This window comes from Benincasa hispida, chromosome 7 (assembly GCF_027475165.1).
Source record: "Benincasa hispida cultivar pf3 chromosome 7, pf3_genome.v1.1, whole genome shotgun sequence".
Taxonomy (NCBI): domain Eukaryota; kingdom Viridiplantae; phylum Streptophyta; class Magnoliopsida; order Cucurbitales; family Cucurbitaceae; genus Benincasa; species Benincasa hispida.
Genome location: NC_143484.1, coordinates 43,945,464 through 44,017,286, shown reverse-complemented (window position 1 = coordinate 44,017,286; position 71,823 = coordinate 43,945,464). Strand labels below are relative to the sequence as shown.

At 31.1% G+C, this 71,823-nt stretch overlaps 7 protein-coding genes across 8 annotated transcripts in view; 4 read left to right on the top strand and 3 right to left on the bottom strand.

The window, feature by feature from the left end:
* The window catches only part of LOC120080862 (Leucine-rich repeat (LRR) family protein), a 2,527-nt gene extending 816 nt beyond the window's left edge, over positions 1-1,711 (bottom strand). The window contains exon 1 of the mRNA XM_039035520.2: positions 1-1,711. This exon is cut by the window's left edge and continues 816 nt beyond it. Coding sequence (XP_038891448.1) covers positions 1-1,227 — 1,227 coding nt within the window. The 5' untranslated portion in view covers positions 1,228-1,711.
* A 24,759-nt stretch (positions 1,712-26,470) lies between these two features.
* On the bottom strand, positions 26,471-33,166 carry LOC120081981 (Prolyl oligopeptidase family protein). The gene is made up of 11 exons (XM_039037164.2): positions 32,810-33,166; positions 32,326-32,612; positions 32,037-32,231; positions 31,224-31,570; positions 30,468-30,759; positions 29,751-29,909; positions 28,974-29,339; positions 28,285-28,350; positions 28,058-28,106; positions 27,724-27,847; positions 26,471-26,927 (listed from the first exon to the last, which is right to left on the bottom strand). The coding sequence occupies exons 1-11, from the start codon at positions 33,114-33,116 to the stop codon at positions 26,846-26,848; spliced, it is 2,274 nt and encodes a 757-aa protein (XP_038893092.1). The 5' UTR covers positions 33,117-33,166; the 3' UTR covers positions 26,471-26,845.
* Positions 33,167-38,905: 5,739 nt separating this feature from the next.
* On the bottom strand, positions 38,906-44,257 carry LOC120081742 (phytochrome-associated serine/threonine-protein phosphatase). Of its 2 annotated transcripts, XM_039036855.2 has the most exons (10): positions 43,849-44,257; positions 43,078-43,224; positions 42,923-42,990; positions 42,098-42,155; positions 41,107-41,217; positions 40,898-40,948; positions 40,017-40,160; positions 39,850-39,945; positions 39,693-39,764; positions 38,906-39,468 (listed from the first exon to the last, which is right to left on the bottom strand). In XM_039036855.2, exons 1-10 carry the CDS (start codon positions 43,927-43,929, stop codon positions 39,385-39,387), a joined length of 912 nt encoding a protein of 303 aa, XP_038892783.1. In that variant the 5' UTR covers positions 43,930-44,257; the 3' UTR covers positions 38,906-39,384. The 2 variants fall into 2 exon arrangements, with proteins under 2 accessions (XP_038892783.1, XP_090171756.1); XM_090315630.1 differs by having other exon boundaries at positions 42,923-43,224; positions 43,849-44,139.
* Positions 44,258-47,727: 3,470 nt separating this feature from the next.
* Positions 47,728-50,392, top strand: LOC120081064 (D111/G-patch domain-containing protein). Its single transcript, XM_090315127.1, has 4 exons — positions 47,728-47,799; positions 47,964-48,017; positions 49,412-49,534; positions 50,261-50,392. Exons 1-4 carry the CDS (start codon positions 47,728-47,730, stop codon positions 50,390-50,392), a joined length of 381 nt encoding a protein of 126 aa, XP_090171253.1.
* A 2,316-nt stretch (positions 50,393-52,708) lies between these two features.
* On the top strand, positions 52,709-57,862 carry LOC120080915 (ribosomal RNA small subunit methyltransferase J). The gene is made up of 6 exons (XM_039035593.2): positions 52,709-53,304; positions 53,966-54,064; positions 54,644-54,821; positions 56,449-56,546; positions 57,380-57,441; positions 57,619-57,862. Exons 1-6 carry the CDS (start codon positions 52,849-52,851, stop codon positions 57,737-57,739), a joined length of 1,014 nt encoding a protein of 337 aa, XP_038891521.1. The 5' UTR covers positions 52,709-52,848; the 3' UTR covers positions 57,740-57,862.
* Positions 57,863-62,224: 4,362 nt separating this feature from the next.
* On the top strand, positions 62,225-66,763 carry LOC120082212 (lipoyl synthase, chloroplastic-like). The gene is made up of 7 exons (XM_039037489.2): positions 62,225-62,944; positions 63,238-63,401; positions 64,161-64,251; positions 64,360-64,517; positions 65,465-65,636; positions 65,971-66,081; positions 66,201-66,763. The coding sequence occupies exons 1-7, from the start codon at positions 62,501-62,503 to the stop codon at positions 66,279-66,281; spliced, it is 1,221 nt and encodes a 406-aa protein (XP_038893417.1). The 5' UTR covers positions 62,225-62,500; the 3' UTR covers positions 66,282-66,763.
* A 2,968-nt stretch (positions 66,764-69,731) lies between these two features.
* Positions 69,732-70,984, top strand: LOC120080892 (lipoyl synthase, chloroplastic-like). Its single transcript, XM_039035561.2, has 4 exons — positions 69,732-69,796; positions 69,906-70,057; positions 70,395-70,505; positions 70,622-70,984. Exons 2-4 carry the CDS (start codon positions 69,935-69,937, stop codon positions 70,700-70,702), a joined length of 315 nt encoding a protein of 104 aa, XP_038891489.1. The 5' UTR covers positions 69,732-69,796; positions 69,906-69,934; the 3' UTR covers positions 70,703-70,984.
* The last annotated feature ends 839 nt before the right edge of the window (positions 70,985-71,823 follow it).

The following is a 71,823-nucleotide window of genomic DNA, read 5'->3' as shown; positions in this document are numbered from 1 at the left end:
TGAGAGATTGAGTTTTTGCAGGCTTGACATGTTTGTCAAGAAACTTGAAATCCTATCTGTGAATTGATTATCTGAGAAGTCTATGGAGGTTATAGAATCAGGTTTTCTGAAGGTGGGGAGGGCTCCCTTGAGGCCACACCCAGCAAGATGCACTTCTGATAGTTCCTTGTTTCTGATCCAATCAGGAACTGTCTCAAAAATGAAGTTGTTATAAGAGAGATCTATTGTCAAAAGTGAAGGGATATGGCTTGCAAGAATGGTTGGCAATGGATCTGACAGCCCATTTCTTGATAGGTTTAGATTCCATAGATTCTGAAGCTTCGAAATGGAAGCTGGTATCTGACCTCTAAGTTGATTGCCACTGAGAGAGAGAGTGGTAATCGATTTAAGGCCTTCAATTTGGACTGGAATGTTTCCAGTAAGTCTGTTATTGCTTAATAACAAGTCCAAAAGCTTGGGCAAGCTGAAAATGGAGATGGGGATTGGCCCTGAAAGTTGGTTGTTTGAGAGGTCAATATAAGTGAGGTTTTTGAACTGACCCACATGATCTGGGAGGGCACCAGAGAGCTTGTTGGAGCTGAGATCAAAGTATTGCAAGCTAGGGAAGGTCTTGAAAGTCTGTGGAATTGGACCAGAAAGTGAATTTCTTGCCAAATTTAGCTGGAGAAGGTTCATAAGATTTCCTACGGTGGGTGGAATCTGCCCTGTCAAATGGTTGCCACTCAAAGAGAGGATCTGAAGAGAGGACAAGTGACCTAAACTTGAAGGGATGGTCCCTCCAAGGGCATTGTCTTCTAGGACAAGTTGAGTCAAATGGGACAGAGATGTTAAACTCTCAGGAATTGAACCACTGATATGCTTCATTCCACTTATCACAATTACCTCAAGAAAATGCAGATTGCCAAGAGCAGCAGACAGTGTGCCTTTCATGAAGAACTCACTATTCTTTTCTGGTCTTTGCAACTGCAAGCTCGTCACTCGCCCCCTCGCGTCACAGGTCACACCTTCCCAATCGCCGTTACAGCAGTCCGTTCCTGTCCACGATGCTAGAATATCCGTGGTGTCCTGCACAATTCTTGCCTTGAAGCTCAACAATGAAGCTCTATCTTCCACTGCACAAACTGGCGCCATCGGCGCCACCGTCGTCATCGTCGTCTCTGCAACCAACACAGCTAGCAAGACATCACACAAGCAGAGAAAAAGCAATACCCATTTCGGAAACTGCATTTTTGAGAGATGGGTGGTAATCAGATCCGACAATTCTGCTTAAAATCAATAGGGGAAGAAAGAAGAGGGAGAAAGCAAAAAAGTTGGAAAAAGTAATGGACAGACAAGGATTTTTATTCTATTCTATCACTTAGACAAGAAGGAATAATGATGAAAAAGAAGAGTTGTTAATAAAAATATGTAAGGCTTCAAAAAGAGGAGAGAATGGAGGAAGTATTTATAGAGAACAAAAGAAGAAGAAGATGAAGTAGAAGAAGAAGGAAGTGCTTTTTGGAGAAAGTGAAAGAGTGAGAAATTTGTAAATCAAAGTTTGAATATCAATAAGCTTAAAGAGATTCACATGCTGAGTTTTTTTTGTTTGTTTAGTTTTATAGCCGTTTGATCACAAGGATCCCAATTGCATTTGAAAGTTGGAGCGCACTGTATTCAAATTCCTCAGCCTTTGAAGAAAAATCAATGCCCAAATTTAACTTATCATACTTATTTCTATTACCCATCATTTCATTTTTTTTTTCCACTTAGTTTTTAGGGTTATTAACATTAACCTTTAGTTGATTAATTATGGATTAGGTTGTTAATTATCATTCGTAAGTTTACCTGAATTTGATTGGGTTTGTGCTTTTAATGGGTTAAAATATCTACCAAGTATTAAAAATGTGTATAAAAAATTATAATTGCAATCGATAGCACTTTAGGGTTAACAACTATATATATATATAGCAACAATTTAAAAGAATTTAAATGTAGCAAAATTTATTAGTGATAAATTCCTATTAGCGATATAATCTATCACTAATAACTCCAAGAGTTGATTCTAAATTTTACTATATTTGTTAATATTTTATGTCTGATTATTATATTTGCAACTATCCTTTAAACTGCTTTTTTATTTAAAAATATACCTGCTTCAAATGTTATAACATTATTAAATTTCATAAATGTTTCAAAATTAACACTACTGTTAGAGTTGAATTTTTTTAGAATATTAGATAAAAATTGAGACTTGGAACTTGGCAGTGCTCAAGTCTCAATTTTTATTTCGTCGTAGAATTTCACGGCCCAATTTTCATCAAATTTTGTAAAGATCACTATTCCAAGGAGTAATTTGAAATATCATGAAGAATCAGAGCATTTTAAACAAAATGCAAAGTTTATGAGTAATTTTGTAATAGAAAAAAATAAATGTTAAGCATTAGATCGGCTTTTTCAATTCAATTTAAGGATTAAAATGAAATATTTAAAAGTTAGTAATAAAATTTATTTTCCTTCATTTATTATTTTAAACCAAAATTCCATCATTTTTATAAAAATAAAGAATGTGACATTGTTATTGATATAGATATAGATTTTTCATCTAAGTTTGCTAGGAACGTTTTATATATTTTCCCTAAAGTCTGTTTGAACTTTTGGGAGAGATTTATTTATTCATGGAACAGTCATAATCATGATATCATTCATTAAAGCCATATACCAAAGTGTACCCAATAGCTTTGGTATTGATTAAAAATAATTAACAATAATATAACACTTTCACTAACACAAATAGTTGCAAAAACCTTGGATTTTGTGAATTGGCCCATTTGTATGTACATACAATTATGGATGGGAATTTTAATTAACAACATACTAATTATATTTGCATATTTGATGACAAAAGGTGTACAAATTATAACAATAAGTACCAAGAGAAAAGAGGCAAATTCATTCATTTTGTATCATCCTTATATTCCTCTTTTCTTTTCTTTTTTTTTACATTCCTTTGTTTTTATTTTTGTATATATAAGTTATGTTTTTTTTTTAATGAATATTGACGGATTGTTGTTCTCTTCAAATATATCATAGGCTATTCTGAGTATTCAATTGGATTGTAATCTAAATCATCACAAAAATAATTACTATAAGGACTAAATTATAGAAACAAACCAAAGTCATATTTAGAAAAAAATATAGTTCTATTTAGTACAGATCAAAATATCAAACTCACGTAACTGATCATGAGAATCTTAATGAAATTTACTATTTTTTTTTTTTTTTCTGAGAATGAGAATGTAGAATTAAAGAATATATATATTTATTATATATAATTTCTATGATGAATCGTTACTGGTTTACTTAGCTCACCTTATCTCACCATACTTTTAAATACGCTTACTAACGTACTTCTAAATCACACATAAATACACTTTAAATTATGTATTCTCCTATAAATTTGAATTTTAAAAAATTAAAAAATTAGTTTTGAAATTATCCACTTTTACAAAAAAAAAAAAAAATAATAATAATTAATTAATTAAAAAAAGAAAAAAGAAAACCTAAATGACATATTTGAAGATTGCATTATATAAAATATAATGTCTAATCATGTTTTATAATAACCTCCCATTAGGTTGAAAATTCAACTATTAGTTGACTTACTTGGCCAAAGCTGTGGTCCAAAGTGGTTTCATATCGACCAATTCTATGTTGATAAAGTTCTCATTATACAAATTTTCACAAAGTAATAAAAACTAAATAAATATCTTTTTTTAAAAAAAATCGCATCATACAAATGGAACTCCTTTTTCATCACCAAATTTAAATCTAAATTAATGAGAGAGATGTAACTAATTTTTATATAATAGAGCTATATCTAATGAAGTGTTATGTGTTACATCACTTTGATACGAATTTTTAGTACAATATAAGAAAATAGAAAAGATTTGAGGGAAAGATAAATTAGCAAAAAGGCACCCATAGAGAGTGATCCTCAAGTCAATTTTGAAAAAAATCAAATCTACGAGTATGAAAATCTAAATCATGAGCGACAAAATCACTCCTCCGATTGAAAAGAAGGAAACCTTGGACAGATCCACTATGATCGTAATCAGAAATGGAGTCCATGAAATCTTGAACCTCATTTATGTATTTAGTTTTTCCAACCAAGAGATTCGAAAGGATTAGAGAATTTGTTTCAACTAAAGCGGGAGAAATGTTAGCTTCAAGGGTTCTAGAAATTCCCTCAAACATAGCACATAGCCTCATCGAGCTCAATGAATCCCATCAAAGGAAAATGGTTCTTCATAGTAAGCTAAAAATGACATCTTCACGAATTCAGAAAGGAGCAACTGGTTTAACGTCCACCGGATAAGATCATAATTAAAAGAGATGTGCTCATTTGAAACATTGTGAAAACTTTGACATCGCTATAAAAATATTGCTCCAAAAATTATACATCATTTGTAATAATAAAAAAAAAAATAAAAAATCTTATAGGTTGAAAAGGGATAAGATTCACTTATTTTTTCAATTTTTGCGCGATGTGTTTGTATTTTTAAGAATCTCTTTAAAAACATATTTTCAATAAATTGTTAAACATATATTGTTACAGAATTTAAAGAAAGTGACAATGAAGCTAATTTATAAAGGAAATATAAGTCATAACAAAGTTATTTCACTCCGTTTGATAACCATTTTGTTAAACAAAATAATGATAAGAAATGTAAATGATATAAGATTAATTTTTAAAAATAAAATAGTTATCAAATGGAGTCTTAATGATTGATTTTGTATCTAATTAAGTAAGTTTAGTGTCATGCAAAACTTTTAATGAAATGAATTTTTTCAACGTCACTTTATTAAAATTTGAAGGTTTATTAGTAAGAATTGGACTGAAGGTAAAAATTATAACATTTATTTAAGTATTATGAATATTATAATAATAAATAGATATTCATTGCTTAGTATCTCAAAAGTCATGTGTCACTTTTCATGTTGTCCATGTGCCTTGTAATTATTCATGTTTGGTTTCCATGTAAGTCCATATCTTACTTGTCACTTTGTCTATAAATGGTGGCATTTTGTAGATCTTAAAATCACACATACATCGGTGAGAATTTTACTTCAAAATTTTACTAATTTTCATATTATCCAATTTTATAATTTTAATTATTTTATTTTATATTATATTATATATTAATATCAGTATATAAATATATTATTATATTATATTTTCTCTATATTTGTGTTCTTGTGGTGCTTCTCAAATTCACAACACAAATTCATTATTCTTTTTTATGAACTTATAAATTATATGTGAAAAATGGATACACATTATCAAACTTAGATTTTTTTCTAAAAAAAAAGTCCTACCAATAAATCAATTTTTAATTAAAAAACACCATACAAAGCAAACGGGAAAATTGAACTCCATAGAAAACGAAAATGTTAAAATACCATTTTAATGATTAAGTTTATTCAATTTTAATTCTCGTACTTTCAATAAATCTTAAATTTAGTCTTTCAAATTTAAGTTTTATAGAAATTAATTAAATAATAATAATAATACTAATTTTCATGTCAAAAATTAAATATGTGAATATATTTTCGAAATTCATAGTGAAAATGCTTGTTTTACAAAATAATAATAATAATAATAGTCTTGAAAACCAAATTTAAGATTTATTGAAAATATCGGAACTAAAATTAGACAAGTGAAAGTACAATGACTAAAATTGAACAAGTTTTTAAGTATAGGTACTAAAATTATATTTTAACGAAACAAAAACAAAAGGCTAAGGCTTCATCTGATAACAATTTGATTGTTTGTTCTTGGTTTTGAAAATAAAGCCTACAACAACTACATGCATCTATTGATTTCTTTGTATTTGTTATCTATGTTTTTGGAGTGCTTTCAAAATTCAAGCCAATTTTAAAAATTATTTTTTTATTTAGAATTTGTTTAAGAATTCAATTGTTTACTCATAAAGGATAAAAATGATGATTAGGAAACGGTGAGAAAACAAACATGATTAAAAAAAATTTAAATAGTTATGAAATGGGGTTTAAGTTAATTAATATAATTAATAATAATAATAATAATAATTATTATTATTATTATAAACACTGATTTTTTAAAAAAAAAAAAAAAAAAAAAAACTTGAACTTTATCTTTGGTTATAAAAGTACTTTTTTAAAAAAGAAAAAAGAAAAAAAAAATTTGTAATAACTTTTAACTTTTAATTCACATTTGAAAACTAAATATCCTTTAAAAAATCATGAACATTTGAACTTGGACAAGTGTGACGGTTCAAGTTTCAATTTAGTAGGGGGTGTTTGTGGATTAGATTGGGTTGGGTTGAAGAACTTTTTATCCAGCTCAATTGCTTGGGTTATAAATTTCTTTAACCTAAATAACCCTTATTAAAAAAATGAACTCAACCATGAAAATTTTGGATTAGTTTGGTTTAGGTTACTCGAGTCATTTATTTAAATTTTTGGTCTAAAAAAAAGTAAAATGTTGATGAGTAAAATTTTGGTTGAACTATTTTCATATATTATTAAGATTTACCGACTCAATTTCAATTTATATAATGAAAATTTTCTTTTGAAAGTGCTAAACAACTATTTTTAAGAATTTATGGGAATAAAATAAAATTCATATATTATTAAGATTTACCGACTCAATTTCAATTTATATAATGAAAATTTTCTTTTGAAAGTGCTAAACAACTATTTTTAAGAATTTATGGGAATAAAATAAAATTCATAAAATTGAATAAAACTAAATAAATATATGTATATATACTTGTATCATTAGTGTGTGTGTATATATATATATATATATATAAGTTATAATAAGTTCGGGTTGGTTTGAGTCAGTTTGGGTTATTTTAGATGAACCTACGAACCAACCCAACCCAAAAAAAATTCATTTATTTCAACATAATTGAAGTCAAAAGAGTTGATAACCTAACCCAAACCGCACGATTGGTGGATTGATCGATTTTTTGAACACCCCTACAATTTAGAACTATTGTTCGTCGACAATTCCAGATCTCAATCATTGTTGTTTCGTGATAGATCTACTGCCTTAAAAGCAAAATCGGCGCGACCTCGGTGCTAATTCGCCAAAAGCAGGTTGCTCCCCAAGGTTAACACAACACCCTTCCTAGATGTGCACTCGTCAAAGAAAAATTGAAATTAAGTGAAAACTTTGCTCAGAATTAAATCATTTTTAATAGATAAAAATATAATGTCAAACTCACCCTTGAGGACTAAAACAACCATTTTTTTTTTCTTTTTATCAGAATCCAACAAAAGCATTTTTAAATTAAATGTAGAAAATGTTTCAGATCTTAATTACATATAAAAACGTTTCATATCTAAATTAAATACAGAAAATCGTTTTCAAATTTAAATTAAATATGAAAATGTATTTAGAAATCTTTGGCTAATTTTATGACAAGTTATTCCAGCAAATGACTAATTGTCTAGTCATTTCCAACAATCCCCCACGAATGATTTGCAATTAAAAAACAATAAATAATTTATTTGAGCAAATATAAGAGAATAAACTTAAACATCAATATCTTTCGATTTGAATTGATGCATAGTGAAATAGGGCAACAACTTGATTAGAGAGTGAATTACCTCTTGAACTTTTAGTAACTATGGTTGAGACCCCCACAACATGTTTTACTCCTTAAATTTTCATCGATTTCAAGATAAAAGCGTGCTATTTAAGGCCATGCACATAGAACCTTGGGTCAACGTGAAAGCTCTAGGAAAATACCCTTAAACTTTTCCATAGGAGGTGGCTACACGTTCACAACCACGTTAATTGCTTCATCAAGTCTATCGCAATAAACCACTCAAAAACTAAGTTATGAAGACTTTACATCTGGTACACACCAGGACCAACTTCATCAAGTCTGTCAAAGACAAACCACTCAAAAACTGAGCTATGAAGATTTCACAATTATCCGTCAAGTCCATACCAGGACCATCCAAAGGAAGGGCTATGAATTTTTAAAAGTTTTAGTTCTGTCCATCAAGTCCGCACTAGGACCACCCAAATGAAGGGTTATTGTAACAATCTGTGCATTCATAAAGTTGAATTTATGATTTTTGTATTAGTTGAGGACATTTTGTTAATTTCGAGATTTAGTTGTTTAAAGGAAAAACTTTGGATTTTCACATCGCGTTAATTTGAAATTTATGTTAATGTCGAAGATTTAATTTAAATTGGGGAATTGACTTTTAATTTTGGAATTTGGTTTTGTAGAGGAAGAGGAAAGGATTTAAAATATATATACATTTATAGTTATGTGTGTCTAGAAGGCAAGGATAAAAGAGAATAAAATAAAATAAAGTAAAACCAAATAAAATTTTATTTTATTTTATTTTTTATTTTTTTAAAAAAAATTCTCTTTTCCCCCACAAACCCTCTCGTGATATTTTTGGCTTCGTGATGTGTGCTAGAAGTGTATTATGAGTGAAGATGGAAGATAAGATTGATTTAAATGAAGATGAATGGTGAATGACTTCTCTAGATGAGAAGAATGGATCATGCGTTACACTCACTGGATGATGCGTACAAGCTTTACCTGAGCTAGATCTAAGTATAAATCTAATTTAAGTTCCTGGTAAGTTCAGGGTCAAACACAGGGATTTAGGTTAGAGTAATGCAAGTCTTGCGTTGCACTAATGTAGAAGGGTTCTAAATAAATGTTAAAAAAGTTATCTACACTATTTTAACTGCATGCATACAAGAAGAAATAGGAGTTCAAGTGAAATATAGGGTTCAATGAAGGAATAGTGCTAAGTGATAGATGGATACATTGATCCAAGTAAGATGAACACGAAATAGTGTGGGTGGAAGATGGAAAAGCTTTTAGAATTTTAGCATGCACAAAGTCACAAATGCATTTAACATGGTAGATTATAAGCAGAGGCAAGTGTGAATGGATTAAATGTACGGTTTTATAAAAATTGAAATTTTCTTTACAATAATACACTTAATCGCATGAGTGATGAATGGAAATAAAGTAAAAAGAAAAGAATCAAGCCACAGAGTTCAATTTCTTGTCCTCTTTGGCTTGATCTTAATGTGTGTACAACCAACTTGTTAAAGAAATGAAGAAAAGTTCTCTCTCAAGCTTGATTCTCTTTAATTCTCCTTCATTAACAATAGTGATGGTTCTTTTCCTCCTGTGATCTTCTTGCAGCAGAAAAACTACTCTATTCTAAGCTCTAAGATGCTCTCTCTATGTTATGCTATGCTGCATTTTTCGATTGCAAATCTTCTGTTTATAGGTGTTTTCCCTCAGCAACTTGTTATATGACAACATTAATTTAGATACCCTGGTCAACCGCCTACCATTTCAATTGTTTTTCAGATGCCGACATTCAGATACCCATACTTGCAAGTGGTGATTTGACAAGAATAGCTCAAACCAATGTATCTACTACGCATTGAAATTCTTCAGACGCATGCCTTTGCGTTAGTTGAGCCTGCAACACTTAGTGAAATTTATTGAAATCTTGCGATGAGATGAGTTAGTAACGCAATTTTATCAAAAAGAATGTTTTTGTAAAGGTTAGTTATGTTTGAAGGATTCCATGCATTTTCCTTTGAGAAAGATGAGATTTTATCATTAAGAATCATGTTCATTCTAACTTCGAGAGACCATAACTTGTAAATCTACAAGTTATCATGCTTCTCACTCTCTCTCCCCCCCCAATTATCTTTTCTTCGTGCAGCTAACTCCCACCTCAGTTGCCCACCGTCCAGCCACCGCCCTCATCTACACCGTCAAGCCTAAGCCGTCGCTCGATCCGCTCAATTCTGTTGCCGATCTAGTCACGTCGCTCCATTCGTCGAGCCAGTCGCACGCTCCCTCTCCTTCTCAGCCCTTTTGCATGTCGACCCCAGCCAACGTCGAAGGTCAAGCCATCGCACGCCTAACCCCGTCTCCGTTTCTCACCTTGCATCTCAGTCTAGCCGCCTCCTGATGGAACTCGAGACATACGCAGCGGAAAAGACCTAATTACACTCTAACTGCTTTTAATTTAAAGGAAAAATGCATGCAATTGAAGGAAAAACAGTAATTAAAATTACCTTTGTAGCTCCCGAAAATCGCTCTCCCTCGCTGAATCTCGACCCGAACACGAACGAACCACTACTAGAGTTGACATATTATCCTCTGGACTCAGAACTGGGTTGTGGGACCCGGTGGATGAAGAAAACCGAGAGAGAGAAAGAAATGGGAAAAAGAAGATGGAATTTTGGTTTTGGGTTTTTCTTTTTTCAGCCCAATTTTGAAAAAAAATTTGGCAAAATTGGCAAAACTATTTCAACCAAATTGAAAAGCCCAATTTATAGGAAAAAAAAACATGCAACAATTGCATGAACCAAATCCATAAAAACCCAACACCTATAATCCACTATCTTAGTGGGTTTAATGTCTCCACTATAAGCCAATACCTAGCCCACTATTTTTTTAGTGGAATTATCCAACAAAAGTTTGGATTTTCCCACTAACTTTAGTCAAAGGGCAAAATAGTCATTTGGTCAAAGTCAAACTTTGACCAAAAAGTCAATATTTTGACTTTTTATGATTTTTTCCGTGTTGACTAATTTTGACCTCCCGAGCATGAATCCGCATTCATTTTCTTGAAATTCAAATCACATTTGAATATAAGGTCGGTTAAAGTTTAACTTTTCCAAGTAAAAAATCAACTCTTTGACTTTTTACATATTTGACCATTTCCATTATTTCCGAGCTTCCGAATATGAACATATTCATATTCTTGATATTTAAATCACATTTAAATATTAAAGCTATATCTCTAAATTGAAAAATTCGACCACTATATCACATATACTTGTCGGTTTCTCTCTCTTCACTTAATTCGAACAATTCGAATTATTCTATCGTACTGTTTTAAGTTTATTCTATATGAGCTAGTAGGGGAACCTAATGGACCTATAGATCATGGGCTCTAACGATCCAAGATTAGCTAGCTAAACTCTTTAGACGAAGCTAATCAACATTCGTTAACTAACGGGCCATTCCACTATAGTCCCGTAGTTGAACTCCTTTCACTATAGATATATTTGTGTCTATTTGATATAACCATGATTAGTAAGCTAATCCTTCACAAGTTGTTTGTAATCTCGGCTGGGTCATAAAAACCGTTTTACCCCCAAAACTACATCTTATTCCTTAAGTTCCACTGATCCTCTAATGAACAATTGGTTTAAGGTCCAACCTAAAAATTGAATCCCTCTCGGGCCAAGGAGAGGGTGGGGCCCCTTGTTCAAGACTTGGATTCAGTACTAAAGGGAACAACCTATCTACTATCCTTATAATGGGTAGGAGTGAATTCTGTCTTGCACCCTATGTTCCCAGCTATCCATTCGATCTTACCCCTGAAATGGGAGGCTTATTAGGCCAGCGATGATGAGTTGCCCTCACCTATGCAGATCTAAGGATAATTCCGAGTGAACAGGAGTTCATAGTTAGCTCAGGATTAAGATTAAGTTACCTAGGTCATCAATTAACAAAATAGTCAATTTTTTACATAAAACGGCATTAGAATGTAAAATGTGACTATTTCATGGTTTAGTCTTATGCAAACTCATTGCATAGGATGCCCCCACTCACATATCTCTATATGAATGATTCAGGATCACATCGTTTGTATTAACTACAAAGTGGGCCGCATCCATAGTGTCCCCAGAATAAGGCGCCCAATCTTATTCATATACTATAGACCATTTTGGCTATATATTTGAACTTGATCCACATTTATGTCACTACATAAAGTTCAAACTACATTAAATAGCCTCAGGACCTTAGTTTATTGGATTCAAGATTACAATTTCAATAATAACTTTATCGAAAAACAAAACAGAATATGTTTATTAATTTACAAACTACGAGTTTTAGGACATAAAATCCAACACCTCCAACCATTGTCCATCCCTGTGCCGTCCTCTTCCGCTCCAATGCACGCTACTCCTTTTCCGTAGGACAAATCATTGATTTTGGCATCATCTCGAAGCAGATCTAGTGTCGTCGGTCGTGTTTTAGCCATGGTGAGGTCTTTCGCCAACCTCTGTCCAGCCCCTGCAATGTTAGATTGACAGTTTCTATCGCCTTTGGTCGTCGTTAGTCGCAAGTGTGCTATTTAGGGGTGAGTTCTTCATTGACTTTGATGTATTTTCCAGATATCTTAGTTGTCTATTAAGTTTTGAAACTTGTTTGGTTGACGCTCAATGTGATCAGAGTTCAGATTGAAGACCGGGTCATTCTGAGTTGCAGTCAAGAAAGGATTATGAGCAATTGGTGAGGTTAATTGGGTTCTTGTTATTTTGTTATACCCATTGAGACTTGATTAGTGTCTTTATATAACGTCGTTCATAATTGAGACTTACATTTCACTAGGATGACCATAGGTTACACGATCTTAATCTTGAGTGAGTTGGGAACTCCTGCTCGTGAGGGTAGTCATTTGATTTGTATGAGTGAGGGTGGCCAGATTGCCAACTCAACAAACCTACCATTTTGGAGATTTGTTTGATTGGGGAGCTGAGAACTCAGCTACACAAGACGGAATTCACTCCTTCCTCAAAGCAGGGGTAAGTAGATAAATTACTCTCTTAAGGACTAATTCCAGGTCTTGAACATAGTGCCCATACACTCTCTTGGGAAGAGAGAACTAAGTCATAGTAGAACTATGACTGATTGTTCATTAGAGGAATCAATGGTACTTAAGAAGTTAGATGTAACTACATGGGCAAAATGGTAAATCGATCCAGTTGTACTTACGAACGACTTGTGAAGGATCATCTCACTGTTGATTGGTTATATGGACACAGAAATGTTGGGATTGGTGTTCTAATTCTCCCGGAGTCTCGTTGTTTGTATACACATTGTTTGTAAATAAAATAAGTGTTATTTCATTCTGGCATTTACCCATATCCAATAAACAAAGCTCCATGGTTATTTTATGTAAACTTAAGCATGTATATGGTATATACAAGTGGATCATGCTTTAAGTGATAACCTAAATAGGTCAGTAATATAAGGATTAAGGAGGGATTCCTGATCCTAGTGACACTACGGATACGACCCATTTTGTAGAGGTTTGCAAATGCTGTAAACCACTACAAATGATAGATCCTGACCATTCATGTGGAGACATGCGAGCTAGGGTGTCCTATACAAAAAGTTTATATAAGACCGGACCACGAGATGACTAGACTCTATATATAACACCGTTGATACTGAAGACTTACATCTCACCTAAACGACCATAGGTGACATGATCTTAATTCTGAGTGTTTTGGGAACTCCTGCCTTTGAGGGTCGTCATTTGATTAAAGTGGGTGAGAGTGGCCAAATTTCCAACTCAACATGTCTACCTGTTGGGGGACTTGTCTGATTAGGAGTTGGGAACTCAGTTACACAAGATAGAATTCACTCCTTCCCCAAAGCAGGGGTAAGTAGATAGATTTCTCCCTTAAGGGCTGATTTTAGGGCTTGAACATAGTGGCCACAACTTCTCTTTGGAAGAGATGACTCAGTCATAGTAGGACTATGACTTATGTTCATTAGAAGGATCAGTGGTACTTAGGGAGTTAGATCTAACTACAGGGCATAACGGTTATTGGCCGAGCTGTACTTACAAGCGATTTGTGAAGGGCTGCGCATTGTTGATTGGTTACAATGGACACATAATATATTTGTAGTAAGGAGAGTTCAGCTGTCGGTCTTTAGTGGAGTATTTGGCAATTAACGGATAATAAATCCCGTGACTAAAGAGTTTAGTCAGTTATTCATATACCATTGGAGCTTCGAGCTACATGTCCATAAGGTCCCATTGATAGCTCAATGGATTCAAGTTGAGAATCAGTTTTGGTGTTGATTTGAAATTTTCAAATTGACAAAAGGTAATTTGATTATATATGATATGATTGGTATGGTGTATGAGATAAATCTAGTGGAAGATTAATGTAAATGAGATTTATATTAAGTGTCATGGAATAGAAAAAGAGCTATGGTTTATATGTTTCATGAAATGAAATATTAAAACTAGGTTATAAATATATTATGGTAAGTTAGCTATCATATATATTTATAATAAAATTAATTATTAGATAATTATCTCTTTTTCTCTAATAATCAATTGAATGGGAGGTTATTGGTAGTTTCATGATAACCATGAGATAAAAAGGAAAAATGTTTTCCTAAATTAAGTTAATGTTGATTTGAGATTTCCAATATCGGAAAGTTCTCATGAAAGATTGTCAAGTAAATTAGATTCACTAAACGATAGCTTGGAGAGACTAGACGATCATGGAGTGTTCCTACACGATAGATATTCAGCTAGCCGATGAGCTAAACGATCGCATAGCTTTAGCTAGATGATCGTATAGCTTTTGATAAACGATTGGGCATCGACTTATACGATAGGCTTTATCATCTCCCACTTGTTCAATCGTTTACACGATTGTTATCCTCCGGTCTCTGCCTCTAACCAAGTCCACGCAGACCCACACTCTGGATTCTCACACCGAGAATACCGAGGTAACCTTTTTGGTGGTGTCATACTCAACTCGCCACAGTCGAGGTTCTATGGAGGCCGTTCGTGGTGTTCGAAGTGTTCGTGACCTTGGTGATCATTCTGTTCGAGTTCGTGATGATCGTGCGGTGTTGCGGTCGTGTTGTACGAGCGTTCGAGTGTTGCAGTGTTGTTGATTGTTCGAGCGTTCGTGATCAAGGGTCTTGAAGATGAGTCTTCAAAGGTATATGGATTCTTTCCTTGATCGTGTATTAAAACATGTTGTAATTTCTATTTAGCGTATAGCCTATTGTTTCCATTTGTGACTGTAATTTTGTATGTTCATATATGATTGAAATTTGGAAAGATCCTTCTGCTGCTTATGGAAATCCTCGTGTTCGATTTCCTTCAAGAAATATATCTGTAGTGCGAAGAGTGCAGTTGTCGGTCTTTAGTGGAGTGACCGGTAGTTAACGGATGGTGGATATCGTGATTAAAGAGTTTAGTTAGTTATTTACGTACCGTCCATAAGGTCCCCTCGGTAGCTTAATGGGTTTAAGTTGAGAATCAAATTTTGGGTTAGTTTGAAATGTTCAAATTAACAAGAGGAATTTAATTATATATGATATAATTAAATTGATTCAATTATATCTGATATAATTGATATGTTGTATTTGATACATTATTTGATTGGAGGAATTAATATAAATATGATTTATATTAAATGCCATAAAGGAGAAAAAGAACTATGGTTTATATGTTGCATATGATGCAATATTAAAACTATAGGTTATAAATATAATATGATAAGTTAGTTATTATATTTATTTATAATATATTAATTATGTGATAATTAATTATTCTTTTTCTTAATAACCGACTTGAATGAGAGGTTATTTGTTGTTTATGGTAACTGTATTATTTTCCAAATCAAGTAATCGATGATTCATTTCGTTTCGTCTCACAAAAAGAAAAACTATCGAGTAAAAGGGTTTTACTAAACGATAGTATCTCACAGCCTAAATGATCAAGTATCGAGTTTACTATACGATAGTTACTCGTGCTACACAATCAAGTAGCAAGTTTATACGATAGGCTTCTTCTTACTACACAATCGAGCATCAAGTCTATACGATAGACTTCCTTCTTTTGTCGCATACTCGATCATCTACTCGATCGTTCACTTCCTCCATTCCTCTATCAAAAGTCATACAGAGCCCATAACTCCTGGATTCTCACATCGAGAATACCAAGGTAACTCTTGTGGTGGTATTCTTGTTCAGTTCGAGGGTGAGGACCGAGTTGTATTCAATTGTGATCGAGGTTCATCCAGTTGCTCGTTGAGATCGAGTTCTGATCATTGCGTTCGAGTTCTGCTGTTGGATGAGTTGTTGAACGATCAAGGGATACTTGAAGAAAGGGTTCTTCAAAGGTATTGCATACTCTATCTCTTGTTTGTTCTTAAAAGAAGCATGCAGTAATTTATCTTTATGCATAATCACTTCTATTAGACTGTAAATGTTTGTGTTCTTGCTCAATGGACTTTGGAAAGATCTACTTCCACTCACTAGTTCTCTAATTTAGAGTTCATTCATACGTAAATCGAGTTTACTTAGCTAATCAGTGAACTTGATGTCTTGAATTGTTAGCCGTTCTGGAGTTTAAAACAATTAAAGTCACACAATTTTTCATTATAACAAAGTGTGTTCTCATAACTGTGTTCATTTTGGCCTTGAACACCACTTGGTCTCATGAGTGTTTTAGAGAATTTACCTTAAAAATTCTCATAGAGCAACCCTTTCACACTCACATAGGTGATTTCTATAAAGAACATTGTATATGCTCTTTTCATAAATAATCATTCAACAACTTATAGAAATTATTAAAAGCACAATGTTTACCCTAAAACCACACTTGCATTGTCTCATCATTCTTAGAATGGGTAAAAAGAAAAAAAATTCAACGCAGTGTTCACTAAGTTATCCAGAGGTCGGTTTGCCCGTTGAACCTAGATCTTGAGATCTCCAGTCAACTAGGTTGGGTTGTCTCTATGGTTAACTTTTTAAAATTAAAGGCTTTAATCCTATTCTCCTTGATGAAGTTTCAACCAACTTTCTAGCTAGGCCTTTTACAAGCAAATCTGCAATATTATCTTCTGACCTTACAAAGTCAATTGTGATAATTCCACTAGAACATAGTTGTCGATTGTATTAAGTTTTCATCATATATGTCGAGACTTATTATTATTCACCAAAGAAGTTTAGGTTGTATTCACACTTTAGGAATACCATACAGAAAAATTGTAATTTCACACTTTAAAAATACCATATAAAATTTTTGTAGCCAACTCAAACATATCTCAACCTCTTTTTAAATGGTTATCGAATATTCTCAATCTTAGATTACCAATGGTGAATAGTCACTTTTCCCACAATAACATAAGATTTTAAGAAGGTTTCGACCTTTCCATAATTCACAAGGAATTTCTTATATTTTCATATATGGAATTCCATATAAAATATAATTGACCTTCAACCATGGAGAGACATTCACAAACTGTATCTTATCTCGATTTTGGAATCAATCATTTTATAGATCAGAAAATTTCTGACTATAAATTTCATTGCTATGACATCTTCTGTCTTATATATATATATATATATATTAGTTTTTTTTTTTTCAAATCCACCGCTACACATATTATATAGTGTGTTATCTAATCTACTCAAAATGTGGCTCTTGCATAAATATTTTGCATATGTTTCTATGCCTCAAGTGCAAGGAACTTTTCTTTTTTGGCTTCTCCTTCAAACATTACAGTAGTATGTTCTATCAAAAATCTTGACAAAGTCAAAGATATTGTCATCATTTGGAATCATTGCCATTAAATTTCTCCCTGCTTTCCACAAACAAGATTTTGTATTGTTGATGACATTTATGTGAAAGTAATTGCCAAATAATTGTGAACCAAGGTAAATAACTTTACCAAACAAGTTCTCATGAAAGAAAACTTGAGACATAATGGGTATCAAACATAATTTTCTCACAATATGAGAAAATTATGTTTGATACCTATTATGCATAATAGTAACAATGGATCGAAATAAGTCAATTAAAAAATTGAAATACTACAATACTCATGGCTAAATCACTATAGTCATACATATAACTAATATATACATATCATCCTTTCTCAATTCTCTTTTACGCACAATAAAATTAACATAATAAAATGGTTATATCCAACAAAATTCGTTTCTTTACCACAAAAAAAAAAAAAAAAAAAAAAAAAAAAAAACTCAAATCCACCCTAGACAAAGGTGAAAAGTCTATTTTGATTACCCAACAAAATTCAAATGCTACATGACCATTAAGCAAGACACTTTTTCTCTAATAACGAAGTAGTTATAGGCACTAAAAAGTAGGTAAAACTATACAAAAATCGTGTAAGCACATTTTCACAACTTTCAGTATGAACAGCCATAACATGAAAGAATTTTTTTTAAAAAAATATATACATATATATAATTCAACAATTTCATTATCCTTCCAAATTAGAAACTACTCAATTTCAAAAAGTACAGAACAACATCTTTTCAAGTTACATAGGATGTATAAATAATTCTAAAATAGAACACATTAAACCAATGGAATAACACACATTTTTCTTTCTAATGCCAACCCTAACCTAGCACAACTTTTTTCCCACTAATCTTGTTGTTTTCTTTTTCAATAATTTTAGGAAAAAATATATGCAAATGATTATATTTATATATGAAACAATTGTATATTTTGAAGAAGAATTAAAAGAAACCACTCTATAACCTGTTGTGGGCAACAAAATCAATATAAAGAAGAATTCAACAAACAAAACATGTAGAGAAAAATTGTCTTAATTTTTTTTTATTAGATCCCTGATGTACGTAGTTTAAACAAAATAGATTAATAAAATTATTAACTGAAACATATGCCCAAAATTGAATAAAAAAATGCACATACTAATCAGTAAAAACCATAAGATCATTAAACTGTCTTAAGATTGTTATATAGATGGTAAGATCGTCAAAAATTAGAAAATATAGAACCTGGTATACTAAAGAGAATCTGAGTCCAACAACTTTATGTTATCTCTTTAAAACAATTTTTCTCACTCTAGTGTCTGAGTTTCTTGAGTAATTGTCTTCTAGGATAGAACATATTAACTTTCTAATAGAAGTAACACTCCATCCACAAGATCAACAAATTACACTTTGTAGAAATAAACAAAACTTGCAGAAAATTATAAAAATGGAGAAAAGTTTTATGAGAGTAAAATGCTAATGAAAAAGTTGTTCAATGCAATTTGAAGAAGAGACATATATTTATACTATTCATGGTTATTTGAAGAGTCGTGTCTCTTATTCAAGTTGGCTAATTACGAAAAAAAACATGTTTATTCATAAAATAATATAACTCTACATAAAACGTCACATACATTTATTCCAACAATCATCACATAATTCTAAGTTTAATTTTCATCTAAAATTCTAAAATATTTATGCTTCTAAAATAGTCAAGGCTAATGTGAGAGGTTTTTTTTTTTTTTTTTCTAAAAAAATGTTGGGATATTTTTTAACTAAAATTTCAGTGTTAATTCAAAAAAGAAAAAGGAATTATAATACAATAATTTACAAAGCGGTGATTGCGGGTAGGGAAAAAATAAATTGGTCCAATCAAAATTTTGATGGGAAAAGAAAAAAAAGGAGAAAAATATATAATTTGGTAAAGTGATAATTGTCCAAATTTAGTGGTTGAATTGAATTTCAACCGTTGAAAAGTTTGAAAGTCCTCTCTTTTGCATTTTGAGGGTCCCCTCTCCAACCTAATAGATTTTCTTTTTGCTATTTTAAGATTTTAAATTCCAACTTGATGTGAAAGATATGTCTCTTTATTCAACAATTTAGTAAAGTTTCTTTTTTTTCTTTTCATTTTTGGAAAAATACCAATTTGTATTCTAATTTTTTCTGTATCAATTAAAATTCTAAACTAATAATTGTATCGATTGAATTAAGAAGGTAGAAAATCCATTAAACACACTTAAACATCATGAGGTAATTAGACACAAACTTTAAGGATATCTATGGCGTTGAGTTGGTTATTATAGTCTATAAGTTCTAATAGTCTGTAGATTATTTTAATTTATGTTTGGTGTACAGACTATTTTAGTCTGGATAGAAAATAGTAAATATTATACCAAATAGGAAAGAGAGAGGATGAGTAGAAAATAGTAAACACGTTAACAAATAGTAAATATTATAATAAAGAGAAATTTAAAGTAATAATACTATAGCTAGCTAATTGCTAGAGGTGTCCACGGGGCAGGGGGACCGGGGATGTCATTCCCCCATCCCGTCCCCACTCCCCATTTCATTCCCCATCCCGTGAAATTCCCAACGAGGATCGGGCGGAGATTCCCTGCGGGGAATTTTTTCCCGTTACCTTCTTTTTTAAAAAAAAAAAAATCAATTAATTTAAATCACTAATATTAGTAAATTTTAATTAAATAATTAAATTCATTAAATTATTTATTATAGTTAGTTTTATATGAAATTTTGAATTTAAAAATAAATTACTCAAATTTAGGCCTAAAAAGCTAATTAATTTTTTAGTAAAAAAAATAAATATAAATCAAATTATTCACATATATAATCTAAATTTAAACATATTCATTATCTTTCCCAACAAATAATTAAATTTGAAATTTAAATATAATATTTATATAATAATAATAACAATAACGTATCATTAGATAATTATACTAAATAAATATGTAGAAGCTAATCGGGGCGGGGACGGGGAATGGGCAGGGACGGGGACATTCCCCGTCCCCATTTAACTCACGGAGAATTTTTTTCCCCACTCCCTCTCTCATTCCCTGCCTAATCGGGGAATCCCCACCCCGTTCGAGGCGGGGCCTCGCGGGCCCCGCCCCTGTGGAGAAATTGGACATCTCTACTATTGCAGTATATAATAGTTGTAAATACCAACTATTATAATTAGAGTCTGAAACATGTATAGCCCACTCCGCTCACTTGAAGTTGGGAGTTTAAACGCTAAAATGAGCATAGTTCAACTAACATTGAATATGTTAGTGACTATGAATTCTGTGATTCGAAAAAAAAATTGGAAGCTCAAATACATGTAAAGTTTAGACATATTATTTAACCAAAATTTTTAATTCAAATAAATAAAAGATAAAATTAGGGGTTTTAATGGATAGAAAAGAAAATTGAAAATGAAATAATATTTAATATAATGATTTAAGACAAAACTACTAAATCATATTATAATGCAAGATGTGAATATTCAAATTAACAACCCTAACCCTTCGAGAGAGGAAAGAATCCATCATGCGAATAATTTAGCAAATATGATTGTTTTAATAACAAGTAAATTCATAAATCAAATTCTTTTTTATAAATTTAAAATAATTATATAATATATAAATAGATAATGTAAAAAATAATAATTATACAAAATTTTTTAATGTAGAATATTTTCATAAATTAATTAATAATAGTTTATCTTTAATCTAATATTTACTTAATATAATAATAAACATATTTTGAACAATGGTTTAAATTGAAATTGAATGAAATAAAACTCTATTCTCATCTAATAATTTTTAAATTTTTATTTCCATATTGTCTACTAGATAGGCCCTTAAACTTCTAACTTTCTTACCCACCCACCGTTAGGTTCTTAAAAAATTAAAGAGATTTATTATTTCGTTATTCATGTCAACTCCCTCAATTACTCCTACTCTAGAATAATTATCAATTCAACTCTGCACAGCTATATTCAAATGATAAAATTGTTTTTCCCTTAAATTTTATTAATAAAAATTATTCAAGAGTCACAAATCAATATAATTTAACAACACATCAATCAATAAAGAAGGTACATTGTAACACTTTTTTATAATATGAAAATTTTGTTACAGCTAGAAATTATATTATATTTGGTACAACGATAGAAAATCAGTTAGCAACTAAATTTTATTTTGTCAGCTCCAATCAACATAAAGTTTGGTCCCCTTTTATCTCTCTCTCTCTCTCTTTGCCATTAAAAGTCACCTAAGAAGGAAATTTGTCAATGAAGGGAGGCTCATTAAGCAAAAGGCTTACAAACATGAAACCAGCTAAGACATGACTTTGTTTATATTTGTTGCATGCCAATTTAAGAATAAATCGTCTTTTAAAAGTTGCAACATTATCTTTATATTTTTATAAACGTTTCAAAACTATATATAAAATAAAAATCCTTTATAGTCTTGAATAGAAATCGAGACTCAAAATTGGACGATGATTTGAAACAATGTGATAATCTAAACTTTCCTTCTAAATCACTGTCATACCATTCCATATCTCATTTTCGTCCAAAATCTTAAAGAATTTCTATCCGATGAGATTTTTGAAATGATGTGGTATTTTTTTTTTTTAACACGTGAAAAAGTTGAATGACATTTTTTTTGTAATTGAAACCAAATTTAACCAATTATCTTTTTAAGTATGTAATAGAATAGCTAAATAATGAATAAAAAAAGATGGACACTGATGTGTATTGAATATATACTTCATAGTTCATTTATTTAGGATAGGTAGCTAATAAAAGTAGATAAGATGCATATGATATTACAATATATAGAAGCAAAGTAAAGCATAACTTCTAATTTAATTTCATTCATAATCTTCTTCTCTTTGTTAAAGTTTTTGCTTCATTTCCCAATAAAGCAGATTCAATAATGTAGCTGGATTTCTTACTCTAATATAAAGTTTCATTTCTTAATCAAAGGAAATGTATTCTCTAATAAGGTAGGCCTTCCTTTATTGAGATGTTAACAACCCACCTTTTTCTTGGGATTTTTATTAAAATAAGATGTCACAAACTCATATTAATTAATGTGTCATTACGTAAAGTATAAAACAACTCAATATCATTTTAATACTACTCATTTCTTTAAAGTCGAATGTTCAAATCTTCATATTCGCATTTGTTATAGGAAAATAAGAAAAAAAACTAAACTAAGCTAAAACCATGCTCCTACCATGACAGTTTATGGGCTTTGAAAACCAATCAAGTGTCATGATTTGCTAAGAAAGGTCTCAATTATTCAAAGGATATGTAACTTGACAAGGATAACGGTTATTATAGATATTTTATTTTAATCAAGGAAGACAAGTAGATAAAAAAAAAAACTACTCAAATTATGAAAATAGCGACTATCTATTTGGTTTTTGTATTTCTCTCTAATTTAAAGAAGTCTTATACACGTGTGATGCTATCCATTCACAATTTTAAAATGAAATTCTAATTGAATGTTTAAGTTGATTCACCTATTAAAGTTTAATGTTTATATTCATACAATTATTAGTTTGAAAATTTAATTGATACGATCCTCAAAGTTTAAGGATATAGATTGATATTTACTTTAAAACTAACCGTCATCTAAAAATCATCAATGAAATAAATAAATAGACGTGTCATCAACAATTAAGTTTGAATAACATTGTACCTCGACTAATGTCAATATATCATCACCAAAATAAACATAGATAAATAATAATTGACATGTATTGTTTTTCTTGAAATCGAAAGTTTAAATCTCTTACTCCACTCGTACGAAAAAAAATTGTATACCATCATCACTTGGTCCATTACAAACGAAAACAAGAAAAATGGTTATGTTTACCGTTTTAGATTTCTTTTAATGTGAAAACATAGCTTTGAAATTTATAAGAAAACTCACCTTCCATTTTATAACAATTGATAATTGTTAATTGCTAATAATCCATAATCAGTTATGTTGCTTGTAGTAATTACTTTTATTAATCAAAATTCACATACTATAAAATTGAGATTGTTTTTAGTAAGGTATCATAAACTTAACCTTCAATCTCAAAAAAATGAGTCCGTGCCAAATTACACAAGAGCTATCCCTACATTGATAAATAAAATAAAGAATTTGACGTAATATAAAATAGAAAGAAAATCATCAATATATAAAGAGAAGGGAAATTTTCATTGATAGAAAAAATGTCAAACTATTTACAAAAAAAGCAAAAAAAAAAATATTGATTGACACAGATAAACTTCTATCAGCGACTATCAGTGATAGACTTCTATCAATTTCTATTTTGTTAGTTTCCTTATTTTTCTATTTTTGAAAATCTCCTAGAGAGAAATTGTTTAAATGGAAAAATGTTAAAATTATTTTTAAATATAGCAAAATATCACAATCTATCAGTAATAGATATCGATAGACAATGTCTATCACTAATAGATGATAGTAGTCTATAAACTTCTATCAGAGTCTATCATCGATAGATAATGACATTTTTACTATACCTAATTCAGAGACATCGCTTTAAAATCGACTTCAAATTACAGCATCATTTCCTAATATTTCTTTAAAATGGCAATTCATGCGAAATTATACCTAACTTTAAAAATTAAAAAGTCATATATATCTTATTTCATAATCATTTTATTTATATACATATTTTTTAAAAAAATATGGTTATAAGATCTACATAGATAATAAAGGTATATTTTTAATATACAAAATAATTAATATCTAAAAATTAAATATTTCACCCTATATTTTTCTTTACAAATATAACAAAATGTTATTGTTTATCCGTGGTAGTTATTAATCAACATCTATAGTAATATAGATAGATATCTATCATTGTCTATAATTGATAGTAGTGACATTTTACTATGCTAAAAAATATTTTTGGTAGTTTTAGTATTTAAAATAATTCTCCTTTTACTCTTTACTTTTTGGCTTTTACCAACTAGTATTAAACTTCTATTAAAACAAATTAAAAGCAATGTATACATCTCACCCTATGTTTTTCATTCAATTATCAATTGAAATTTACAACTATCTTTTAGTGATGGAGGTAAAATGTAATATATTTTTTTAACGTATTTACATAATAAACATACAAGATGTAATATATTTGAATCAGAACCGTCAAATATTTCATTCTTATCTTTTTAACTTTCGGGCTCTTAATTTTCCCTGCGACAACTTGTAATTATACACACAAGTGAACTTCATAAAATAAGTGCAAGCCGAAATATATCTAAGCATTTTTTATAAAATAATATATACATACTAAATACATCAAATCGAAGGCACCAAATTAGGTCTTTTAACTCGCTCTCCAATTAAAATATCCCATGAAAAAAAAAATCAAACCATTTAAGGTATGTCTGAGAGTGATTTTGAGATGGTCAAAATCTTCTCTTGTCAAAATCACTTTTTCTTAAAATGATGGCTTTGGTATGGATTTTAGAAGAATCTAAAATCATTATAAATTAATTTTGGAGGAATTAGTTGATAGATAATTTTCATTAAGTGATTGACCAAGAATCAATCCCAAAATGGCTATCTAATCAAATTTTTGTTAGAATATTGTTGGTTAGCCATTTGTGAAATCATTTTTTTTTTAATTATAAATACTGGAACAAAAGATTATAGACATTATCTGTTATTAAATTGTTAATAAAACAAACAATTAAATATTTTTTTTATTTTCTTTCGATATCTATTATAAACATTTATCTTACTCAAAATCTCAATCATACATATAAGAATATAACAATAAAGTAAGTAGAATAGATATTTACCATAATTATTTAGTTAAATAGTAATTTCTCAAATAGAAAATATAATTTTGAATAAATGAGTCTAAATGCACTTCTAGAACCAAGATAATAACTCAAAATCACTTTTAAATATTTGAAAATCACTTTAAAAAATTTGGAACCAAATATAAATTTGATTGTTTAAAAATCAATTTTACAAAATCAATTGTACATAAAATGAATTATTTAGACCCCACTTGATAACTATTTTGTTTTTTAAAATTAAGTATGAACACTAATTCTACCTCCAAATTTCTTTATTTGTTATCTATTTTTCACCAGTGATTTAAAAAACTGGGCCAAATTTTGAGAACAAAAAAAAACTTTCAAAAAGTTATTTTTGTTTTTAAAATTTGACTCCGAATTCAATTATTGTATTTAAGAAATATGCAAATTATTGTAAGAAATATAGATGAAATAGACTTAATTTTTAAAAACAAAAAAATAAAACCAAATGGTTTCCAAATAAGACCTTAATAATCTATCAGAATCACTTCTTAATTTTAACTTAAGTTGTAAAAGTTGATAGATACTAGCTTTTAGATTTGGCTTTCCTAAAAATTTGCTAACTTCTTTACTTTTTAAATAAATATATTTTAATAATAATATTTCAAATTAATATAATTTGTTAGGTCTATTTTCAAATTTGAATTTATTCATTTTTTATAACAATTATTTTAAAAGACATATATCGAATAATTTATATTAAATAAAATTAGTTAAAAGTTAAATCAGAACAAATTTAAATAAACTATGAATTAATTATCTATGTAAAAATAATTGAAACAATATGCATAGTTTGGTTCATATAACTAAATTACACCAATTTAGTATTAAGTTATCGAACACCTAGTTAGTTTTTTATTTAAAATTAAAATTTACCAAACATTATTTTAATGCATTTCACAACTGATTTTTTAAAAGTAGCAATTATTTTAAAAGTTACGACAATCCCAAAAGAAGCCTGAAATCACTACTTCAATTATCACTCCCAAACACACCCATAATAGAATTAGAATCTCATGGTTCAACTTCCAAGAAACTTTTTATCCTCTATCATTGGTATACAAATTTTAAAATTTCAAAACCCACTCAACAAATATAGATCATTTTCATCCATGTCAAAATTCAACCACAACATTCTATGAAACAAATATGGTTCCATGATTTTATCCAAGAAACTTCATACTAACAGCGATAGTTAGAGCATGGAACCTTTTCCTAACCAATATCACATTTTGGTCACATTCTCAACGGAGAGTGGAAAAATATAAAATTATATAATACATATGGTTTGGAGTTGTAACTTGTAAGGAAACATGAGCATGCCTAGGTTGGGTAAGGAAGAAGGATAAAGGTCCTATTATTGAGATAAAGGGTAAACTTGTTTGGATTAATTTCGAATCCCTAAGAATTATGTGCAAATGCACATTAATGCTAACTAGTTATATTAAATTAGCATAGCATAGCTTATCTAATGGTGAGGTAATGAAGAACAGTACAAATATGACCTCGTTCTCTCGTAAAGAAAGATTCACTAAAAAGGTCAATAGAGAATGAAAAAGTTTACCATCAAGGGGCAGCTTTTTGCTCAATTTCCGAGTGTTGGAATCATGTTAAGTGACTTCAGTATAAAGGCATATGTGAAAGCATCCTCTTGTAGCTTCTCAAATCTGGCCATGTTAGCAGAAAACGAAACAAATCAAAAAATAATAATAATGTATAAAAAACGACAGAATGTAAGTGTCTTTAAATGCCCCAAGACATAGATGCCTATCATCAACCAAGGATGAGCTCTTGATTTTTTTTTATTTTTAATAACAAAAGATTAATGTGAAGATGTTCTGTTTGTATTCTCATAGTTGTTTTCATTTATCTTTTTCTAAGTTTATTATCACGGGCGGCCTACTTTTGCAAAACAAAATAAAACAAAAGATGGAAGGCCAAAGAAATGAAGGAATATACAAAGCATAAAAAAAAAATGAAAAATAAAAGACCACTCGTGGGGTCCTACATTAATTAAGAAAATGACTCAAATCCAAGAAAATAAGTCCCAACTAAGTCAGGTTTAGTAGAGCTTTTTTTTCCCCCGCTTTTTTTCATACCCCATAAATAAGTCCTACACTAATATAAATAAATAAATAAATAAAGTTCTACCTCAAAAATTACAGGTATATGAACAAATACACGACGATGCAAGTGTTACAATTCTCCTCGTTACAGTTTTTTAAATAGGCAGTGAGAAATATTAACAAAGTTCAACATAATGTTTCTTCTCTATATCTACAGTAGAGTTACAAATAGAAAGGGAAGCAGTTAATGTCATCAATTAAATAAGAAATAGTTTTATCATCATGTTAGAGAAGATAAAAAAGGTACAAGCGACAAAAAGAGATGAGATACAAACAAGAAAGAAAACACAGATCACAAAGTAAAGCCTACAAAAGAAATCAACAGTAGAATAATTACCTTCCTGATTTTGAAAAATGTCCGGCACCAAGTTCACATTTGAAAAGCAGAAGATTATCATCAGTCTTCATATCCCTTAATTTGGCCACAAACTTAGCCGGTTCTGAATATAAAACACGTGGATCTGCCACATGGCCAAAAAAATAACTGACACTTTGAAGGAATGTCTCTAAAGCGATATACATTCATTAACCTTCTTGTATGTTAAATAGCAGAACGACAGGCAAATTTAATGTTATATCATAGAAAATGAAGGTGATTGTACAAAGGAGGAAGAAACAGGGAAATTGATTGGGGCTCTACATGGATTGAAGTTTTAAGCATTCACACTTACCGTTTAAGCCAGCAGTAACAAGTATGTCTGGATAATTTTGAGCCTTAACCTGAAAAATGCAGAAAAAGTCATGTTCTAATGAAAACAAAAGTTTGAAGATATTTCATGAAACATATAAGCACGGATACATTCAAATGATCCAAAATCAAGTTGAGATCAAGTCGATGATTAGGTGGAAATGGACGAAACAAAGAATATGTTGATCAAAAAATTGTGAGGTGCGTTACATTGTCAACTGGAGAATATGATTTCATGTAAAAGTAGAATTCCTCCTTCCTTGGGTCACCCCATTCCTGCAGAATTCAAAAGGTAAGAGGCAAGTCAAAAAGAATAGGCGCTGCAAATAGTTATACAAAATATTTTCAGTAAACGACAGTTGAAAAGGGTGAAAAGAGAAATGATAATGGATAAGTAGAGATATTTACAGAATCTTGAGCGTATGTATAGGAGTAATTTTAAAATTGTTAAAATCACTTTTGTCATGTTTAAAATCACCCTAAATACACTTTTAATCACTCTAAATTAATTCAATATTTAATTTTACACTTTCAAAAGTATTTTGTGCTATTAAAATTAATTTTGAAGGATTAAAAGCACTTCTGAATGATTTTGAAAATGACAAAAGGGATTTTAACTATTTTAAAAATCACTCTCAAACATGCTATTAGTAACATTTTCCACCCTTCTGTCTTTCCAATATATATTAAACTGGTAATTACCTAGTCCTACATTGGACTCGTTAAAAATGGCACTATAATTAGGGGACTCGGAAGTGATTTTGAGCCAAAGTTAGCATAAGCTAAAAGATAAGAGTCCTCCTTAACTGGTCTATTATGCACTGACCGAGGAATTAGACTACTTCACTTCTTGTCACCACTAACAGGATTACGAAAGGTACACTAAGGAAGAGATTTACCTCCCACTCCGAAGTTGTAAGGGGAATTGTCGGATCAAGCATGGTCGTTAGAACATCCACAAAAGGTACCCCAGCAACTGCAGCTTTGAATAAATCAGGCCTCATATTTAGAACAGAACCAATAAGCAAACCACCAGCACTTCTTCCATTAATGCACAGTTTTTCCTTTGAACCGTATTTATTCTCGATCAAGTATTCAGCACAAGAAATGAAATCTGTGAATGTATTTTTTTTCTTCAACAACTTTCCATTTTCATACCACTGCCTCCCCATTTCACCACCCCCACGAATGTGAGCTATTGCATAAATAAAACCCCTGTCTAACAAAGATATCCTTGATGCCTTGAAACTAGGGTCTACACATACCTGTTCAAAGAATGGAATTTACTTCGAGATCAGGTTCATGTACAATTATTGTTAGAATTCAAAACTCAGTTAAGTTGCAAGAAGAAAGTAAACAGAAAGATTCAGGTACAAGGTCATGTGCTATGCAAAAGATTAAGAACAGTAAATTGGCAACTGGCAGCCATCGTAATTATAGTCAAAACCAGGAGATCAAAATGCAATATAGATCGTCTGCATTACAATGAAGAAATAAATATTTCTGAATTGGAAATTTTGATAAATCAATTAAAACAGGAAAATTACTTATAATTTCGTAATTAACAAAACTCTGAACCACATGGAGAGGCCCCAGGAAACAAAAACACTCTCACTTTAAAATAACTTCAAAACCCTGAAATCTGTCTAGAGTCTAATTAACATAGGACTTATTACCTCATAAGAACCGTAGCCATAAAGTAGAAGTGGATCTGAACCATCAAGTTTCACTAGATCTTTTCGATAAGCAATTGATAGGGGAACTTTAGTGCCGTCTAGAGCAGTTGCCCATTTCCTCTCTGTGACATATTTATTAGTATCAAAACCTCCCAACACCTGAGAAAAGCCATGAAAAATTCACTACTTCATGAAAAATTCACCACTTTACAGACAAATAAATTAATTCGAATTCCCCTGGGAGGGGAGGAAAAGTAAAGAGGAGACTTTTGGATTCGCGAGACAATAGGAATTCTCAAGTATAGAAAGGTGGACAATGAAAGGCATAAAATCAACAAAGAGACGGAGGAGATTTTTGTGAAATATCATAAAGTTATCATCATAAGGAATAGAAATTCTATGTACAAAAAGTGGAAGGAAAAAAAAAGAAGGGAAAGGGATGAACTCAAAGTTGAAGAAGTTAACACTGGTTTTAGAGAGACTAGATAGGTTTCAGGATACAGAAATGGCATATTTACCTTGCCTCAAATGGGTTAGTAGGTTGCAAAACTAGACAATAAAAATTCATATCTTGTTTACGTATATATTTATTTTTTAACAAAATCAGGAAGTTTGAAACTATCTCAAAGTGTAAAGATTAACAATTATTCATTTAAACCTAGAGGTAATCGCGGTCATAAGAGAAAACAACATAACCATGATTGTGGAACTACTCACTGTTTCAACTTTCTTTAGAATGGAAACTCCTGTTTTCATATCATAGTCGTATGTAGAGGGGGGTGTCTTCATTGAGCTGTAACAAAACCGTAAAACGCTGGAAGAGAATTCTGATTCTGATGCATCCACTGAGTAAGTCGCATCAGTAAAATCCACAGCTCGTCCACCTTCAAGGCTTCTAAGTGGTTCTCCAATATCAGGGAGGCTATAGACAACAATTTTTGGTAGACCATCTTCACGTTCGAATATAATGATCTGGTTAAGAAATAGTTGTATGTCCTGGATTTTCACACTGGACATTCAAACAACTTAATAAGCCCCAATGACAAGTTTGTTCCCTCTATTGGTTGAAGGAACAAAAGGAGATTGAAACAAAAGCTAATTAAGAAAGCATTCAACTAGTTTGATAGACACAGTCAGATTCACAGCACAATAGGAAGTTTATTGGTGTGTTGAAACCTAAATCAAACTACGCACCAAGTCTCAGACCAAGTGAAGATGAAAATCCTAACTATACTTTAGCTTTTTGTTTACCCCTAGATATAGATCAGTTGGGTCTTTCCTTTTATAAAAATAGCTGCCCTAACATATTTCCGATTAATGAAATAAACAAACAGCAGGTTTCGACAAAGATATCTTTTTAAGCTTGTTGATTCAAGTCATTAACTATCAGCTCATCACTTCCAATTTTGTTTCAACTTCACATTATACCATCAGGTCCATCATCAATTATCATAAGAGAATACGAATCACCACCTTTCCCTGTGCGGAAGAATAACTGTCGTTGCAGATGTATTATCAAGTGGGCAAGCTACTACTTCTGAATTGAAAATCTCTTCACTTCGTCTCCGGATAAAAAAATGATTTCCACGATGACTGGGAAAAGTGTCAACTCCATCGACTCTAGGTGTCAAGACAACAAGCCCATCTTCGGGCTTTGATACATCAAGATAAAAGTTGAACCTAGTAAATTTACTTTCAGATGCAATAAACAAATATTTCTTGCTCTCAGAAGCTTGAAGATCAAGAGAGAACATGTCATCCTTTTCATGATAAAGGCAGGTGTCCGTTGACTGCTCTGTTCCCAGTTTATGTAACCATGCCTATTAAAAGGGGAGAAAGTTTACTAGATCAACATCTGAAATTCTGAATACGTTGAAAATAAATTATTAAGTTGAAGTTTGACCATCATATTAATGGGAACATCAGAATGCAGATACTGAATGTATTTTCACCCAAAATGTGTACTCTGAGCGGTGTTATTTACAACTTTAAAAACTCCTCTGCCTCCACTCTTCTGATATCAACTTATTAGGACTGTTATAATCTATATCAAAATTACAAATGAGAAACTAGAGGAAGTGCAAGCTATTCTAATGCTATGCAAGACATCTTCGTGTTAGTGAATTTACCTATTATATCAGTAAAAGTCGATTCAGTATGCACACAACAATCAACAATATTATTGGGTATGATAGGCCTCAGGAACTAAATGATTGTTGGTGTTTTTCCAATGAGACAACCACAGTAAAAGCCATGAAAAATACAGGATGTGGAGTAGAAAATCACCTTATCAGGTCGAAGAATCTCATCCATTGTGATGTAAACTAAAGCGTCATTGCCAGCCCATTTGAGATACGACGTCACGCCTGCAAGAGGCTTTCCTACAGGAGCTCCAGTCTCGGCATCAATTATATAAACCGTGTAGATTTCATCTCCTTTAGTGTCTTCTGCATACGCCACTAGCTTGTTGTTTGGACTAACCTGGAGAAGAAATGAACGTATAAAGATCCTAAAATCAAATTTTTGTCTAAGAAAAACGGGATCAAATTCTGAAGCAGTTCCGCGCCTACAATACCTCAAAACAACCAATGGAGTAGTAGGATTGGTTCTGTGCCTTAACATTTTCATCCAATATAACATGCTCCGGAGGAGCATCAGGTCCAGTAGGCATGGTATCGTGCACAGAGATAGCTTCTTCTTCACCACGGGGTACAAAACGCCTGCAATATTGAACATATTCTTTCCCTTCTAGAGTCCTCTCGTAGTAATAGTAAGGACCTTTCCGCTCAGGCACAGAAATATCATCCTCCTTGATTCGTCCTCTTATCTCACTATAAATCTGTTCTTCCACTTGCTTTGTTCCTAGATCGATGAATAAAGAAAAACGCACACATTCATCGAAAGATCCTCATTACATACAAATCATCAGAAATCGACAAATCAAATGACGTTACTCTCATTCACTTCAATCCTACCATATCATCGATTCATAAATTTCTCATAAACTACGAGTAAAAAAAAATTCAAGAACCGAGAAGAAAATATAAACTATAGTTCACCGGACATGACGAAATCCGTGTAGGCATTCTCCTGCTGCAAATACGAAATGACATCGGAATTTTTGCGAGAATCGTCGCGTAACCAGTAATAGTTGTCGATCCTTACGTCTCCAAACAACTCCATTTTGTGCTCCACCTTGTTAGCCACCGGAGGAGAGTGAGATTGACTCATTGTGGCAACCGGCGATCGGAAGTGACGGAATGAAGCTACCGACGGCAGAGCCGGCGAAAGGTACACTACAGGAATAAGGAGAATAAGGCTTCTTCTAACTAAGCCAAATATGCTGTTTTGTTGCAATGGCTTCATTTCAGTCAACGATTTTTTCTCTAACTGTTCTAAATATTGCTATTTTCTCTTTTTATTCAATTCAATATTTGTCCATTTATATAATTTGAAACCATTATTTAATATATATTTTTTTTTCAACAACTAATTTTGAGGTTGATAGTTTAAATATTAAGCTCATTTTGGCCAAATTTCACCACTTGATTGAGTGTATATATTTTAAGTCATTTAAATTGTATATCAATATTGATTCACGGTAAAATATTAATAATATTGAGTACTAAAAAAAGTAGTTAAATTATAAATTTAGTTCTTAAATTTTTTAAATTATAAATTCATCTTAAATTGTCAATCCAAAAGCTTAAACTGACAATTCATTCTATAAACTTTTGTATTTTAAAAAATTCATGGATTGACTAAAACAAAATTGAGAATTTAAGATCATACTAGACATAAAATTTAAATTTATATCTAGTTTAGTAATTCAATTTTAAAAAATTTGAATTTAATTAAATCTATTAAACATAAAATTAAAAATTTGAAGCTATATTTGATATTTTAAAAGTTTATAGATCAAAAAATACAAATTTAAGAGTTTAATAAATACAGTTAAAAATGATACAGATATGAGTTTTTTTAAAAAGTTAATAGTAATAATAAGGAAAACATTAGAACCATACAAATTCGAAGAAATTACATGAGATATTATTAAGCAATTTTAGGCGGGTTGATAGGATAGTTGCAAATAAAATAATTATTTTTAGAAAATACCAATATTAGCTAGTGAAAGGGAAGCAAAACTTTAAGGAAAAACACATTTACTTATAATATCAATAATGGACTAATCTATATCTATGTTAATCGATTGGTTTTTTATTTTTTTTAAAGTATAGTTTTCTTAGATACTTGAGGTTCTTTGACCTACTGCAGTTAATATGTTCGAATTAGTTAATTTATATTTAAGATATGAAATTATAAGAAGAAATAATATAAAATACTTGATAAATGTGAAAAGTATAGATGGATGGAAATATATAGTTCTTCAGCAAATGTGGAAAGTAGAGGTAGAAAAATATTGAATTATTCGATAAATGTGCAAACTTCAATAATGTTTTGAGTTGTTTATCTCAACCTAAAAAGCTAATAACCGAACGGACCCTGATTTAAATTTTGAAATTAATATTAAAAAATAAGATTTTGAGAGATTTCAATTCACAATAAATTTCTAATAAATTAGATTGTTTGGTAATGGAGAAAATGGAATGATTTTAAAATTCAAAGTGATTTTAAATTTAATTTCACTTAAAAAACTTTTCGAACTAAAATGCTCGAATTTTGCAGGAGTTTGTGGGATTTGAAACTAAATTACTTAATCAACCTTGTCAACTTTAATTTTCAATTAACACATCATAGTTAAAAATCTATATTGGTAAATTCTTAACTTTCTTTTTTTTCGATTACCATCTAAATACAAAATTTTAAATTGACTCATTTCAAATCTTTATCGTTAATTAATCCTAAATCATTTCAAATCATGGGATTTGGACTTATTTCTTAAACTTTTTTAATAGGTAAATGATTATTAAACGAAAATTGGTATGCCTTCACATTTGTCAACCCAAAAAGAAATTTTTTAGGACAAAAAGGAATAACTTTTATTTTTGAGAAAGAAAACTTTATCAGCTACCCTTCTTATTTTTTCACATTTTTCAACCAAAAGGGACTTTTTCATATCGCAAATGCAAAGATAAATGGGCTTTTTAAATAATAATAATAATAAAGATTGAAAATTGAGTTTTACACGAGAATAATCACAAAAAATATATTTGTTTTGATATGTTTTGGAATGCTTTTTTAAGTGTTTAAATTTTTTTAAAAAAATAAGTCATCTTTTATGAAATTGGACTATTTGACAACCATTCAAAATATCTTTTCAAATGTATTTTTAAAAGTTTTTATAAAAAATGTTTAAATAAAAATCAATTTTTTTAAAAAATATTTTCTTCTCAAGTCAATTCAAATGAATTCTTAATCATAATTTGATTGATTATGGCATTGTATTAAAATAAAAAGGTTTCAGATCTCCTCTACATTGAATTTTTTTTTTTAAAAAAAAAAAAGATTTGTTATATAATTGGTTTAAATATTATTTTAGTTCCTGAACTTTAAATTTTATTTTATTTTGGTCTTTAAATTTTAAAAACCATTTGTTTTAGTTCATAAATATTTTTTTAAAAAAATGTTTATTTTAGTCTTACTATTAAAATTATTTCAACTTTTCAACAAAAAATACGAGGGAGTTTGTAATTTTTGATAAGTAGGTTTTAGATATACTAAGTAAGATAAAGGTGAAGTAAAATGTGAACAACCAAAATTTTGAACTAAAAATATCTTTTAAATTATCCCGCTTTGTCACCTTATTCAAAATTAAAACTCTAAATTTTTTAGATAATTAACTTATTTGATAGTTTGGTCATCTAAAAATATAAGTCATCTCACCATTTTGTTAAGAAGTCAACAAAATCTTAATAATCATGAACTAAAATAAGCACTTTTTAAAAGTTCACGAACTAAAACAATCAGTTTAAAAAGTTTAGGAACTAAAATTAAACAACATTCAAAATTCAGAGACTAAAAGAGACATTTTTAAAATTTTGAAGGATCAAAATAGAATATTATTTAAAGTTTAGAGATCAAAATAAGATTTAAACATATAATAGAAATTATAGAAATAAGAATTATTATATAGCATGCATGATTCATTATTGGAAAATGCTCCAAGAATGTAGCAAGCAGTGCCAAATTGCATAGAAACATGTGAGGCTCACAAATATATTTTGTATGTCTTTTTGAACATCCTTCATTTTTTAAAAAATAAATTGCCGTTTCTTTGATTTAAAAAAATAAAAATAATAATCAAAGTGAAATTTTCCTTTGAAAGTTTAAACTAAATCAACCATAACATAAAACTACACATTTTTTAACTAAAAGTCCATAAAAACGAATGTTAATGGTATCTTAAAGCTAAATTACAAAATATAAAATTTCAAAAAGAAATTCTAAATTTTCTATTATAATAACTAACTTAACCGGTAAATTTAATTAATTAATTTTATTTTTGGGAAGAAACAAATGGAAAATAACAGAGCAGAGGGATAACGTTGGGCATTGGGCCACGTAGCTTCCCATAATGGAGTATTTGATGGGACATGCGGATAACTGTCATTGCTTTCCAGGCCATCCTCATCAATCCATTGGTTAGATAAAAATATCCCAAACCCTATCCCCCAATCACCAACTACCCTTTATAGCGAAGAAAATGAAGTTCATATATATATATATATATATATATATTGATTAATTATGAAAAACAATATATTGTTCGTTTCAACTATCCCTCCTTTTAAAAAGTTTCAATCAGATGTGTTACTTTAAATAAATAATTCTAAACACATACAATAAGTAAATTTGTGAAGTAGAGCTCGCTAAACAAAATTATAAGTAAAAAGACAGAATTGAAAGTATAGAGTCGAAAGTAGAAAGACGACAACATGTATAATTAGGAGAATATGCCTCGTGTTATTTTTTTTCCATGTATTAGTTTAAATTTGTTCACATAAATAAATACCAAAAAAAAAATCGTTTTAAAATTTAATGAAAAACACCTACAAAGTTAGTATGAAACAAACTTCAAACTTCAATTATTAGAATGAAATTTTTAGAATTTGTTTGATATGATTGAAACCAACCTATATGGTTCATTGGTATTTTTTATAATTGAACCTATGAAATGAATAGAAAGATACAATAACTTAAAAAATATATATATATTATACATGATAAATAGATGTGTAAAGACTGTAGAAAAGAAGTACACAACAAATTCCATCGACAATGTTTTAAACTAACAAGTCTTTTAAGGGGAATTTGAATGATATTAAACAAACATGAAAGGAGAATACTTACTGGCTAGTCAATAAAAATTTCCTACACCACCATTCAGAATTTGACAAGTAGGAGCCAAAAATAAAAAAGAGAGAAACATAATCATTTTCACTCTTTAACCATGGCTAGTAAGAAAAATCTTCCTCACGGGCTGTCACAAAGTATTCTCGATCTAACATAAAATATTGGACAAATTGTAAAAACTACCTCTAAAATAGGATGAAAGTTACAATTATTCTCCCAGACTTTACAAATATTGAAATTGAACTCTCAAATTTACATGATTATAGAAATTGTAGTAGTATATAAGTTGAAGATTCGCTTTTTCTCATCATGAGGTAATCACTAATGTGTTTTGAAGGTCTAATTCCAACATCTATATTATAAATTTGAGGGCTCAATTTTTTTTTAAGAAAAAAAGTTTTGAGACCATCATTGATAAGCTAGAAACTAGAATGTTCATGGGTTGGGGTGAAAGATTTTTTAGACCCAACTCAATTGTTCGGATTGTAATTTTTTTCAACTAAAATAATCCTTATTAGAAAATGAACCCAACCCATGAAATATTTGAGTTAAGTTGGTTCAGATTAATCAAGTCATTTATTTAAAACTTTATTATAAAAAGAAGCAAAATATAAATAGGTAAAAATCTAATTTAATTATTTTTATATATTGAATTAAGATTAATATTTCAATTTCAATTTATATAGCAAAAATTTTATTTCTAAAGTGCAAAAAAAAAAAAAAAAACTACTTTTAAAAGTTATTGAAAAATAAATTATTCAAAAAATATTAGAATTAAATAAAATTAAAATCAATATATGTATAAATAATTGTGTTATAAATAATAAAAAAATATTTTTTAAACTTAATAATAAATTCGATCGGATTCAAGTTGATTTGGTTTATATTAAGTAAATCCATAAACTAACCCAACCCATAAAATTTTCATTTATTTGAACTCAACCCAAACTAAATGAATTGACAACCCAACCCAAATCGATTTTTCCGGATCATCAAATTTTTTTAACACCGCTACTAGAAACACCATTGACATTTAAATCAAATAGAATGCATAAACTTCGTTCGTTTTCATAACATAACAAAACCAATACTATCATCTTTTATTTTAAATCTTTGTTGATTGTCATTTTCAATCTCCAAGAATAAAGTTTTAGGAGCAGAAAACTTCTCAATACTTGTGATGAACAGTAATTTTCAATACCTTCAGCTAATAAGTAAAGATAACTGCAGATATACTCTTTATAACAAGACTTTGTTTCAAACATACCTTTTTCTTTTCTTATTTGGCTTCTACCCTAGGCTGCACAATTCTCACTCTAGATCTTTCAATAGACCATTGATATGTTAAGGTTAAAATATTATTTTGCTCACTGTATTTTTTGTTTTGGTTTAGTTTGGTCCCTATGTTTTCAACATTATTTCATCTTGATCACTGTACTTCCAAATTATATTTATTTTCGTCCTTGTACTTTTAAAAAGCAACTATTTTGGTCCCTTCATTTTAATTTTTAAGGAATCAAAGTAGTCACTTTTTAAAAGTTCAAGGATCAAAATGAGCCAAAATTAAAAATACAATAACCAAAATGAACATTTTGAAAATAATGAACCAAAATAAATTAACGTCGAAAATATTGAGACCAAAATGCACTTTAGAAGTACTGAGACCAAAATAACCAAAGTATTAAAACCATGTTTTAACCATGAAAATAAATCAAGAAAAGACAGAATCTCCCAATTACTAGTCTCCAAATTTGACAACGAAAAGTTTAAAAAGGAAAAAAAAAAACATTTTTTTTAACATTTGAAAGTTATTCTAAACGAAGTAGAAAAATTAGAAGACATGGAAGAAAAGAAGCCATTTTCCATAGAGGTATACAAAGATGCAAACTATGGTGTTTCAGAAATGGGTAACACAAACAAGATTATCTTATCCCTACATACTTTCTACATTGATTAATGTCAAATCTAACTCCTCAAAACATGCTCAACAGGCAGTAGCAGTATAATGCACAGGCGTGGATGTGGCTGAGATTTTCCTTCCCTTTTTTTTCCAATAGTAATACACAAATGAATTTAAAACGGTCCCAACAAGAAACATACTCTGAATGCAAACTGCTGAATAAATAAATTACCTACTGCCAACGTAATTCACAGCCCAAAATATCTATCTTTATCAGCCTAGGAGGAAATATCCACCCAAGCCGAACAATGATCTACCTGCAAACAACAAATTCAAGGTATCTTTGTTAAAGAGGTCGTATCGCCCGATCATGATAGCTTGATACTTTCACAAATATGGCCAACAATCAACCCCCCTTTATCATAAGAAATATGGAACTCCTGTTCTTGGGCCTCGCATCTGATTATTCTCCTCTGTCTCAGTGAAGAACTTCACCTCTCTTTCCTGTTTGAAGTTAACAAACGGTTCGTTGAATAAGAAACTTGCATAATGTGGGGAGAGATTGGAGAATATTTTATATCTATTTATTGTTATAATGGAAGAAATCTTGAAAAGGCCAATGTCATTAAAATCATAACGGAATAGTCCTCCAGCGGATTAAGACACCGAAGGGCCAATACTTTTCTTCTTCTAAAATATAAAATCATACGACTAAAGTGAGCACCCACCATATTCTCATTAAAGCTCAATATAGAAGCTACATTCCCACAACGATAACAATAGTTTGGAGCAGACCATACCTGCAAAATCAAGAACCAAATGACCCAATCAACCAGATAAAGTATATCATTATATAGAGATAATAACTTTTGCTCTAAATCTTACAGTCACAAGGCCTTTATCCTGAAACATATACTTGAGACCTTCTTGTACAAGTTGATGTGCTCGGCAAACCAAATCAAGATTATTAATGTGATTGAACTGCAATAGTTGAAATCTGCATAAGCTCCGTCGGAAGTTGCACAGTTCAACAATAAAACAGATAAAATTACCTCAGAAGTAACCCTGGAACCAAAAAGCCAACCTGCTCCTCGTGGACTAACTGCCCATGTTTCAATATCTTCTGGATCACTCCACATAAGATCACAAAAAGGCCCCTCATGCGGAATTTCACAATTTCTATCAATCACCCTTATCTGTCAGCGGAAGAAAAATGGTGGAAAAAAGGCCTCAAGCCAGTAAAGTTCCAAACTGATCCATTGGCAAGTGGGATTAAGAAACATTATACAACACAAAGAGGAAACATATCACGTCAGGCATTATAGCATTTCAAATGTGGATTTGTAAGGTGCGTGAAAGTATTCACAAGGCAAGTGCCAAGCTGCAGTTATGTAAGTTTTTTCCATTCATTTCGTTCAAGAGATCCGCACAGATCTAAATACCAGTACGACTGTGCATCAATATTGGCATATAAATATATAATGCATGTAGTCTGGATCAGAAATGATAGGACGATCTACTAAATGAGTGTGGAAGTAAACGAACAGTAAGTCATCATAAACTGATTTTTGGAGTCATCCTACTGTAAGGGTGCACGGACCTCTTAAACAGGTTTACTCCAATGGAAAAAGGTACAATCAATGTTCTAAGGTCTAGCATATGCTCTCTTTCCTATCCAATTGCTTTAATGCTTTCTACGTGGTGACATCAAATTAATCCTTGCTACTAATTAATTTCTGAGATGCTTCTCGAGCAAATATGAAAGCTTCGACAATTCATTCCAAACTATCTTTATAAGGCATAGATAACCTATATTCATATATTTTCTCCCTCTTCACGTGAAGTAATTGATGCAACATATAAAATAAGTGTAGGAAGAAAAGGTATGGGACAAGAAAAAGACGGATTATCATTTGAAAGAATATAAGGAAACCTGATCTATAGTTCGAACATCAGGAGAGAGCCCTCCATGGACACAGAGAACCTGAGATGATAAGAAAACCAAGCAAAAACGTATAATCGCGTAAGGGCACCCAGCACTTAAAACTCGTCCAATAATGAAATCAATTGCATAAATCCATGCACATAAAACCACACAGTCAGGGTTGGGGGTTTTGTAGGGCAACAAGAGAGAGAGGTTACAGTTCCATCTATAATTGCTGAGAGTGTCAAGTAGTCAAAAACGTCTGTACAGTACCGCCATGCATTAGCATTTCCATACTTTCTCTGGCACTCATCATAAAAACCATAAACCTGGCAAGAAAATGGCAGCACCAATGGATATTACAATAAAGTCCAAACCTTCATATCACGATATCAACATTCATACCATCGACAAAGTATGAAAATGAAGTTTTCAATATAATATGGAACAATAACATGATCTCCACTCAATAAGTTCCATGTTAAGAGAAAAGGCGGGAACTATGGCTGTGTAAAATGCGTGTAAACAGCATTTTGGGATCAGGACCCAACAAAGTGGCAAGATCAAGAGATTCAATCCTTGTTACCAAACTGAACAATCCCCAAACCTTTTATTTCACTAAATTCAAATCTATGAGTACAATCTTTCCCCAATAACATATAATTACCCCAATTTCATGACCTCCATGGATTTTACGCCCATTCCCTCACTGGGTTGAACTAGAATCCAAGATCTTTGCCACCATATTCAAAATTTCCACTAATCCAGACATAGCCATGCAAAAATTACACAAGCAGGAAAGTTTTTAATCCACAATTTTAAGGCATTTTTTTTACTCTGGTTTCACAAGGGAACAGAACATTTACTGGAGATGGGAACATTGATGGTCGAAGGCCTAAATTCTACCATTTTTTAACTATTTACAATGACTTTCAGAATGCTTGTGCACTTGAGAAAAGGCATTTTCTCAACACTGTTTTCAGGAGGGGAACATAAATTAATGAGACAGAAACATAGCTAGTTGAAGGCCTAAATTCTCCAACTCATCCATCATGGTGAATCCATGGTCTATCAAAACTCAAAAGCAAGGGTCTTAAAACCAGAGACTCCTCTCCTTTCTTTAACATTGTAGACATGGAGGATTCAAATATATTACTTTATAAGAGAGATAGGATCACAACCTCAATAAACAAAACAGAAAAGTCAAACCTGTGTGAGCTGTCTGCTCTCATGGTTTCCTCGCAAGAGTGTGATGTTAGCCGGATATCTAAGACGACAAATAAACTATTTTAGGAAAGGAAACTGTCTGTTCTTCCAAAGAATGTCATAGCAAATAACAGAATAGAAAACCAAAAGCACAGCCAAATCGATTTTTAGGACTTATTTTGTACTGATAGGTGACAAATAAGTGCAATCCATATTATGAAACAAGAGGCCAAATGATAAAATGGGCAAGTACCCTACCCTCTTCCCATAAAAATTGCAAAGAAATAAATAAATAGAACAAATATCTTGGAACGGCTGCATATTAATGTTCTATATAAACTGGAATTTGGTAACATAAATTCAAAACAATAACTGAAGGCTGCTAATCACATACAATCTCCTTTAGAACTGATATTAATATTAATTAACTATAGTGACTTTGTTTTAAATAGGAAACAAAACACCAAGATGTTACTATCTGATAGATATGTTCCACTTACTCACCTATATACCAAAAAACTGACATCTAACATTTACAACGGTGCGTGAAGTATACATGATAGACCTTCTTTTAAACTTTGTTGTTGCTAATCAAAAAATCTTTCAAAATAATTTATTTCATTGGCCATAATTTGCTTCATGATTGTCAACCTAGCTGAAAACCAAATATAAAAGGTACATCCATATTCAGCAAATCAGCTACAATGAGCATGAAATAACACAAATAACCCCACCCCCAAAAAAAAATGTAAAGAAGAAAGTACTAATTATGTGGTCTTGCAATAATGGAGAGTATTTTCAAACCTGGAAGCATGCATAAAACATTACCTGGCTTTAAGAAGCAAAAGAATAGTAAAAACTTCAAGACTGTTATAACCTCGATCAACAAAATCACCCTGACAATGAATAATTGATGTTAACCACCCCATAGAATCAGCGACTATCATAAATGGTCTAAATTGTCCAAAAAGCACATAGCATACCATGAAGATATAATTTGTCTCTGGCACATGACCTCCAGTCTGAAAAAGTTTCATCAGGTCGTGAAACTGACCATGAATGTCACCACAAACCGTTACAGGACTGTTGACAGGTTGCACGTTAGATTCCTCAATGAGGATCTCTTTTACCTGTTATGCAGAGAGCATGAATCCATTAAAAGGCCAATCATTGGGTTATCCAAATTTGCTAACATCTCCTACGGATATTGCTAATGAGGATCCTATGAAAAATAATAATAATAAAGTCTCAACCGATAATGCCGTTGATAGTATAAGTGTTCATTAATGACTTTGATTAGTAAACAGTGACTTCTTAGGCGAGTGTGCGTATTGCGCATCCTCGTCAATATACACAAGCACAAACACACCATGTCGCAAATTCCCAATCAGAATTTCACATGTAATCCCCCAATTGATCTCCGGGAATCCAATCATGAACCAACAACCTCAGCATCCATTTCTCTAAAACCTAATCGAAGTACAGTTGGTGTTCAATAAACGAAAACCGGTGAGGTGCGCGAGAAATTTTAGCGAAAAGCTGAAGAAACTTAAAACTCTATTCACGAAACAGAAAGCATAAACCCTGGTAGTAGGAGCAAAAACCGCAGCATCAATGAAGATACAAAAAGGGGTTTACACAAATGAGGTTCCAAAATGTATAAACCCTAAATATCCTCAGATACGGAAGGTTTTGAAGATTAATCGCGAAAACAACTGATAGAAGGGGTGGGGATAAAAACAATAAAACCATACGTATTCGCAAAGAAGTTGAAGCTCGTCTTCGAGAAGATGCTGGCCTTCCTTGACCTTAGCGATCCACTGGTCCAAATCCATGTCTCTGTTCCTCGGATTGCCAGCAGCAGAAGAGCGACGATGGAGAATGGAACCCTAGAGAGAGAGAGATAAGAGAAGGAGAGAGGAAGAAGAACTCCGATTAATTATATGGAGGGTGTGATTAGCCGATTGAAATTGAAAATTCAGTGGAACGAGCCGACGCTGACCAAGCAGATCTATCCCACCCTCCGCCCCCCTTTTGTTTATTTCGGAAGAAAATACCTTTGTTCTATAAATAAATAAATAAACACTTTTTTTTTTTTTGTAAAATTAAATAAATCGATCAAAAATAAATATTCATTTCTTAAATTGTATGTTTCATGAACATGATCATCCATGACTTTTCTAGCATTTTATTACATTCCAATCATTTGAAAACAGATATTTTCATGCGATTGCACCTATTTCTTTAGTTTGTCCATTTTATAACCCCTTTTTTATATTTTTTTTTTTTAAATTATACTATCTGATTGGAGTAGATTGCAAATATATATATAGATGTGTAGTTCAGTATGACTCTTATTTGATGGTCCGGTTTAATTTATTTACAACATTGTTCGCTTTAATAATTGTTTAATTTATTGACACTTTTATAAACTTTTTATAAGTTTAAATCTTTTCTCGTTTGTTCAAACTGCAATGCTCAAAATAAGTATTATGATATATGGATATTGTAAACATTGTATAATTTTTGGTTGAATGGACATAATGCAGAATAGTCAATCAAATATTTTGATAACTTTATCTAAAAAATGTGCCTAATTTCACTTGTTTGATTTTCGATTATAACGCATCGACCGTACTAAATGTGGCCAAACAAACCTAGTTCAACTGATATGTATTATTATATATTATCAATCAAGATGTATATGGTTTAAATCTCTTGTCCCCAATTGTAATGGAAAAACCCATACCAAATAGCATTTAAACATCATGTCATGTAATCACTTACTATATATATGTCATTATGATGTCGTCATAAATCAAGCAAACATGTAGTTCATTTTCAACAAAATCGTCGTCCAATCACCCATTGTTATTGTATGTTTTAATTATACGATATGCTAAATATATATTTTTTGTTTTGGAATTAATATATTGGCTTAGTGTCTCATTTACAATCGATATTGTAGTGTTCTTCTCGATAAATAGTTTATGTGTATGTCTTCATCATGTTCATCTAACTCCTCTAAGCTATAACTTATAACTGAGTTATTTGTAACACCATTTCATATCATACTAAATTCATGAAAATGTGTTGTGCAATACCATATGGCATATTCATGCATGCAACACTACTGATACACGAATTGAAATAAAAAGAATTAACTATATACTCAATTCTCATATAAGGCATCCTTGCTTGAATTGTATTTATGACTAACATCCGAAAATGTTCGCAACGAAATAGATCCTCGCGATCTCTTCCACAAATGATTGTCAAGTGGAGTGTCGAGACTTTAATGATCGAGTGATAAATTGACATATCCTCGTATTGGATGCCAATAGCAAGGAACTGCATAAATAAATAAATAAATAAATATCGAAACTATCTATTTAACGAGCTCGCCACAACATGGTTGTCCTCCAATAAACATTAAATGCAAATTTACAAATCTCAATGCTATTCAGGTATATGTTAAAAAAACAATATATCTCTCACACGTTTAACCATGTTGTTATAGCATGATTGGTATGCGTGTTACCTAATTTTTAAAACGACATAACATACAAAATAACAAGATATAATGCACTTGTTTATTACTATCTTTCACACCAATTTTAATGCCCCCCCCCCCCAGCCTATCATTGTTAGGTCGATTCGGTTGGTTGCTATATCCCCGTGTTCTTTTACGGCTCGTCGAATCTTACCTAAAAGTCCCATAAAATAGTTGGATCAAGCCATCAATCAATCCAATATCCTACCCAACTCAATCTCGAGACATCAGTCCACCAATGAGGCAAACTATATATACGTAGACTATACGCTTGAAAAAAAAAAAAAGGCTCTTTGATAGACAAGGCTCACTTTGTAGCATGCTTCAGGTGAAGCCAAGGTTTGATTCCCTTGAACCCAAAATCGAGTCAGTGTCGGTGTTAGATGATCAATTAACCATGACCTCGGAATCTAATTCGCGTGTAGGCAACACCGTCTGTCGTACATCATGTCAAACCAAAATCGATCAATATCTAAACAAAACAGATTCTTTTGAGATCCGGTCCATCGAAACAGACCCATGGCATAGTGCCAATTCACACAAACCTAATGTTTGGTGAAGAAGAAGAAACATACGTATCCCATATATAGTGTTAAATTTATACCAACACGTCGATATTTTCATTGATATTTTTAAATTTTAAGAGTTCGACATCAACACGAAGGATGAATAAATATTTTATATTACATTGTAATATAAATCGTGAAACATGTAAAAACAAGAAATAAAATATCACTAAAATGATAAGAATTGAACTTATTTAAAAGGCGTAAAAGTTTATTTATCAATTATAACATTGTTTGATTTTTTTAAAAAAGAATATGAGTTTTTTACTTTTATAAAAATATTTTTTAATAATATGTAAGATAGAGAAAACGAACTTATGTTAAAGTTGATAATAAATACTTGATGGGCATGGACGTCTACATTTTACAGTAAAATTGAGACATCCACATTTTATGCGTTTTAAACCTTCTATTTTGTTAATCGTCATATCGATGAAAGTCTAATTAGAGAGAACTTATGTTAATCGAGAAATCTTCGAAGATTCAAAAGTCAGCATTTGCGCGGCGTCATCCGTTCTTCAGAACCAAGAACCAAGAAAAAGGTTGAAGACTCCAAACGCTAGGGTTAGGCCGGGCAAAAGTGCGAAGTTCTACAAGTTTCAAATTGGGCTAGGGTTTGGCAACATATCAGTCTTCTAAGAATTCACCCTCCGTTCTCCATTGGGCCTCAAGATTACCCAGAAGTCCTCTTTCAGGTACGCCTCTTCATCAATTAGCGGTTTCAATTGGTTTAAATCCAAATGTATTCGTCGAAGAGGATTAGGAGTTAATTCGTATGTGATGAGTTAGGTTAAATTAGTTGTTTTGTCACTCGTTATGAGATTGAATCTATTTCTAATTTTGTATTTGAGTTATCATACTCCAGCTGAAGCGTTTGTTTTTTTTTTTTGTTTTTTTTTTGCTGTTTAGTTTTCTTTTGTAATTCATACTTGAACGTCTCATTCGACGAAGTATGGTTATGGTAGTTGTTTTAAGGGTACAGAAGTTTTTGGTTTAAAGCATAGCAAAAGAGCAAGTTTTTTTTTTTTTTTTTTAAATAAATTATTATTCTTAAAAAACAATCAATTCTCTATAGACTCAACGGGAGGTATTCAAATTCCAAATCGATATTATAAATTTGTGATGGGGAGTATTCATATTTGTCTGATCAAAATGGTGCTTTATGTTGAGGAAGACGTGCTAATCAGATGCATAATCAATAGTTGAATGATCACGTGCTATTGACTTCTCTTACTTTTTGGGTCCTGTTATGTTTGAGGATATAACATTACACGTGGGTGTGGGGAGTGGATTTTTTTAACGACAATTTATTGGTGGGAGAAAATTCCTAAAACTGCTGTAAGTTTAATGTTAAAATTGCAACATTTATGTTTGAGGTGCAATTGGATGAAATTGATAAACTTGAGAAGTTTAGGTGTAAATTTGATTTTTCTCAGGAAGATTGTATAAATTTATGTGTCACTGTTTTACTTTGGGAAGCTGATGTCTTTGATCACGGTGCCACAGGAGGAAGGATGGATTTGGAGTATGGCTCAGGGGGCTCTGTTTCTGCTGCAGCCATTGATTCTTCGAACATAGGGTTTCAGGTTCTCTCTCTTTCACCCACTGTCATTTATATGAACTAAATTATATATAGACTATATCCCCTGTTTTCCCTCTCCGTTCTTTCTATTTATGTTATACCTTCAAATCTTTGAGCTTTATATTTTATGCTGACTTTTCTTCTTTTTTGGTTGTTGTCCTCTTGAAGCTTTTGAAGAAGCATGGTTGGAGGGAAGGAACGGGCCTTGGAGTTTCTGAGCAGGTTATTTACTAATGGTTTTCATGCTTTATCATTTACTCTAAATAAGATTAGTCATTCTTCAATAATTTAAAAATTAGTAGTTGGTTAATGAAACAGGAAATTTAGAGCCTTTGATATCTTGTAACTTCATAGCTATATACAAACAAAAATTTAGTGTGGAAACACGAGCATCATCAAAGTTAGAGATGAGGTTTCTATATGGGGATGGAAGGGAAGGAAGAAGAGAGTGGATTCTTAAAGAAGGATAAAGGCACGAGGAGCTGTATAACATGATAACCTCATGTACACAAAGATTGTGGCAAGCAAGTTTTCATTACAGGTGACGATGTTTGGACAGTGGCCACCTCTTCTCCACTTTTGCAATTTCTAGAAGTCCTCACAAAGCTATCATAAATCTAAGACAGGACAGTCTTTTTGTTGGGTGGTTGTGGATTCCAATCGGGGGCCCTTACTGTATCCATCTGCTAGGAATGGAAAAATTACTAGCCGGGGCTGGTCAGGGTGGAAAATCCCTGATTTGACTAGGATATGGACCACATAAATTTTTCCATGGGGAAGACCAATCTGTTTGTCAAATTTTCAAACCTGGCAGTTTCTTCCAATTTTTTTTTTTTTACATAAATCTATCTGTTAATATTTCGTTATATCTACATCTGTCTATTTACACTTACATATATACATAATTCCAAAAGCTACTAGATAACTTTAGTGGCAGAAAAATTTGATCCGTATGTGGGAATTCCACGAACCTTCTCCATTTCTCAAAATGGGAAAATAGGGTGGGAATGAAAATTAAAATTTTCTGGAGAGTTGGTAGGGTAGAGCATTTTCTACTTGCTTGAGTGTAGTGTTTAGATTCCTACTATCTCCTAGTTGGTCTGTCTTATGCTAGAGCAGGGAAGAAGCAATAGATGTTTCCTTTTCACTTTAGAACTTCCAAAGAATTCATTTAGCATTTAATTTTTTTTTTTTTTAGGGGAGGTTTTTTCATAACACCTTCCTTAGGGAAGACTGAAGAGCTAAATACAATTAGGGCAGTCTCATGGAAATTATTACTTGAAAGAATATATGAGCTTTCCTTTAGAGTTGCACTAAATGGATGTAATAGAGGAGAGCGGTGTCTTTGTCTCATCCTTTACGATTTTTCCCCTCTCTAAAGCCAAATTGAGAGGAGCGTTGTCACTTCTTTGATTTATTGTCCCTCGTTTTTTATCATCCTAACCACGAATCTTTTGTTTTATCCTTGTTTCTCCAAAAAGGAATGCTTATGATGATTCTTGTTTCCTCTTTCAATGCATGTAGCTAGGTCATTTTAGTGCAGTGCCCTCTTGTTTTGTTGTTATCCTCCGATGTTTACACTTGGAAACTTACTATTTAAACTCTCATGCAAACAGGGTAGGTTGGAACCCGTCCAGGCATCTATAAAGAATAATAAACGAGGTTTGGGAGCAGATAAAGTGAAGAAGAAGCTTAAAGAAACTACCGATATTGCAGCCTCTGATAGGAAAAATAACCAGGTAAAACTTCTGTATATGAAATTCTCTGCAGTCTTTGATCGCCATCATCAGTTTGCTAGGCGTAGTTTAGATGGGAAAGGATCTGGAAACTACGGGAGCTTAGAAAAAAAAGGAGGAACTGTTTTCTAAAGGGGTGAAATTTGCCATAAGCATTTTAGAACTCTATTGATTTGCATCAGTCACTTCACTTGCTCACAGTATGTTATCATAAACTAGCGAATAGGTTAATGATGCGAACATTTGATTAGATTCGAATGTGATTGATGTGCGAACTTCAACTATTTTCTTCATAAACTGGCATCATGTTGTTCAAATATTTTGACACGATCGTCTTCAAAAGTTGCTTTTTTAAAAGTATCATGGGCCTTGAGGTACATGGTCCCAAAAAGGAAGTTTGGGGTGGGGGACAAACATCTAGCCTATATGTGTTAACTACTTGAGCTATATTCAACTTGGCAAATGTATATATTTATTTAGAATAAAAATTATGTTTTCATAATAACAGAAATGCATCAAACATGAGGACTCGAATTCAGGTGGATAAAGAGCAAAAGCGTGTGCACGTGGTCGTTGTACCGCAATGTCATTATTATCATTATTTTATTTATTTATTTTTTGAGTTTAGAGATTCAAACTTTTGAATTCTTCGTTGATACATATTCTTAAACCTCGACTAAATAACAGGAGTATAGCTAACGGGCTAATAGTAGTGTTGTTGATCTTCAGGAACGTCCTCCTCCAAAGAAAGCAAAGGGGCTGTCAAAAAGAATGAGGAAGATGCAAGAGGAAGAGAGGCTATTTCAAGAGAAGGAATTTGAGCGAGCTTTTTTTAGGGAATTTTGGCCAGAAAATGTTTGATACATTAAACTCCCAGTGTAAGCAAATTCAGATTGTGTGTTACAAAAGCCTTCTTTTAGTTATATGGCTTTAAAGCAGTCAGCATTCACTAAAGTAGTCTGTAAATATGATTACACCAAACAAAGTTGTGAAATTTATTTTTGTTTACTGTTTGTTATATTTATATACCTTTTAATTTCTTTGAGCCACAATAAAATGTCTTCTTTCGTGATTATTAAAGATGATTTAATTATTGTAATATATTATTAGTTTTTTCTTTCTTTTACTGGGGTTATTTTCTACGGCTTAGCATATAGAAGGTAAAAATGTTACTGAACCATCTTCATGTTGACATATTATTATTAGTTATACGTGCTAACGAATAATATGTTAATCTATTTGTTTTGTAATTTATTTATATATTTATTTATTAGGGTAACCTATAAGTAGGCATTCAAACTTTTTTCAATAAGAGTCATTAGATTTTGATTTTTGATGTTTGTATGTCTGGTTAACTTAATAAATCTTTGAAGTTTGAATGGATTCTTTTAACTGGCAATGAAATTTTTAGAATTTGAGACCTTGTCTAACAATAACTCTTTTTGTTGAATTTATTTTGTTATTCAAATATGTGTATTCTCTCTTAATTTTGTTTTATGATCTTCACAATATATATATATATATATAATAAATACTCAAATTCTTAGTCAAATCTTGAAAATAAAAATATGTTTTTGAAAAATAATTTTATATTTATTTATTATTTTTTAAAAATTTTCAAAACACAATTTGATTTTTAAAAATATTAGTAGAGTGAGTAACGAAGAAATAAACTTGAACATGTAAACTTGTAGGGTTAAATAATGTTCATAAGATTAATGTTTAAAAATAATAATAATAATAATAAAACCAAATGGTTTGTCTAATTGTACAATTGTACTATTAAATATAAATTTTGGAAAAAATAAGAGATTGTTTAAACAAAATAGTAATATTTAATCATTTTATACTAATATCAATTTTTATCACGGATAAACTTCTATTAGTTTCAGTATTTTTTTTATATTTCTGTAAATAGTTTGACATTTTTCTATTTGTAGAAAATTTTCAATTTTAAATTTATGTAAAATGAAATTCTAAACATTCAATTTGGTGGCTAGTATATATGTCAATTATCAAATAGACACAAATACAAAATTTAGGGTCTAAATTGTTAATTAAAAAAATTGAAAAACTCAAGCTACAAACCTAATGCTAAGTCCAAAATGAGGTGATTTCCCAAAGGAGAAAAAAAAAATGTCAAATGCTCATTTGTTGATGTTATGACCACGTGAAGTTACAGTATTGTTATTCTTTTTTTGTTTTCTCTTCTTCTCTGATGCAATAAATTTTTCTCTGTACGCTGTTGTCTTTTTCGGCATGACGAGTTCATGCGAGCAGCTCCAACGCTATCAACTCCGACAAGTAAAAGCAAGAAAAAGGAGTGATTTTTTTAGGGGTGTACAAAAAAGTACCAAAAACCGATCGAATTAAGGTCGGTCGGGGCGGGCTAGGGTCGATTGGTTGTTTTTCAACCGACCAACACACATATATATGTATGGAGTCTTTTTATATATAAAAAAATGTTTAAAATTATTTGCACTTATAGCAAAAAGTTCAAAAAATACAAATACTTTTGGAACTTTTTACTCTAAAGTGTAAATATTTTTAGGATTTTTCTATTTATAAGTATTTCCCTATATATATAATATTTGTTTTTTTTAAATAAGTAAAAAAGCAAGTACATTATCATCAACACAAGCCTAAGCCTACCGCCTATTATTTTAGTATTGATTTATTATTATTTTTTTTATGTTGTCTCATTTTCAAACCCATTATATGATTTATTTAATTTTTTTCATAAAAAAATTATTGATTTAAAATTTAGAAAATTGCTAATTTTATTAATTTAACAATAATACTTTATCAATTCATCTTTCATTTTCATTCACCTTGGCTCTTCTTAAACAAAAAAGAAAAAAACCAAATCGACTAACTATGGTCGAGTGAATTTCACACTTTTTTTTTTTATCGGTACAAAACCGACATCAACCAACGCATACCTCTAATTTGATTAGTGAGGAAATGAAGAGAGAGCAAGACGAGTTAGAGCGAAAGGCATTGATTCGTGAGTAAAAATAAGGAGAGAGAGCGAGACGCGAGAGTAAGATAAATAATGATTTGTGAGTGGAAGAAAGAAGAGAGAGCAGCTTTTCTATATAAAAAGGGATATAGTTTTATAATTTCATCCGAATTTGACGGTAAAAAAACCTCATTCGACAATTTTCTTTTCAAAAACCAGACCATTTCACATGTTTTACCTAATTTTTGGTCATCCATCAGAGGGACTCATCCAAAATCGTCTACATACTCGGGTGTGGTAGAAGGCGATAAGCCCAGAAGGGGCTTCCTCACTGAGCTTCCTCTCTCCTTCAACAATGGCTTCCCTCACTTCCTGTTCTTGTTGCTGTTCCTATGCTTCCCAATTGCTTCGTCGCTCCAAATTGCCGTTTTCACCATTTCCTTCCTCCACCTTCTCTCCTTTCACCATTTCGAAGCGCACAACACTTCTCTTAGCAGCGGCGAAGAAGAAGGACTCCGATTCAGTTCCTGCAGTGACAAAGGAAACTACGAATTCTAAGGCTAAAACAGGTGGAAAAGAGGAAGAATTTGTGGAGGTTGAAGAAGATTTGCCATGGTATCAGGAGAAGGCCTTGGACCTCGTGGAGTTCACTGGTTCCGTCACTCAGGCAATTCCTGGCCCTAGGGTTGGCCAGAGCTCGTTGCCTTGGATCCTTGCTGTTCCTCTTGCTTATTTAGGCGTCACTTTTGTTATCGCTTTCGTTAAGACTGTTCGGAAGTTTAATTCCCCCAAAGAAAAACGCCGGAGACAGGTCTTCCTCCTCTCACTTGCTTTCCTTTAGGTTAAAACACACATTCGATTCATGTTTGAAATAGTGATTTAATCTATAAAGTTCAACCTGCAATGACTTTCTAATTGTAGTTTGAAATTTGTAATGATTCAGTTCAGGCCATGAAATTTCAATGCACACGGATTTAGTCTCTATAATTTAAAATTTGAATGGTGAAATCTGTGAAATATATAATTTTAGTACGTAATCATCTAGTCTATACAGTTTAACATACATCTGGTCTTTGAGTAGGTTTTTAATCTACCTACACCTACATAAGAAAACCTTTACCCCTCGAAGAGATTTTGTATCGTAGAAACTAAACCGTTACAAATGTTAAATTATAGTGGATTTAATCATTGTGTATAAAAATTTAAATCGTTAAGTACTAAACTTCATGGACTAAATTATCACTTTGAAGAAGGCTTAGGATGTTTATATTGTGATAACGATACTGGAGTTGTTTGATTGCGAGAGAGAGAGAGAGTTGACCTTGATCAGGACTTGATTCTAGTGGCTAATGGAAGTAATAAGCTAAATTTGTATAATGCGTGGTAGTTATGCCAGGGGTGGGTTGATTTTTGTTTCAGTGCCACTTCTATAAAAGTAAAGCTATACACTTACTGGGGTTGATATTGTTCAGGTCACAAAAAATGCCATTCTTTGCAAATCAGTAGATGAGCTGCTTGAGAGAGGAAGGGATGAAGTAAAACCTGAGGCTCTTGCTGAAATTGTGCAGAAGGTTAGATCTGTTGCGGATTTCTTTAATTTTCACATAGAGTATATGTTGTACTTCTTATTATGAAGCTACAACTTTTGCCATCAACAAAATCTAATGCAAATATTTGGAGTTATTCAAATAATGTGGAAATGTTGCTCTAATGTATGATTTTCTTCCATATTGGTAATTTTTGTAAGAGGCTCTCTTTTCCAGTTTAACTACCCTGACATGGATAGTCTTCTTCTTTTGAGGGGTAACGATAATTTTCCCATTAAGAAGCTTGAAAAGGTAGAGGGGAAATAAAATGAGAGGAACCCTCGAACTAAAGGAGCTTACAAAAACTTTTAGAGAGCTTCCATATCCAAAAGAATTTGCATTACCTCTATGAGCATTGTCGAATGTCTTCTATTCCTGCATTCCCTAATTTCTCACATATTCAGTGGAACCAGATCTTACCAAAGGATCTTAGTCTGTTCTCGAGTGATGATTAAAATAGTTGTATTTTAAGTGTACGTGAGAGTTGATTGTCTTCATTGATCTCTTCATGCTAGACAATTTATAATATGGATTGCAATAACTTCTAAATCCAATCCATTCCAGACAGGTTTTGGTGTCGATGAAATTCTGCGGAAGTACATCCGTTATGCACTGAATGAAAAGCCTTTCAACCCTGAATTGGTTGCCAACCTAATTCAGCTGAGAAAAGCTTCTCCATTGAAAGATACTCAGGTTGCGGAAATTCTGAACGAGGTGTCAAGAAGGATTGAGAGAGATAAAGGTAATTGAATCTTCTTTGTTATTTATACTTTTATCATATCCAAGGGGACTTTGGAGAGGGTTTTGTACGGCTCACATCATCATGATTATTATTATTATTTTTTTAGCATAGAGGGGATCAATGTAAAAGAATATTACATTTTAAAAAATGCGATTAGGGAATGAAGAATTGTTTAGACATATGAGGAAATCAAAGGTAGAATCCTCATGTGTCATGTTTCATGTTTCTATGAAAGACTACTTTATTCCACAAAGAGTAAACTTGTTGGATATAATCTTAGGGGAACAGAAATGTCTGAAACAATCATTCAAAATCAAAATAACAACAAAATTAAGAGATAAGATTAAGCTATAATTTATAGATTGAGGCACGTTAATAGACACTATCCACAGATAAGTTGTGCCTCCACTGCAGTGTGTCATTTAACACCAACTCTGAAGATACAACAATCTTTCAAGAGACCTTGTGTAACGGTTAAGCTCAATTACGAATCCTGGCTTGTATGCTCAAAACCAGAAAACTCAAGAATAAACCTTCAGCAAAGAAAGCTTTCGTTTTTCCAAGAGGCAGGGGAGAAAAGATCGTAAGAAACAACTAAAAAGAACCACCCAACTATGGGAAGCTAGTGCAGCCGTTTTATTGTGGAGCACTCTTGTTTATAGGAAGACGTGTTTAACAAGTTTTCTATCACTCTTTCCTATTTAATTTAACAGGAATGTGGATTGACCAAGATAAAAGTTCAAAATAAAAGAATAAACAAAAATAAAATAAAAAATTTTCTTGACCTTGTATCCAAAATATTAGCCTATGTGGATGTTGTAGTAAGGTCACCACAAGAGGGGTTGGGGTACTCTCTTAAAACACTCATGAAAGAGATACGTGTGCATGATTGACCGTCTAATGCACTATCCAAATAAAAAGAGTACCCTGCATATTGCTTGTGCTATGTTTGTTGGTATGTGAAAGTTTGGCTCAAAAGGCCTAGTTCAAGACTTAGTTCACTGTGGTTCTTTCAAATGTACACATACCAACACTAAGTGGTGAATTAAATCCAGAAGGTAGTTACAGCCTTTGCATAATAAAAATGCTTGGCTTTATTTATGTTTATATTTTCAAAATCTTAAAAATTGTGGGGTTTGTTGTTTATTTCAGAAATTTCTAGTCCCTAAAACTATTTCCAACAAAACTTCCCTGAAAACTGAGTGTTATCTCTTTGAAGTCACTTCTATTTTAAATTTTATTGAAATGCAGCCGAATTCTCTGGTTCAGTATGGCCCTCCACTCGGCCCTGGAATTTCTGACTGCTACTCAATAGGTCATTTTAGACTAAACTATCTAATAAGTAATAATGGTTAAGCAAGCCAACAAGTCTGAAGTTATTCTTAAAATTTTGATAAGAAAGCTTACGTGATTAACAATTATAGATAGTCAGTCTTCTTGTGCAAGTTACCGATAGTCAGTCTCTTTGTGCAAGTATCTTTTAACTTGATTGTTCATTTATTATTCCTTCGACTACTGTTACCTTTGCAAATATGGATACAACCTGTAGATTTATGTGTATATTGATAACTTGGTGTAAGATGAACTTCACGTTATGTCTTCTGATAGCTGTTTCTTAATTTTTCAGGTCCAGTTGTCATGAATATGTCAGGTTATACCGAGAAGGGTTTCAAGAGAAAACTAGCCGTACAGGCCCTTTTTGGCAAAATCTTCTACCTGTCTGAGGTTGGTAGGATGAACAGTAGATTGTGCACAACTCCTATAATTTCTTTTATTTTTCTCAATAAAAGCTTGTTTTCTTATAGGAAAAAAGAAAAACCAATGTTTTCTTCATGTTTCAGTACATGATACGCTTTTTCTTGATCTTTCTATCCACATTTTATTCTATATTGAAAGTTCACGGGAACAAACCAACTATTGCTCGACAATCTCTATCCTTAAAATAAAATGGTTTCTGGATTTAAATTGAGTTCAAATGACATTTTGTTCTGAGCGCTTTTAACACTGTATTTGATTAATAATAAAACATGTCTGCATAATATGGCAGTTAAAGTGAACAGAAGACTCCTATTCATTGTATTATAATGTAATGGATACTTTTGATAGGATCAGTATTCATGCTTAACAGTATGGCATTTTGGTGGTAGCGTAACAGTATCATCTTTTACACAAGTCATGACATTAGGATGTTCTCAATATATCCTGTAAACTATTCAACAAAAATATTGAGAGTTATTTCTCATGGTTCTTTATTTTAGCATCAACAACATGTGGGTTTGAGGGATGCAAACATCTGATATTTTGGTTAAGGGTATATGTCTAAATCAGTTGAGGTAGAACAGGTTGGCTGCATCATTTCTTTTTATTTAAAGAAACGTGCATTACAAATTTCTTCTAAAGTTAAACACTATGTGAGATTGGAAGGATTCGACTCTAACCTCTTAATTGAGAGTATATGTCTGAATCAGATGAACTGGTTCTTTTATTTAAAGAAACATGCATATTACAATTTTCTTCTAAAGTTAACTTGTTTACTAATTTGTGTTAATGTTGGACAGCTGCCGGAATTCTGTTCGCGGGATAGCTCTTTAACTGTTAAAGAAATATTTGGTGTTACAGAGTACGTTCCTCCTTTCACATTCTTACCTCTCTTTAGATTCTTGTGAGCCAATTCAGTAAAAAACTTGTGAACCATTGCAGATGGGAAAGTTGAAACATTTTTCAAATGCTTATGGAAGTATCTTCCTTTAGTGCTTTTCCATGTTTGATTTTATGAGTTATTGTTGCTTTTTTGCAGTGAAGATGCTGAAAAACTAAGAATACACACACTCTCTGAAGTTGGGGACATGGATTCTCTACAAAAGATGGCTGACATTTCAGATTCAGAAGATTTAAAAGATGACTCATCTGATGATTGAAATGATTAGAAGAGTATTGTACTGTTTTTCTGGGAGGTGAGACTATAACTGTAACTCTAACAATAGGATTTTTCTTTAAAAAATTTAATTTCAACTTGCAATATGAATTTTTTGTAGGATAAATCTTTTTTACCCAAGTTTTTTTTTTTTTTTTTTTTTTTTTTTTTTTTTTTTTGAGAAAAATGAGGTTGGATTCTGGATTCTTTTGTAGCTCAAAATAAATTACTTGGTAGATTATGGGATGAAATTGTTCATTTTTGGTTTTTGCCTTGTTATTTCGTTTCTTACATGGCAATCAAACAACAATATTGCTATTGAAACAAATTGTCTATACAGAAAAGTATGCTATGAAACAAAATTTATGCATCTGTTTATACTTTATATTTTCAAGGCTCTTCTTCTACATATTTATTGGTTTACTTTTAAAAATATTATTTTAAAAAAAGTATCCATAAAATATATTGCCACTTCGAGTATCGGATGATATATATATATATATTGAGTTGTAATGGAAAATTAAACTATTGATATTTAAAATTGTAATCGGCACTTTATTTATTGGGCTATGCTTGAATTGGTGAGTAGGAGTAGGGGTGTATATGGGTTGGGTTGAGGGTATTTTTTGGACCAATTAAAAAATTCGGGTTTGTTTGATTGGCTACCCAAATGACCCAAATAAAGTTTTCAACCCAACCCAATCCATAAAAATCGGGTTGGGTTATAGATTATTATTATTATTTTTATTTTTAATGAAAAATATGTAAAATTTATATACAACACTTGACTAATAACTAATATCTCATAAAATTAAGACGTTAAATATCAAATATTTATGATATTTATTATAAACTTTAAACAAAGATAAATATCATAACAATTTTAAAAGAATAATATTAAAAATTAAAAAATTAATCAATATAACGAAATCTTTAAACAAAGAGAAATATATATATATATATATAATTTGGGTTGGGTTGAGTTGGGCCAATCCAAAATTTTTTTAGCCAACTCACAATCCAACTCAATAAAAATAGAAAAATTCAATCCAACCCAAGAACAAAACTAATCCAACTCAATCTTTACCTTTTAGGTTTGGGTAGTCCAATTGTTCGAGTTTTTGGATTATTTGAATACCCCTAAGTAGGAGATGATATTAATGCCTTATTCTTGGTTTAAATTCTTTGTAATTCTTTCTCCTACATAAATAGTTGTTAGGTTGAATTGGATAGGACGTTTTAAGAACATTAGTCTATTTGGAATGGGCTTTTTAAGAACATTAGAGCCTATTCCGGGTTCTATTTCTGAAGATTGTTTTTAAATTATGTGATCCAAATAGTGTAAATTCTAAAAAACAATATTTTTATATTTTGATCGTATTCAAATTTCGAATTTTAATTTTAAAATACAAAATTATATTAAATAAAGATAAAAATATATAAAAATGCAATATGTCATGTTATAAATTCATTTCATTTTTTAAAAAATATAACATATATTACGTAATGTATTATAAATTATATAATATTACAAAATAATAATTATATAATTTTTTTAATATAAATTATATTTATCAATTGTATTGTCAATTAAATATTAATGGAAACTACGACTAGTTTTATGATTGACAAGTATTTAGTATTAATCACATCTTAAACAATTGTTTAAACTAAAATCTAATTTTTGAATTTGCTATCAAGCATATATCTGAAGACATGAAATACAACATTATTTTCATTGAATCCTTTGTTTTCAAATTTCTATTTTCAAATTATTTGCCAAACAAACCCTTAATAATCTACAATAATAATAATAATAATAAATAACATTAATAACTTCTTTTGATAGGGAAATTGTTTTAAATGTCAAATTGCTAAAAATATTTTCAAATATAGTAAAATGTCACAGTCTATTAGTGATAGATGATAGTAGTCTATCAATGTCTATTAGTGTCTATCACTAATATATAATGACATTTTGCTATAATTATGAATATTTTGATTCGTTTTTCTATATTTAAAAATAACCCCTTCTAACATTATAAATTTTTATTTCCATTTATTTTCGATGCGTAATAATTTACCAGTGAAATTATGAACACCTTTCCATTAGCCCATAAGTTTTTAGATTTTTTTAAATCTTAAAAAAAAAAGGTTTTTAGAATTTTTCGTGTTATTATCTTAAATTCATTTCATTTAAGTTCAGAGCATTAATATATATATAAATAAAGTGTATGGACTTACATTTCAAAAATGGAGAAACTAAAATAAAACAAAATTCAAAGTTAGTTAAGGGATCAAAATAGGATTTAAACATAAAGGACCGTTCGATAACGTTTCCATTTTATGTTTCTTGTTTTTTTTTTTGAGAAATTGACTTATTTGATAACAATTCCCATTTCTTGTTTCTAAAATTTGAGAAACGTTTATCAAAATGAGACAAAATTTGAGAAATACGAATCTATTTGATATCGTTCTGTTTTTTCGTTTTCTGTTTCCCGTTCCCCATTTCTTATTTCCTATTTCCTATTTCTTTCTTTCTTTTTTTCTTTTTTTCTTTTTTTTTTTAAAAAAACAATAATATGTTTAATAACTATTCATGTTTCCTATTTTTTTTTTAAAAAAAGAAATAGAATCTTATTGATAACTATTTATTGTTTATGTTTTTTTTCTTATTTTTTGGAACAATAATATATATATATATATATAAAGATATGATTAAATTTTTTTGTCATCTAATACAAGTCTCAATAACAACTAAATATAATAACAAAGTTGTATTCTATCTTTCATATGTTGTCCAAAATTGATCAAGGTTGTCATCTCTGACTAAGACATCTGTCTTAAAAAATTATGTCAAGTCAAATTCAAGTTAATTATATTATTATATGAATACCGTGGTTGTAAAACATTAAAGTTAAGCCAAGCCAAATGAATGTCTTAGTAAACAAAATTTATATAATGTAAAATCTTAACCAGTTTCAAATGTAATAAAAATAATAATTTAAAATTAAAAATATTATATAAATATGCATATTGCAAATTTTAAAATATAAAGTTAAAAAAATATTTAAATATATATATTAAAATTTAAAATTTGAAAATCAAAATAATTCTTAAACATTATAAATATTGCAAAATTTAAAATTCAAAACTAAATCAAAGATATAAATATGAAACAGTTAATAAATAAAGAGAAAAGTAAAAGAAAGAAGGGAATATAAAAGAAATATAGCTAAATTAATATAAAAATAAAATTTAAAATTTAAAAATCGAAATAATACATAAATATAATATTGGAAAATTTAAAATTCAAAACTAAATCAAACATATAGAATGAAAAAAAAATAATAATTAAAGAAAAAATAAAATAAAGAAATAAATGTATAAAAATATAGCCAAATTAATATAAAAAAGAAATAAATAGAAAAATTATTTTAAATGGTAAAATTGTTGAAAACATTTACAAGACGTAACAAAATTTTAAAACTATCAATGATATATATTGATAAACACTAATAGATTTCTATCCGTGTCTATCAATGTCAGTGATAGACACGAATAAAAATCCATCAATGTTTATTAGTATCTTTCATTGATAATTCTAAAATTTTGCTATATTTTATAAATATTTTGATTCATTTGTCTATATTTAAAAACAATCCAAATAAAATATTTAAAAAGAGTAAAATAAAATAAAATCATTCTAGCAGGGAATCTAATTTTAAACCATGAAGCCAAAGTCTAACCTTCGACGACTTCCGTGCCATCTAGTCAGATAATTTCTTCGATACATCTAAAAAACATAACTAATAATTAGTTTCTCAAATTTGATCCTATTTTTAAAAACGTCTTTCAAATTTTAAGAATAAAAAATATCAAATAAGTTAATTTTTTTAAAAATGAAAAACAGAGAGATAAAACAAGAAACGAAAATGTCATCAAACTTCTCAATCTTCATTGAAAGAGGCGTGCCCTCGTTTTCTTCCAACTTTCGGTCCTGGTTCAATAGTTCAATCCCCATCAACAACTTTCCTTTTTATTTTATTTTCTTTTTTATGTTTCTTTCTTTTATATTACTTTCTTTTCTATATTATCATTTATATTTATTTTTTTCTTTTATTTATATTTATTATTATTTTTTATATTATATGTTAATTTTGTTTTAAATTTTAATTTTTCAACATTTAAATTTATATATTGTTTTGATTTTTATTTTTTTTTTTTAAATTTTACAATAGAGATGCTTATATATTATTTTAAAATTTTTTATTACACTAGAAATAAGTTAGAATTTTAAAATTTATGAATTTTGTTTACTAAGACAATCATTTAGTTTACATTAACATGTTATAACTACGACATTTACATAATAATATAGTTAAATTAGATTTGAGTCAATAATATTTAAGATAAATGACTTGAATGTAAAATAAAAATATAAATTAAAATTTAACGATATATGAATGATAGAAACAATTATATTATCGTTATTAATTTTTCATGGGAAACTTATGTCTATTTGATAATGTAAATGTTGGCAACCAACCAAAAGGAAAAAGAAAAATAAAAGAAAAGAAGGCACAGGCGGTTGGACGGAGTAATCGAAGCACCGTTTCTTGTGTAGTGACCCAACTGGCTTGAATTCCTCTCTACAATCTCTTCTTCTTCATCTCTACTTCGATTCGTTCATATTTCCAATTTCCAGATTCCTTCGCGCATTTCCCATACAAATTGATTTCTGTTCACAGAATTTCACCTCACAATGATTCATCCTTCACTCTCAATTTCCAGCCCTTCTTCTTCTTCTTCTTCTTCTCCTTCTCCTCATTCCCCTCTCCCATTTGTTAAACCCCGCAACTTCTCCAATTCTTCCCCCCGTTTTCGCCGCTCGATTTCAGTGATTCGATGTGAAGCTCTGTATTCTTCTTCCTCAGAGGTGGCGGTGCAGTCTTCTTCCTCTTCTTCTTCATTGCCGTTATCGGAGGTGGGAAGTAGGGTTATGGAATCCCAAGAGAGTTCTTCCAAAGCAGGTCCATATCCTGGGGGAATGGGGCCTCACACCGGCAGAGATCCGAGTGTGAAGAAGCCTACTTGGTTGAGGCAACGAGCTCCTCAGGGAGAGAAATTTCAGGAGGTCAAGAACTCCTTATCTCGATTGAATCTCAATACTGTTTGTGAAGAGGCTCAATGCCCCAACATTGGAGAGGTCTCTCTCTCTTTCTCTCTCTCTCCCTATGAGAACTTAGAAGATCTTATTATAGTTAACTTAGTACAGTGATTCGTTTTATACCTTGTGATTCAAAGAACTATTCTCAGAAGATTCAGTTCATTAGGGAGTATGATTAACAGTTACCTCGGAGTTATGATTTTTGATTTGAAGTTGTTTTGGTTTTCTGTTTTTCAGTATGTGGAATCCGGCTTTTGTCAATGTGGGTAGCTTTTAATTGCACAAGTATTCAGGACTAACTATTATTCTCATGGTTTTAATGTTTTGGGCAGTGTTGGAATGGGGGAGGGGATGGAATTGCAACTGCTACAATTATGCTTCTTGGGGATACATGCACTCGGGGATGTAGATTTTGTGCTGTGAAGACTAGCAGAAACCCTGCACCACCTGATCCAATGGAACCATTTAACACTGCTAAAGCTATTGCCAGTTGGGGGTATATAATAATTACCCTTTATCTTCATAAGAAATATACCTTTTCCTTGTCTATTAAGAATGAATATGGATTGGAGTTTATTGAACTTGACCTTGTGTTGATAATGTTGACTTATATCTAATTGGCAGAATGTAACTACATGGATTTTTAGACAGTTGTAGCCTTTTCTTTTTCTTCTTTCTTTCTTCTCTATCAATTTGTTAACAGAGCAATTTCACCAGATAGGATTGATTAATACGTAGTCTAAAACATGCATGTCACATTTTTTTTTTTTTAAAAAACAACATAGCATAAAAGTGAATTTTCTTATTGTATTTTATATTATGCTTGCATTTGAGTTTGACTTAGATTATGCTATTGTTGTAAAATTCCTTCTGGTATAGTTGGAAATACGTATTTCTTTTATGTTGTGTATGTATATACTTCTTGTTGATATCTTTGATTTTTTTTTTTTTTGGTGTCCTGCTATAAATATAAGATGAAAGAGCTGTTATGGAATGGTTGAACTACTTTAATATCTCAACATGAAGAGAAAGTCAAATGAAATCTTGATATTGTCTTTGTATAGGGTTTGCTTGGTATATATTGTCTGTTCTCATCCTTTCACCATCCTCTTGATAGGTCATCCTTTTCTAATTTCATCTTGTTACACTTTCTTATCAAACAAAAAAATTTGTCTGTTTTCATCTACTTGTTTTAATTTAATGGGTCTAACTAATTTTTTATATTATTGAATTGTTTTTCTGTATCCTCTTTTAGTGTGGATTACATTGTTCTAACAAGTGTAGATCGTGATGATATACCTGATGGAGGAAGTGGGCATTTTGCTCAGACGGTTAAAGCTATGAAGGTTGAACAAATTTTTGGACAATAATTTTTGTCTCCTTATCTGTAATTGTTGAAGGTTTCTTGGAAAAGTTACTAAAGTATGATTAGTTTTAATCAATCTATTGTGTAGGAACTTAAGCCTGAGATCATGGTTGAGTGTTTAACTTCTGATTTCCGAGGTGACTTGAAGGCTGTGGAGACTCTCGTGCACTCAGGTTTAGACGTATTTGCTCATAATATTGAGACTGTGAAACGACTTCAACGAATTGTTAGAGATCCTCGAGCTGGGTAAGTAGCATCACCAATTAACTTCCGTTGCAATCCTGTCTGATATAGTTGAATTTGTGTTGCCTTAAGGTTCTAATTCTTATATAGTATATATAAAATCACTCGGTGAGAGTAATCCTAAAAAAGATTCAAAAGAAATAATGGTATTTAGCTTCTTATGAATTGTAAGCAAACAAAACTATGTTGGTAGTTTTTATTTTAGTAATATTTAAGAAATAAGAATTTAAGGTTACTTTTATGATAAATGACTCAGACCTGAGATTTTCTTTCTGAAAGCACAACGAGGATTTTTCAAAGTCAAATAGGTTATAATTACACTAAATAGGTTATAAAAACAAGGGAGTACAAATTACACAAAATTCTTTTGTAATTATAGTCTTTCCATGATTTTTAACATCTGGAAGGCTCTTATTCAGTAATTGTCTTTTTTGGGGTTGTCTCAACTCTTGCCCTTAGGTTGTACTCTCTTGTTTTTTTTGATGAAATATACCTATCAAAAACAAAAACAAAGTCAAATAGGTTATTTTTGAACACCATCTTGTTTGACACTCATTCATTTTCTAAGTTTCGTTTTCTTGCCCCTTCTGGTCTACATAACATGGCATCAACTTCTCATAATAAGATGAAAAATTGCATTGGAATGAGGGTGCGATTACATGCTTGTTTTAACACCATTATGGTAAAAGTCCTTTTACAAATTACAACTGGTTTCTTTTGGGTGTGATGGAATCTGGCTTTTGTGCTTCTTTGCAATTGAACTTTGTTTTGAAAATTTTATCATTTCATTTTCCCTTCTGTAGTTTTATACTTGTTCTAGTGTGTCTTCAAAATCAATGAGCATGGGCTTCAACCTAGTTGGAATCCTTATTATCCTTCAGTATTTTCCTTTACTAGCGATCCCTGCCTCACCCAGTCGAGATTCTTACAATCAGTTTGGTTTTATGCAGTTATGACCAGAGCTTAGCCGTTCTGAATCATGCGAAGCACAGTAAGGAGGGAATGATTACCAAATCTTCAATCATGCTGGGCCTTGGAGAATCCGATGATGAATTGAAGGAAGCTCTCGCTGATTTAAGGGCCATAGATGTGGATATTCTTACACTTGGGCAGTATTTGCAGGTTTGTTTATACTCAGCTAACTTACTTGTTCAGTCATATTTATTCCTTGCATTGAAATAGAATAATCCTTGCTTCAATTTACCTGCCATGGAACTGATTTAAATGAAAACCAGGGGAGTTTGGCCGAGTTCTGACAATTCTTAGGTATTTTTCTTTGTTGCTCGTAATGGTTGTAATGTAATGTACGTGATTTTGCAATCCCTTGGGTGTTAAATCTGATAACAGCTTAGAGCAACTATGGCCTGCATCAACTAATGCATATTAGCAGTTTGAGTAGGACCCCACTTGTTGACGATTTAATAGTTAATAATAACGAATGGTCGTCCTCTTGCAGCCCACCCCATTACACCTGACTGTCAAAGAATATGTCACGCCCGAAAAGTTTGCATTTTGGAAAGAATATGGGGAGTCGATTGGATTCCGATATGTGGCTAGTGGACCCTTGGTAAGCTTTATCTGTAATGCACAACAATTCTTCCATTGCCAAGACAATTGCAGCCATTTCCTAGACCATGATTGCTACCAAAATGAGTTATCTTAATACTTCTTTCCTTATATGTTCAGGTTCGATCCTCATATCGGGCAGGTGAGCTCTTCGTCCAAACCATGGTTAGAGAAAGGGTCAAAAGTTCAACTGCAAATTGAAGGATAAGACTCCAGCCGTGATGTTTTTTGAGTCGTTAGCAGTGATTCCAAGAATTGGTCGAGCTGTAACATAGAAAAAGAGGAGGGAGAGGAATGATTTTCAAAGGAGAAGCCATTCTCAACAACATTGAAGAATCAGCTTTCTAGTTGAGGCAGCAATACAGGACCAACTTAGCACTGGTATGGCTCTCCTGAGTTGGTTTCTTCTCCTAATGATTTCATCAACTTTGCTAGCTAATTACTCTTGCATTGACTTGACCCCCCATTTTTGTCTTCTTTTGAGATCAATTGTTTAATCTCTCATAATTTTCCTTTCTTATAGTTTTTAAATCCAATAGGGGTTGGATATTCAAACCAAGATTAATAACTTTATATGTTTCTTTTTTCTTGGGTGAGATCTCTCATTATATGTAATCTAGTTTATTCACATATAAAAAAACAAGCTTAGTGTTAATAAAATAGTGCGTACAAACTATTTTTAATTTGTTTCAAGTTTTTGGAATATTACATATTCTAAGATAAATTATGAGTCCATATGACGGTGGTCTATGATTGATTTATGTGTGAACAGGATTGTTTTCAAATATAGAAAAATGAATCAAAATATTTACAACTAATAGCAAAAGATCATAGTATAGTCTATCTGTGATAAATCGTGATAGACAACGATAGACAGTAATTTATGTCTATTATTTTTATCAGTTTTGTCATTTAAAATAATTTCCCTCCATCATTGTATATTTATTATTATATTTTAAAAAAATTATTTTGGGCTAAAATAAAGGTTAAATTGTACAAAAATATCCTTAAACTTTAAGGTAGATTTTATTTTTTATGTTTGAACTTTTAAATTTGATTCATAATAACCATTTTGTCATCTCATAGCGCTCCACAATTTGTAAATAGTGATACACGTGTCATAAGTGGCGGGTTTCAACTAAGCCTCTCAACTTTTAAGACACATTTTCATTATCATTATACCCTTAACATTTACAAATTTTCATTTGAAAACTTGTTTCGGAAGAACAATTTCATTAGAATTTGCATTTATAATGAATATGAAAAATATGATGCAGTGGTGAGTTAACTATCAGGAGAATAGTTCATACTTGCCACCAATGTCATACGTCATGATGATACGAAAATTTTAAGATCTGCTTAGTAGAAAATTTGAAAACAGAAAGTAGGATATGCTTGATAGAAATTTTGAAAATAGAAAGTTGAAAACAAAGGTTTCAATAAAAATAGAATTTTATTTTATGTTTTCATATATGTATTTAGTAGCAGGTTTAGAAACTAGATTTTAATTTAAATAACCGTTTAAAATATGATTGATAGTATAGTATTAAATCATAAAACTTGTTATAATTAACTACGAAATATTAGTTGGTAATAGACTTTTATTAATTTATTTATTAATATGTTGTTTTATGTTAAATTTCTCTTGTATAATTATTATTTTGTAGTATTATATAATTCATAATATATTGCATAATCCATATTTTACTTTTCAAAAAATAAATTGAGTTTATAACATGATATACGGTAGTTTTAAGTGTTTTTATCTTTATTTAATATAATTCTATACTTAAAAATTTAAAATTCAAAATTTGAATACAATGAAAACATAAAAAATATTATTTTCAGAATTTACACTCTTTGGATCATAGAATTCGAAAATAGTTTTCAAAAACATAATTTAGATTGACACGTGATAAATTCCAACTTAACCATTCATTTTTCACTCTAACTAAACTCGAACCTATAAACACGGCAGTTACTCTCTTTATATATCTCATTTTCCAATGTTTTCTATAGCTATTTTTCTCATGATCCCATGTACTCGTTTTTCCCCCTTGTTGGTTTGAGTTTACATTCACAACGGAGAATAAGAATCAAAGAATGAGAACAAAAAAAAAAAAAAGTGAGATCTACTTTATCCTCATTGATAGTATCTATCATAATTAAGAATGAGAACAAAACATGAGGTCACTCAAAAGTTGGGGATCTCATTCCAACTTCTAGGATGGTGATCAATCTCATTCTCATTTCTTATTTTTTGGAACCTACACCTTTTTTTAAATATATTTTACAACATTTACCATCTCTCGTTTAACATTCCTCACGCTTTTCTTTTTATTGTATATTATTTTTGTACATCTCTTTCGTCATTTTGAATCTAAAGACTCCATGTCAGTTTTAAAAGATTTTCAAGTTTTTGGCCAAATTCAAATGCTACATAGTTAGCCAACACAAATAACGACAATGAAAAATGGAAATAAATTCCATCAATTAGAGAAATTTCAAAGTTTGAGAACATAAATATCCATTTCAATAGAATCATGAATACTAGACCCTAAAATGGATCAATCCATTAAAATCCAAATACATATAACACAACTTGATCTATATAAATCGTAATTGTCCAAACCAATACAAAGAAAAACACTCCGCAATCCATACTAGAACCCATACCCAAAAGGATAGAGAACTCTATGTCTAACATGCAATATGAATTTTCAAGTTTTAATTATATCCAATACAATTAATATTTTTTCTCATATATTTGAATGTTTCAATTTTCTTTCCAATATATATAATCATTGTTGGTCCGTGGTGGACTAGTAAGGAGACCATATGAACTTGCCGATTATATGCTCTAATGATCCAAGATTAATTAACTAAATTCTTTAATTAATTAGCTTTGTTCATCATTAACTACTGGGTAAATCACTAGACTCATAGTTGAACTCTTATGCAATGTAAGACAAGTTGTGTCCATGAATATAAACAATATAAACAAGTCGATCATTCATGAGTCGTCATAAATATAATTGGATCAAACGTTCGTTTTACACTTGTAATTACTTTTTTTTTCTTAATTAGCTTCGTTCATCATTAACTATAGGGTAAATCACTATAGACCCATAGTTGAACTCTTATGCAATGTAGGACAAGTTGTGTCCATGAATATAAACAATATAAGCAAGTCGATCATTCATGAGTCGTCATAAATAGCTACGTCAAATGTTCGTTTTACCCTTGTAATTATTTTTTTTCTTAAATACCATTAATTAATTAAATTAAAAAAGAAACATAGGTAGCAACATCAATAATAAGTACAAGGTAGTATTTATAAAAAACTTTTTTTTTTTTTTTAAAACTTACCGTAACTTATCAACTTAAACTTTTGGGACAATCGAAGATTTAATATGGTAGCAGGAGGTCCGGTGTCTTTTGGGTCGGATTTAACTCATGGCATCCTTCTCATAATAAGATGAAAATTTGGATTGGAATGTGGGTGCAAAGGCTTGCTTGTTTTAACACCATTATGGCAGAAGTCCTTTACGTCCTTTTACAAATTACAACTAGTTACTTTTGTGTGTGATGGAATCTGGTTCTTGTGCATTTATCTTTGCAACTGGACGTTTTTTTTTTCTTTTTTTTTTTGTGAAAATTTTATTATTTAATTTTCTCTTCCATAGTTTTATTACATGTTCTAGCCTGTCTTCAAAGTCAGTAAGCAAGGGCTTCAACCCAGTTGGAATCCTTATTATTCTTCAGTTTTAGCAATCTGTGCCTCACAGTAGTCGAGATTCTTACGATTAGTTTGATTCTATGCAGTTATGACCAGAGCTTATCCCTGCTAAAACATGCAGGGAATGATCACTTCGATCATGCTAGACTTCGCAGGATCCGATGATGAACTGAAGGAAGCTCTTGCTGATTTAAGGGCCATAGATGTGGATATTCTTACACTTGGGCAATATTTGCAGGTTTCTTTATACTTAGTTAAGTTACTTTTCCAGTCATATTTATTTATTGCATTGAAATGAAACAATCCTTGCTTCGATTTACCTACCATGGAACCGATTTAAATGAAGACCAACCCAGTTTGGCCGAGTTTCGACTATTCTTAGTTCTTTTTCTTTGTTGCTTGTAATGGTTTGTAATGTAATATGCACTATTTTTTCAATTTGTTGGGTGTTTAGTCTGACAATTGCTTAGAGCAACTAGGGCCTGCATCAATTCATGCATGTTAGTGGTTTGAGTATGACCCTCACTTGTTGACGATTCAATTGTGATTCTTAAGACACGGTCATTCTCTTGCAGCCCACCCCATTACACCTGACTGTCAAAGAATATGTCACACCCGAAAAGTTTGCATCCTGGAAAGAATACGGGGAGTTAATTGGATTCCGATCTGTGGCTAGTGGACCCTTGGTAAGCTTTATTCATAATGTATCATTCGTCCATTGCCAAGACAATTCCTGACATTTTCTAAACCATGATTGCTACCAAAATGAGTTCATTCAATACTTCTTTCCTTATATGGTTAGGTTCGATCCTCATATCGGACATGTGAGCTCTTTGTCCAAACCATGGTTAGAGAAAGGGTCAAAAGCTCAACGGTAAATTGAAGGATCAACATTCCAGTTGTGACGTGAGTTTGAGTCATTAGCAGTGATTCCAAGATTTGGTCATGTTGATCTGAGCTATACTAACTAACGATTCAATTCAGTGATGTAGCAGTGGAAGTACTCGAATGAAAATAAAAGAAGAAAAGAAGGAAGAATAAACAACACAGAAATTATAGTGGTTCAATCTCAGGATAAGATTTATATCCACTGTGAAAGGTCTCTCAATCTTCTTTATTGATATTGATAATAGGAATATAAAGGAATTTCTTTTGGAAGAGAAAATATAAAGTTTGTTATCACAACAACAAGAAGAAAACACTTAAATAGCCAGTGCTTCAGAGTTTGCTTAGTTATACTCGATCCTTGATAGCATCTTAATCGTTGCTCACTGTTCACCTGAAAGCTTCACGCTTACAAGCTTACTCGATTACTCGATGCACGCTTACTCAATTACTCGATGCAAGCATACTCACTTACTCAATGCAAACATACTCGCTTACTCGATGTTCCCCTGAACGCCTGCTCAACCGACCATTTAATTACATCAGAGGAAACACTTCAGCTGGGACCACTTCACATATGATAAAATCCCTGGAAGGAGAAATGAATTCAGGTGACATACCTCAACCAATCAACCAATCCCAGGCTGCCTACTGTAACAAATTTAGTGGAGAAATATTCTACTTCCAGCTCATTCACAAACAACTTGAAGATGGGCCTACAAAACAACAACAAGAATACTCTTTCCTACAGACTACAAAGAGTATACCAAGCCCAATTAGAAGCCAAATTAATGTGCTGAAATAAGACAAGCCCACTCAATATAATAAAGGGCCAAAATGTATTAGACTAGCAATAAACCACAACAATTCTCCACCTTGCTACATAATACATCAGTAAGAAAAATATAGGACCTTTCCCAAAAATAGAGTTCACAAAGAACCAATCTTGAGAGCCTTCAAACAGCTCTCAAGCTTATGTGCAGGTAATGACTTTGTCAAGGCATCAACGGCATTTTCAGAGGATAAAATTTTCTCAGTCCTTACCCTTCCTTCAGCAATAACATCTCTTATGAAATGGAACCTAGCATCTATATGCTTGGTTCTTTCATGGTAGGTCTG

Bases quoted from the DNA above. Each gene is read 5' to 3' on its own strand.
- LOC120080915 (XM_039035593.2), top strand. From the start codon at position 52,849: ATGGCTTCCCTCACTTCCTGTTCTTGTTGCTGTTCCTATGCTTCCCAA. The intron at 54,065-54,643 runs GTTAGATCTGTT...AATCCATTCCAG, and splicing joins TTGCTGAAATTGTGCAGAAG to ACAGGTTTTGGTGTCGATGA. The intron at 54,822-56,448 runs GTAATTGAATCT...TTAATTTTTCAG, and splicing joins AAGGATTGAGAGAGATAAAG to GTCCAGTTGTCATGAATATG.
- LOC120080892 (XM_039035561.2), top strand. From the start codon at position 69,935: ATGCAGGGAATGATCACTTCGATCATGCTAGACTTCGCAGGATCCGAT. The intron at 70,058-70,394 runs GTTTCTTTATAC...ATTCTCTTGCAG, and splicing joins CACTTGGGCAATATTTGCAG to CCCACCCCATTACACCTGAC. The intron at 70,506-70,621 runs GTAAGCTTTATT...TTATATGGTTAG, and splicing joins CTGTGGCTAGTGGACCCTTG to GTTCGATCCTCATATCGGAC.
- LOC120082212 (XM_039037489.2), top strand. From the start codon at position 62,501: ATGATTCATCCTTCACTCTCAATTTCCAGCCCTTCTTCTTCTTCTTCT. The intron at 62,945-63,237 runs GTCTCTCTCTCT...TGTTTTGGGCAG, and splicing joins AATGCCCCAACATTGGAGAG to TGTTGGAATGGGGGAGGGGA. The intron at 63,402-64,160 runs GTATATAATAAT...ATCCTCTTTTAG, and splicing joins AAAGCTATTGCCAGTTGGGG to TGTGGATTACATTGTTCTAA.
- LOC120081981 (XM_039037164.2), bottom strand. From the start codon at position 33,116: ATGAAGCCATTGCAACAAAACAGCATATTTGGCTTAGTTAGAAGAAGC. The intron at 29,910-30,467 runs GTGAGTAGTTCC...GGCTTTTCTCAG, and splicing joins TTCTAAAGAAAGTTGAAACA to GTGTTGGGAGGTTTTGATAC. The intron at 26,928-27,723 runs GTAATTATTCTA...TAACATGGCCAG, and splicing joins CATTTTTCAAAATCAGGAAG to ATTTGAGAAGCTACAAGAGG.
- LOC120081064 (XM_090315127.1), top strand. From the start codon at position 47,728: ATGGATTTGGAGTATGGCTCAGGGGGCTCTGTTTCTGCTGCAGCCATT. The intron at 47,800-47,963 runs GTTCTCTCTCTT...GTCCTCTTGAAG, and splicing joins CTTCGAACATAGGGTTTCAG to CTTTTGAAGAAGCATGGTTG. The intron at 49,535-50,260 runs GTAAAACTTCTG...GTTGATCTTCAG, and splicing joins CTGATAGGAAAAATAACCAG to GAACGTCCTCCTCCAAAGAA.
- LOC120081742 (XM_090315630.1), bottom strand. From the start codon at position 43,929: ATGGATTTGGACCAGTGGATCGCTAAGGTCAAGGAAGGCCAGCATCTT. The intron at 40,161-40,897 runs GTTTCCTTATAT...TTCCGCTGACAG, and splicing joins ATGTTCGAACTATAGATCAG to ATAAGGGTGATTGATAGAAA. The intron at 39,765-39,849 runs GTAAGATTTAGA...TTGATTTTGCAG, and splicing joins AGGATAAAGGCCTTGTGACT to GTATGGTCTGCTCCAAACTA.